Here is a 52,712-nt window from a genome sequence, read left to right as displayed (position 1 = left end):
AACCTCCATATGTCAAGAGTGCAGCCCTAAAAAAAAAAAAAAAAAAAAAGGCAACTAAAATAAGTTTGCTTTAGGAACAACATGGTCAATTTTTTGACACTTCATGGGCATTCAAAAAGACGGTACATTCTCTGTTTTCAGAGTCCCCCCCCCCACCCTTTCTCTCCACTCTCCATATAGATAGGTATGCCAACCTTATTAACTGTATTTTCCTCAGGACATAGTGCTAAGAGCTCAAGCTCTGATGTCAAGCAAACTTGTGTCACCTTGAGCTCACACGACCTTTCCAAACCCCAGTTAACGTAGATGTGGTAGCCCAGTGAATGCATAGCCCTGGGGAGTTCCCTGGTGGTCCAGTGTTTAGGATTTGGCACTTTTACCACTATGGCTTGCATCCAATCCCTGGTCTGGGAACTGAGATCCCACAACAAGCTGCTGGACACTGCAGCCCCCCCCCCCAAAAAAAAAAAAAAAAAAACCAGAGGACTGCACAACTCTAGAAGGGATTTCATTCTCTGTACACATTTCTGATTTTTAATGGAGCCAAATAACCCTGGTCCCCGGGAACTCCTATTACAATCATCTGTCCTCTCTTAGGCTCTAGTGTCCTGAACTCCCAGAACCCTCTCACACTTCTGCGCCCATAACGGACTCATATCCTGCCATCGTGGGCGCCCGCGACCCCTCTGTCCTCCGCTCATTCTCATCTCCGAGTGTCGAGCTCCAGGCACAGGCCCTCGCGCTCCGGTCCCTCATCCTGAGAGAATGTCGTCGGAGAGTCCGGCCCCGGCCCTTTGCCTGCCTCCTCCTTGTTCTTTTTCCCCCCAGAGAATGGAGGCGGTGCGGGCAACGGCCAAGGCTGCGCCGCGCTCCCCACACGCGCGTCGTTGTTACAGCAGTTATTTAAAAGGCTCACCACGTGCCTCACATGGGACGCCTGGGACTTCATGGGAACCGTGTCAGTCACCCACTCAGACACCGAGGGGGCCATTCAGACGCGGTGACTTGCACAAGGCCACACAGGGGCTCGGTCAGCTTGTCCTCGGCCGGCTCCTGGCCACCACGGTATCCTGAACTTCTTGGGGATTTCCTGCCTATAATATGTGTAAGTTTCCTTTTAAGGCACAAACATAAATTCCTTTCCGTTTTCCCCCAGATTTCCTAGTTCAATGAAATACTTTTTTAAGCTTCTGCCCACTGTTGCTCCCTTTGCCCCCCAGCCCCCCAGCCCCCATCTGTCCCCTCGGCCGACTCCGGGCCCACTCCCTGAGAAAGGAGCGAATTCGGAGCTGGTCTCACATCACAAGTCTGGAAGATACCAGACTTTAGAAGAGCAGAGACCCTTCACCACAGCAGGACTGCAAAAAGGGAGCTAAAGGAAAGAGCAAATCCTCCCCAGAGAATGAGCCGATATACCTGAAAACCTACACAGGGGACACCTCTTCTGGGTCAAAAGGCATTTTTCTTCCCCACAGAGACTGCAAGGTTTGAGTCTGACCCAGTGACCCATCCTGGTGTCATCCTGGAAAGGATTTTGACTCGAAATTGTCCAAGAGCGCAGACCGATCGAGTAGCAAGGGAGAGGGTGGCGGTGGTGCCCGGGGGTGGGAGGAGTCCCGAGCTCGGGGCCTGAGAGCCTCAAGGGTTCAGGGGCCCCTCAGATCGCGCCAGCGAGCAGGAGAGGAACTGGGGTGAGCAAGTGCCGTGGCTGTGGCTGCTTCCTGTTTCGGCAAGGCAGCTGCGTAAAAGGCGAGAGAACCTCGAAGGGAAATGCTGAGGGGCCCAGAGCCACGGACTGAGATCACCCCACCCGAGACCAGAGCCGAGGTCTGCCCAGTAGCCGGGATGCTTTCCTGAGCTGCTGGCGCTGCAGCCGGGGACCCGAGGTAACGGACAAGGAGGAGGCATTTGTGTCCAGGTTGGGGGCCCCCGACGCTGGGTGGGGCAGAAGAGGCTCTGGCTGCCAGCCTCCCCGGGCTGTAAGGAGAGGCCCTGGAGTGGACGGTGTAGGTTAGGAGTGTGGGGCTGGGTAACTTGGAAAGTGCCCTGTGTTGGTCTCCAGGGGCACAGCATCCGGGGCTCTCTGCTCCATCCATCGGATTACACTGGCAGTGAGGCAGTGACCTGGGGTTCAGGCTCCCCAGTGACGGGGCAGACATTTTACAGCTCCCTTCACAGCAGGGACCCAACAGCACGAAGCTGCCTTTGCAGCCGCTGGGCGCCAGCCCTTCTCTCCCAGCTCACACCGAGAGCTCTGGACTAGGCAGGCCAGTCCATTCATTCATGCAGGAGGCCATGCATCACACACACGCAGCCAGGAAGTAGGAGCAGAGACCTGGAAAGGCAGCGACAGAGAACTGTCAGGCGAGGACAGTGTCCTGATCCCCCGGCGGCGAGGACAGCCCCCATGCCCCCATCCCCCAGCCAGTACCACGTCGTCCCAGGGCTGCAACTGGGCCCTGCCATGCCGCAAGAGCTGCCTGGGCAGTGGCCCAGTGACCTTTTTTGAACCCCACAGGGGCCAGTTCCTTTTTTCCTACAGCCCATCTCGGTCAGTCAGCCGTCCCACGTGGCATCTTGTGTTTAAGCAAATCAGGAAAGCTGAGTGTGATCCTACCTAGCTGTGCCATGCCAAATCCCACCTGCTGTGAGGGCCTGGGGGTCGGGAAAGGCTCCCTTCTTGAAGGAGCCTTTTCTACTGCAACTCCCAGCCTGGGCAACAAGTGCCAATGTCTGTGCCCAGGAAGCAGGGCAGGGCAGCCATGTGTTCCAGCGAATCAGTGTAGGCACGGCCGGCACACTCCGCTCTCCACACAGCCCTCCCCTCTTCACAGTGGGAGGTTGAAGGATTCTTCACAATCAAGAGGCCTGCCTCCTCTACACAGCCTGAGGGTGGCCTGGAACCAAACAGGGAGGCGACCCAGCACCCCACATTTTAAAGGTGGGATGCAGGCAGCCTGGACACCCGTCCTTCGCCCCCCTCTCCTTTCCTTTCTGCTGGGCCTAATGTTGCTGGCGGGTGTGCCCAGACCAGAGGGGCCTTTCTCCCTGCAGCCCGCACCCAGAAGTCAGAGGAACAGAGCAGCAGTAAATATGATTTCAGCCCCGGGGCCAGCATCCCCTCCACGCGGTCAGCAGGACTCCTTCAAAGAGAGAGTGGTCGGGGGGCTGGAGGATGAGGCATTCTTGGTCCTAGAGTGCTGGCTAGCTTCGGACCCTTGTCTTATAGCACTGAGTCCTCAATATCCAAGATCGGTAGCACTGGGATAGTAAAAATCATACTATTATAGAAAGCTAATGTTTATCACATGCCACGGCCCAGAGGCTTGATGTGTATTTTTCTTTAATCCTCAGAACCTTGTGAGTTAGGCTGCCACTTTATAAGTGAGGAAACAGAGATGCAGAGATATGTAATAGCTGGTCCAAAAGCATGTGGGTAGCCGCTGACAGAGCCAGGACAGGAGTCCACAGAATCTGAATCCATGGTCGGGGTTCCCCACTTCCCACATCTACGGCAGAGCAGCCGGGGCAAGGGCCCAGGACACCCCAAGTGTAGATTCAGAACATGGAGTGTACCTGCTTGTGAAGTCATTCCTGATTTAATCTGAATGAGCCTCTCCCATCCTTTCCTAAGTGTTTAAATGATGAAAGTAGCAGGTGGGAAGTGAGCAGGTGTAAGTGCAGGAGTGAGGAGAAAGCCTAAAGAAAGGGCAGGGGCACCAGCGGTGGACCAGGCACTGTCCATGTCACAGCCCCGCCGAGAGCAGAGGGTGGCCCTCCAAGCCTGGAGAGTCAGGTGGTGGAGAGCGGACAGGGCCTGACTGCATACGACCCCCGTCAGCGTGCGAGACTTCCTCACCCCTGGGCGGGCAGAAAGGGCACACGGGCTGCTACCTGTTGAGTCTGTTTGACCCATAAATAAACCCAAGGGGCCAGAGCCGGCAAATGCCTGCTGGTTGGTGAAGCTGAGACACCCTTCTCTGACCTACCCAAGAAGTGGGTTCCCCGAGTGGGGGCACAAAGAGAAGCGGCAGCTGGAAGGGAGAGTCCCTCTTCCCTCATCAGTCTCTGGTCTGACCCCAGGGATCAGTGGAGGCAGGCATCAGGGTTTCCTGGGCTCAGAATCCAGCTCAGCCAGGTCCAGCCCCAACTCAGCCAAGCTACTGAGGGTTCTAGGAGAATCAACACATTTGCAGAAGGGAGGGGAGAGAGAGGAGGGAGAGAAGGCAAGAGAGAGAGAATGGCACAGAGACAGGAGAGGGGATGAGATTTGGGCTAAATAGGGTAAGGCCCTGTTGAGGGGCAGCAAGTGGGGCCTCTACATCGAGCCTGGTTCCCTGGGGACTTCTGGTTACTGTTTTTTGTTTGCTTGCTTTTGTTTCACTTTCATTGGCAGCAGTCTCCTGCAGGTATAATCCAAGTGGGTGCTGGCTTCCATGGACAATCTGCACCTCGGCTGAGGAAAGCAGACTTGGCCCCTAAAAGGGAGGTGATTTAAAAAAAAAAATGGAATCTTCCATCTTGGAGAGATACTGAGCTGAAAGCTCGGAAGTGGGTTTGGCCAGTGATGGGCAAGTCTCAGGTGCTTAGCCAATGCTGATTTGATCTGCACCTGAGAGTCAGAGCCCAGTCCTGGGCCAGGAGTGCCTAGGGACCACTGTCAGGACCCCATGACTGCAGGCAGGAGTGTGGGGGTTCCCTCTTAAACCACGCTCAGGACCACGCCCAGGACCAGGCTACCTGCTAAGGGCTAAGCAGAGGCCAGTGGGTGCAGGTCATAGGACCAGTTACACCTTGCAGGGTCTGGTTATTCCTCTAGGCCTTGAGAAAAGTCACCTGCCTATTTCAGTACAGGTGAGCCAGGAGAGCAATAAAAATGCTGGCTTTCCTTTCAGACTGGGGAACAGGGAGCCTAGTGAACTGATTCTCTAGAAGTCCTTGTAAAAGGAACACACCCCAATCGGCTATCCGAGAGGCTATAAGCTTTTAGTGATTTTTATCCACGATTTTTCATGTTCCCCTAACTAAAAGAAGTGTGGGAAGTTTGGTCCAGGAAGACATGGCAGCCAGAGGGTTCTTGCCACTTTGTAGGAGAAACACAGCCAGAGAAGAGCAGAAATCAGTCCAGAGTCAGGACCCAGGAGTCATGAGTCCCCGTGTGACGTCATCTCCTCCTCAGTTGTCAGCCCCCACATACGGGACGCTGTGCTATTTCTGCCCCCTCATCCAGGGAGATGGTCATTTTTCTGCCCATCTCCTGACCCCTCCCCTTCGCCTCCCTCTTGGCCCTTGGCAGACCCGAGCAGCTATTCCAGGAACGGGAAGCCAACACAACAGGTGCTCAGGAGGTCATCATGCTCAGCCCAGACCCCAGGCCTGCCCCTGGCTTGGCCCGGTGGGCTGAGAGCTACGAAGCCAAGTGCGAGCGCCGGCAGGAGACCCGTGAGAGCCGCCGCCGCCGCCCCAACGTGACCACTTGCCGCCAGGTGGGGAAGGCGCTGAGGACCCAGCAGAAGGAACAGTTCCAGGAAGCACGACAGCAGCAGTTTTTCAGACTGAGGCACCTGGAGGTGGAGGAGAAAGGCCAGGCAGAGCGCTCGCAGACCAGGCAGCCAGGTCCCTCCAGGGCAGGACAGGCACCTGACCTCAAGGAGCCCTTGCCTTGGGCCAACAGGATCTCTTCCCCTGGACAGCAGGTGGGCCATGTCGATGGACATACTGCTCTGGAGGGGGTGGGGTGGGCTACTGAGGCAGTGGGTGGGCTCCAGGTCACTAAAAAGTGATTTAAATTGAGTCCCTTCTTCCTCAGTCATAAGTCTCCCTTAGGCACTTATTCAGGTATTTCTGTGGTTGGGTTTTTTTGGTTGAATGTTTGTTTGTTTTTGTTTTGTTTTAAACTTGCTTTTTTAGGAGAAGAAAAAAATTTTTTTTTTTTTGGTCATTTTGCCATTTTTTAGGCCACTTCCGCGGCATATGGAGGTACCTAGGCTAGCGGTCGAATTGGAGCTGCAGCCGCCGGCCTTCACCACAGCCGCAGCAACCAGGGATCCGAGCCATGTCTGCAACCTACACCACAGCTCACGGCAATGCTGGATCCTTAACCCACTGAGCAAGGCCAGGGATCGAACCCGCAACCTCATGGTTCCTAGTCGGATTCGTTTACCACTGAACCATGACGGGAACTCCAGGAGAAGAAAAATTTTTTAAACAACCCCATTGCTAATTCCTAGTATTAGTTCAAGTCTAGTCTGTCTCAACAAATCTATTGCATTCAATCAGCCATCGTTCCACAGGATTCTTACTGTGGGCCAGGTACACAGGCCAATCTTCTTGCTGCTCCCCTGGAAACACATGCACACAACCACACTCACACACAATCACAGATACAACCACCCCCACACACAAACACACACACACACACAACCACACTCCCCCCCCACACACACACACTCCTATTTCTCTGTAAGGCTGTTGCACCACCACCGTCTCGCTTTGGCATGGGCCATACATCAATTCTACTAAATTCATTCATCTAAAGCCACATCTGGTCCAGAAAGCCCCAGCTTCCTATGCTTCTCCAGGCCACCTCTGCTCTCTGCGGTCCTTATGAGGTTATAAATCTTCTAAGATCGTGTGACTCTTAGAGGGCCCAATAGTCTGGCCTGAAGAGGAGCCGTGTTGGCAAAAATCAGGGTGTGCTGAAATGACCTCAGCCAGCAAACCATGGTGTCCTCCTCTCCATGCTGGGAGCACACAGATGGCAGGGCGGGGTCCCAGATCGCTGGAGGTGCCTCGTATTGCGCGGCACCCAGAGCAGGTGCCCGGTCAGGCCCTCTTAACCAGTACCTCTGCTTTCCACAACAGAACACTGTTCACAGGAATGATCCTTGAGCCTAACTGTAAAATAAAACCAACTGTGCACTTTCTAAGGCAGGAAGGTTTCAGAATGCTTTTGTTGAAAAAATAATTTTAGGGAGAAAAACAACAGAAATCACAGTTACCTAAAGAACTCCTCCTGGGCCGATTAGGCATTTAAGGTTTCTTTTTTTTTTTCTTTTTTTTTCCTCACAGCCTCACAGAGACAACATCAAGTCCTTAACTCACTGAGTCACAATGGGAACTGCTGTCATTTAAGGTTTCTTGAGATTGAGTTAGTCTTCAAAGTTAGCTGCCACAGGCATTTCTTAGCCTTTGTCGTGGCGCGGCGGAAACGAATCCAACTAGGAACCATGAGGTTTCGGGTCAATCCCTGGCCTCGCTCAGTGGGTTAAGGATCCAGCGTTGCCGTGAGCTGTGGTGTAGGCCGGCAGCTGTAGCTCTGATTAGACCCCTAGCCTGGGGACCTCCATATGCTGCGGGTGCGGCCCTAAAAAGACAAAACAAGACAAAACAAACAAAAAATATACATATGTATGTATGTTACAAACAGAATTGTCGGAGTCGTAGGAAGAAAATGACCAAAGAGCAGAGTAAAACCGTGCCAGCTCCTCCCACACCCTCCTCCAGCTGCTCCCTTTCCCTGCTCTTCACACAAAAGCTCGGCACTGTTCCAGCCCTTTCTGAGAGGAGGGAGCCATCTCTGGAGGGCGGAGGGCACTTTGGAGGTCATCTCCTCCCAGCTCCGCATTGGACAGGAGACCGAGACCCAGAAAAGGCAGGCCTGATCCCAGGCCCCTCCGGCCCCCTCTGACCAGCTCTTGCCACGGGCCACGCCAGCGGCTGAGAGCAGCTAAGGTAGAGGGGGTCGAGAGAGAGAGAGAGAGAGAGAGAGAGAGAGTGGCGGCCAGCCCAGCCCCCCACTGCCCATTCCCACCCTCCAGGACAGGGGAGGCAGGGCAGGGACCAGCTCGGAGCTGCGAGGGGGTCCTTTGGTGTTTTGGACCCAGCGCTTGGTCGCTGGTTCAGCTTTCTGCAGTCACATGCAGAATCCTGTCCCCGGAGGCCCTGCCTAGGCTTTCAGCCTCACCCACTTGCTTCCCAGGTGTCCGGGACCAGCGCCGAGGTCTTTCCAGCCCAGCGGCATCCTCCCTCGGGTGCCCGGAGAGACTCTGCCGTCCAGAAGCTGCCCAAACAGCACCGCGGTAAGAGCAGCGCCCTGTCCCTCGCTGGGGCCTGCAGAGATCTGGCCTCAGAGTCCCAGCTCGCTGGCAGCGGAGAGTCCCTGCCCTCAGCACTGCCCGGCCCCCGGCTCTGAAGCGCCTTATCCCCTATCTCTCAGGCACTCAGACGAAGGCAGAAGAAACACAGCCAACGACTAAGAACAATGCCAGCCAGCAAACCAAGTGAGTGCCTTTCCTGTTCCCGACCCCACCTCCCGCAGAGCCCGCCCGTCCCTCTCTCCTAAGCTTTCACTGAACAGCCTCACCTGGAAGCTGGCAAGAAACACAGTGAACTCCCCTGGCCACCTGAATTAAAAAAACGGGAAGCTCCTTGGTGGCCTAGCAGTTAGGGATCCCGCACTGTCACTACCTTGGGGCAGGTTTGGGCCCGGCCAGGTTACTTCCGCATGCAGTGGGCACGGCCAAGACAGAGGAGAAGGAAGGCCTTCCCCATCCTACGGGCTCTTCAGAAGAGGCCGGAGGTGGGATCAACCCACTGCCTCGTGACATGCTCATTTCTTTGAGCCGCTGCCAGTTTTGTTCTCATCTCCTCTCTTCCAGTTACGGAGTTGCGGTCCTGGATAAGGTAAGACGAGGCGTTGGATCGGATGGCACCTAAGCTCCTCCAAGCGCTGGCATTCTGGAATTCCGCGGTAAATGCAGCGGGGGTGGACGGGCACCCCCTTCCTGAACAAGCAGAGACATGGGGCCTGGGGGGACCCTGAGCCAAGGCAGAAAGTTTACTCGGCCCAAGCCAACGCGGGCTCTGGTTCCAGTTCCAGGATTGCAGAGTCCCCACAGACTCCTTTTCTTTCTCTCCAGGAAATCATCCAGCTTTCTGAGTACCTCAAAGTAAGTGCCCTGAGAACTCGCCCTCAGCTCCTCACCTCCTCACCCACCTGCTCCCTCCTCCTCTGGGTTGTCTTACCCCCTGCATTCTGCCCCCCAGGAGGCCCTGCACAGGGAGCTGGTTCTGAAACAGAAGATGGTGATTCTCCAAGACCTGCTCTCCACTCTGATTCAGGCTTCTGACAGTTCTTGGAAGGTAAGGGAATGAAATCTTTGTCTGAAAAGGCTCCTGGGCCTCCGTGTGTCCCCGCTTCATCCTTCTTTGCAAACCACCCAGCAAGGGAAGAGGCTTTCTCACTCCTGAAGAGGCTGGGGGGTGATAAGACACGTCACAGTCCATATGTGGAGATGAGTCCAGGACCACCAACGGGGGGCCATGCTGCTACACACCCAGGGAAGGCCCAGAACCAAAAGGAGAACGTGTCCATTTGGGAAGAAAAACGGAAGATCCCAGTACAGAGCACCGTTACTATCACCGACTCCGGGAAACGCGCACCAGTTTCGTATGGGACGCGCCCCGGCGTTCACTCCAAGCCGTCAGGGACCGACGCCTCGGGCCAGATGCGGACGCGAAGGGGAGGCACCTTAAAGATCACCCAGGCTACTGCTCTTAGTCCCCCTCGGGGAAACGGAGAGTCAGACGGGTGGGGGACTCATCCGAAGTCACACTGCTCGAGGCGGACTGGAACTAAAGTTCAGGCCTCCCGATTTTAGTCCATTCATTCAACGAATAGCTGCAGAGCAGGGTCTCTGCCCGGAGCCCTGGAAGTCATGAGACAGGGTTCCTGCTTTGAGAGAGCTTCTGGGTTTGTCAGGGAGACACATACCCAAGCAACGCAGAGATGAGAGAGAGAAAAAAAGATGTTTTCAAGATATAGCAGAATACAAGGAGAAATGAATGACTCCAGACGGGGGAGAATCAGGGAACTATGGAATGGTTATACTAATATCTTCCAGGCAAATGTGCAAACGGGAACCATGCTCTCGGCAGAGGAGAAAACGCAAAGAACCAGAGGCAGCACATAGTCCAATGCAACGGGGTTCCCACTTTTCAATTTCAGGGTCCCTTTATATTCTTTCAAAAAGTTATTAAAACCCAAAGAACTTTTTTCTTTTGCTTTGTTGGCCACATCTACAGCATGAGGAAATCCCCGGGCTAGGGATCAAACCCAGGCCCCGAGAGTGACAAGGCCAAGTCCTTAACTGCTAGGCCACCGAGGAACTCCCCCAAAGAATTTTTATATTTACCATTTAGAAATGAAAACAGGAATCTTAAAAATATGTATTAATTTTAAAATAACAATAGTAAATCCATTACATGTGAACCTAAATTATATATTTTTATGAAAAGAAAAAGGTTTTTTTTAAATAGTGAGAGGAGTGCCATTGTTTTATGCTTTTGCAAAACTCTTTACTGTCTGAACGGAAGACAGCTAAAGTCTCATATGTGGGTCTGCGTTCAGTCTGTTAATACACTGTTTGGGTTGAAGCATCTGAGGAATATCCACCCTCACAGAGCCATGAAGCTGGAAAAGGAAGGCCCTGTGATCCTGGATATTCCCAGGAGCCCTTGAACCCCACACTGAAATCTCCAGGCTGGAATGTTCAGGGAGCTATAAGCAGTTTGATGCCACCAAAGCAGAATGCTCTAAGCATCTTTGATGCACAGAGAGAACACGCAACCTTACGGGCTTCTGTGCACAACTGACCTTACCACCCAGGTGGCTGTGCTTAGAGAGACAGGACGGGAGGGGGTGGAACAAAACAGCACTTGGCAGGGATGTAAAACAAGCTTCTGGGGTCCTCCCTCCGCACGTCGGTCCCTGTACCCAGCTTGAGGTGTCTATGTTTGGGGCTGCTGCTCACGAAGGAAGTTGCAGACTGGGAGCCAGAAGCAGACAGCTGGGCGTGCCAGGTGGTTTCCAGTGCTGAACGAAACTGAGATGGTCTCACCCGTTTATGCAGCAGACATCTGCTAAGTTCCAACTGTGCTACAGGGACGGAGAGAACTCTTGAGGAGTTCCCCCATCAGCCAGGAAGAGAGAGCCAAGCGATAAATAACTCTACTGCACTGTCCTAAAGCCAGCACAGCACTTCCCACAAAGGGACACGGAGAAAGGAGGAAGGAGCAGCCCTTCAGCCCGAGCTGGAACAGGGGAGGCACCAGAGGAAAGGAGCACGTTAGCTGGGCCTGGAAGGACCGAGGAGGAGTTCTGCGGCGTGGAAGCAGCACGATGAGGGCAAGACGGGCAGGAAAGGAAAAGGGTGTTGAGGGTCCCGCAGTCGGAATGATGTGTGTAACACACTCCTGAGTGTCGCAGAGCCTGATGGAGCTGAAGGGATCGTGTCAGGGCACCTCCAACAGTGACACAAAGGGCCTCAGACAGGTCTCAGGAATTAAGGCACCCAAACACTTCCTGTTGAATGTGGGATCTCAAACTTAAATATTTACACAGATTCCCTTGTAAAGGAAATTCCTATATATCACGGACCCCTGAGAATGCAGGCCACCCTGGTTTGCAAAACGCTGCTGCAGGCAACGAGCAGGGCGGGAATGGGACCAGGCTCTCCTCGGCCTGAAAGTCAAGCTGGTCCCGTCGAGGTACGAAGGCGGCTGTGGACGGAGGGGGAAGCACTTGGTCAGATCTGTGTTTTTAAAGGTTCTCTGACAACAGTGAGGACCCTGGCTCTGAGTGGACAGGTGGTGGCGAAAGCTCTTGTATCCCAGGTGAGACCCATCAGAGCTTGCGTGACAGCCAGTGTGGAGCGAATGGGGCGGAAGATGTGTTAAGAGACACTTCTGTGCCGGACGCGGAGGGCAGCTCGGCTCCAGCTCCACCTCAGGAGCAGGTCCCCCGCTGAGGCTGTGCCTCTCTCCCTCCCCTGTGCTCCTCCCTCACACCCGCCCTTCTCGTCTTCTTCCTCTCCAACAACCCCCCAGCTTCCTGTTTTTAAGAAAAACAGGCTCAGATATTTCAGTTAACGTCTCTTGCTTCCCCCAAAACAAGACGATTCGACCCCGTACCCTTCCCGTGGAAACCTCAACCTCAATGGAAAGACGGTCTCAGGCTGCAGTATTTGGGAAAAGGAATTGGAAGATGTGGCCAGAACACAGATGCTAATACTCAGCCAAGTTCAGGCCTTCTTTTGTTCTCCATCTGGCCTCCATGATTTGACTCTCCAACCTCTCTGGCAGAGAAGCTCACTGCAAACTCTGCTGAACGCCAGGGGTCCACTCCCTCTATTGTCTCCACCTCCGTGCTGACTTTGGCCTTTGGGGTGTGATGGGCTGGGGGCAATGCAGAGGCTCCTAAGCCGTGTCCAAGCTTCAATGCAGAAACAGTTCCGGCAGTAGAGAAAGCCAGCCCTCAGGACGGGGCAACGGAAAACCCAGAGCAGGGCACACTTGGCTCTGAAGTCTTGCAAAGTGGAAATGAGATCTCGAGATGACAGTGCAGCAGGGGATTGGCTGCAAGCCCTAAGCAACCTATGCTGGAGAGAGAGGCGAGCCGTGGGCTGGCGAATCTGCGGTGAGGTGGGTGCGTTTCTGGAGAGCAGGTCAGAGGCGGCGAGAGCCAGGCAGAAGCAGGAGCTGAAGCCCTTAGACCGGCACCAGGTGTGTATGGCCTCCACCTGCTCCTCTTACAACCGGGGTCCTGTGCTCACTAAGCCTTGGGTTCCCGGGATGCAACTGCCAAAAAAAGCGTCCACAATAGGCCTGAAAAAGTGCCTCTCCCCCTGCCGTACCACCGGGCTTCTTGGGGGAAGCTGGGGCCCAGACCAGGAAGCTTCATGCGCCATGTGCAACAAGTGGCTGCACTTTCCTGCCTGCCTTGGGGAGTCTGGGAAGGAAGAGCTGTGGACCAGAGATGTTTTCTAGGTCCAGACGTGGGTGGCCCTTCATCCCCACTGAAGGGGCTATCCTGAATTGTCTTCTATCACAACACGAATGGAAAAGTAATATGGGGTGTGGCTAAACCCCAAAAACAGCTGGAAGAGGCAAAACTATGGGATTGCAACCATCCAAGTAAGGAGAACGGGGCTGCCCCGAAGGGCAGGCATCTGAGGGGAGGGTAAGAACGTTGCCTCGAGCTTGCCTGTTTCTTCCCAAACCAGAGCAAGAGAAACCCTCAAACTCAGTGGGTCTGGCTGCACCCTGCATGGTCAGAGTTTTTATGCAAAGGAAAACACACAGATCTGAACCAGGGGCTGGGGTGCCGAGGGAGGCGATTTAGGGACCCGTGGATCAACAATGAACAGGCTACTCAGGGGAGCAGCTCTTCCCAGTTACTCCACCTCTTTGTCCACCTCTGTATCTGTCTGGGCTTGTTGCAGCTGCCAAGTCCCTGACTCTCGGCTCTCGCATGAGACATTAGGAAAAACAGTAATAGCAAGAGGCACTTTGAAAAATTATTTTTGGCAACGCTGTTAGCTTTTGCAAGGCCCAGCTGAGTTACACAGGAAGCAGAAGGGTGGGGGCGCCCCCTGGCTCCCATGGTTCGAAGAATCAGCCAAACAAGATCAAAACAGGAGCTGGGAGATACCACTTCCTGCCTCTTTCCCCTCCCCAGTCATGCCCGGAAACTCACAGTGGGGTATGAGCCTCAGAACAGTCTCCTTTGCCCCCAGGGCATCTCAGACCAGAAACCACAGAAGGGTTGGAAACGTCCAAGCAGCCTGACAAAGGGGCCCAAGCAGCCTGACAAAGGGGCCGTGGCTCTCAGGCCTGGGGAGAAATGCAATTCCTGCACCTCTCAGGTGTCCCATCGGGCCTGGTTGGCAGAGGCAGAGAAAGGACATGAAGACCGATTACGGCTAAAGAGACCGTCCGTCTGTTTTCTACACACACACACACACACGACCTTCGATCCAAACCCCTACTTGGGAAACTGTCTACAAGACCAGAGCAGCAAGGGAGCTGCCAGCTACGCAGCAGAGAGGCCAAACCTGAGACACAGACGCAGCCTTGCTGCCTTCCTCCGCCCTTGCCACCCTCTCGGAAGATCCAAAATGCCACTGGAGCGACCCAGCTCGTGGATGAACAGAATGTGCCTTTCTGGGAAGTCCTCTTACTGCTACTGCCACCAACACACACACACCCCTGCCTTAATGTCCCTCCTTCCTGCTTTCTTAAGCAACTTCTCCTCTTGAATCATGGGGGGGATGGGAGGGCGGCAAGGAGGGAACTGATTCCACTTGCCAAGGCTGCTGTAAGACAGTATCACAGGCTTAACCAACAGAAATGTATTTTCTTACAGTTACTGGAGGATGGAAGCGTGAGATGGAGGTGTGGACAGGGTGGGTTTCCTCTGAGGCCCATCTCCTTGGCTTGCAGACGGCTGCCTTCTCCCCGGGGGCCACACAGTCCTCCCTCTGCGTGTCCTGGCGTCTGCGTCTCCTCTTCTCATGAGGACACAGTTGTACTGGATTAGGGCCCACCCCAGGGACCCTGTTTTAACTTAACTACTCCTTTAAAGACCCTGTGTCCAAACGCAGTGCATTCTGAGGTCCTGGGGGCTAGGAGGTCACCACGCGAACTCTGGAGGGAGGCTAGGAGGGACACGATTCAGCCATGACAGGGGGTAAGGGAGGGAATGTACGTTCCTCCTGGGAGAAGAGACCCCTTTGCTCTTATTGGCCTTTAGAGGTCAAGGTCCATGTACAGGACGGAGAGGAGGTGAGGAGTACGGAGGTGCCCAGACAGACAGGGGAGAGGTGATGAAGGGAGGAGAGGACAGCCTAGAAGCTTTCCTTCCACGGACTCCTGCTATGATACCCTGAGCCACGTGATAGAAAAACCTCAAGGGACACGGACGACTCTGGGGACCAGGACGATTCTTCCGTCTCCTATTCCAGAGAAACAGTCTTTGTCGTCTTTCCCTATCCCCTAAAACACCACAGATCATATTCCAGGCAGCAGGCTGGGAATACAGAACAAAAGTCCTTGCATGCCACATTTTGGCCAAACTCACTAACCCATCCCTTCTGCTCCAGGGCCAGCTTAATGAAGACAAATTGAAGGGCAAACTGAGATCCTTAGAAAACCAGCTGTACACCTGTACCCAGGTAAGCATTCTGAAGGACACATCTAGCTCAGGAAACGAGAATTAAATAGGAGAGAACATTTGAACCTCAATCTTACTCTCTAGAAATGTCGCTACTAGGAATTAATGCACCTATTCCTACCCACCTGAACCTGGCTTCATCATTTTTCACTTTAGCCTCCAGTTTACCAAACACGATCTCCACCCTCCTCCCCCTTTCTCCCCATGTCTTTCCCTTTGCACCTTGAAAAAAGGAAGCCCAGCACCAAGCACTCTGCCAGCTCCAGGGGAACATTGAGAATTCCTGGGAACGCAGGGAGAAGCCCTTGGCAAAGAATCAGCCCACCTGGAGAGAACTTCACCGGTCCCAGTTTTTGAACAGATGAGTAGAGATTACAATGAGTTAGAGATTACAATGAGATTACAATTACAAAATGACTTTCATCCCATGAGCAACTTTTTTTTTTTTTTGGCTTTTTTAGGGCCACACCCACAGCACATGGAGGTTCCCAGGCTAGGGGTCTAATTGGAGCTACAGCTGCCAGCCTACACCACAGCCACAGCAACACAGGATCCAAGCCATGTCTGAGACCTACACCACAGCTCACGGCAATGCCAGATCCGTAACCCACTGAGCAAGGCCAGGGATCGAACCCACAACCTCATGGTTCCCAGTCGGATTTGTTTCTGCTGCGCCATGACGGGAACTCCCCATGGGCAACGTTTACCTGGCAGCAATTCCTGGGAGAAAGTAAGAGACTGTGCCTCCTAGCTCCTCTGAGGTGTTGTTATCCAGCTCTGGGACTCTCTTGCTTGGTCTGATCTCGAATTATATGAGATAGGAAGGAAGTCAGCTTTTACACTCGAGAAGTGATGGATTTCTGACAGGTGAGGAGAAACATCAAATAAGAGAATGAGGAGTTCCCATCGTGGTGCAGTGAAAACGAATCCAACTAGGAACCATGAGGTTGTGGGTTTGATCCCTGGCCTTGCTCAGTGGGTTAAGGATCCGGCGTTGCCATGAGCTGTGGCGCAGCTTGCAGATGAGGCCCGGATCCCGCGTTGCTGTGGCTGTGGTGCAGGCTGGTAACTACAGCTCCGATTAAACTCCTAGCCTCCATATGTCGCAGGTACGGCCCTAAAAGGACAAAAAGACAAAAAAAAAAAAAAGAGAGAGAGAGAGAGAGAGAAAGAGGTGGACCTGCCAGACTGCTCCTACTTGATGTCAGCGAGGTAAAGCGGCCACGTAGTAAAAATTTTGCTGATTATGTAATTTATATAATCTGTGGGTTTGCTGACTCACAACTCTTTTTTCCGTCATGACCGACTTTGTCAGACTCTTATGACCAAATAATGCCAACCAGACTCATAAGAGACCGACGTATAATCCAGAATGCCAGTCTACTCATTTTCTACGGGGGATACAGCTGGCCAGTGACCAGCATGGTTAAATCCAATAACTTAGACATGCCATGTATGGTCTCAACCAGTAACTCCTGTTTCTGATTTCTAATGACAGTTCCTGGGACATAAGACCGACTCAACATTTAAATCCAAATTTTCAGATGATTCCAAAGCTAAATGGAAACGATTCCATATTGGTCCCTAAATGTGCATTAGTTAGACTATCTCTTAACCAGTTGGGAAATCCAGAATCGATGGTAAAAGCTTCGTGCTTTCCCCCAAACCACAGGGGAAAAAAATGAAAAGCATGGGAAGGGTGAGAACTCCAGGGAATTTGCAAGGTTGCTCTTGTATATTTTTTATTTTTTATCTTGAAGCCAGGAGAAATTCTAAAAATGCAAGTGTATTAATTTTTTAAAACTGAGTTTGCTGAAGCTTGTTCGGATCCATGAAGCTATACATATAATTTTATTTAAAAAAAAAAAAAACGCTCCCTGCCTCAAAGGAGTTTACAATCCCTTAAAAGAGACGGGTGAGTCAGTATATTAGAAAGATAGAGATGGGCAGGGGATACCTTGAAACACCAGTAAAACTGTCTAATCCATAAAGAGTTGGGGGATATGGAGCTCCCCTTGTGGCACAATGGGATCAGTGTGGTATCTTGGGCGTGTGGGGACGTGGGTTCAATCCCTGGCCCAGCACAGTGGATTAAGGACCTGGCTTAGGTCGCAACTGCTGCTCAGATCTGATCTCTGGCCCGGGAGCTCCATATGCTGTGGGGCAACCAAAAAAAAAAAAAAAAAAGAGTTGAGGGATCATGTGGTTAACCGTATTTATCAGAATTTATGTGATTCTTGGGCTGTATCTTTTACCCTGGTGAAAGGGGTCAGGATGCCCTAGGGAGAAGCAGCTCTATGGGCAAAGGCAGAGGCTGAAAAGCACAGTGCTGGGGTGATGGCCCCGTGGAATCAAAGTCTGGGCTTATAAGTAGGAGCTGTACCAAGGAGTTTGGACCTGATCCTTAAGACACTGAGAGGTTTAAGCAGGTTGTGACAGGATCCAATTTGAGTTTTAGAGAGAATGCTCCAGCTGCAGGACTGGGAAGGGTTTGATGAGAAGCACGGCCTGAAGACAGGGAGACTATACAATCCATAGGATACTGTTATTAGCGTCCGACTAAGGAGGCAGAAGGAGAGAGAGAGAGGTGTGTGCTGTTCAGGAGGTCCACAAAGCTCAATGGCCAACTGATTCCTTGGAGAAGGTGAGAGAAATCACGGCTGACTCCCTGGCTTAGGGTGCGGGAGACCAGGTGATGATGCCGGTCACTGAGACGGGAGCGGGTTTAGAAAGACCATTTCCCGGGAGTGCCCGGGAAACAAATCCCAACTGGTGTCCATGAGGACACGGGTTCGATCCCCGGCCTCGATCAGCGGGTTAAGGATCCGGGGTTGCCATGAGCTGTGATGTAGGTCACAGACAGCTTGGATCCTGTGTTGCTGTGGCTGTGGCACAGACCAGCGGCTGTAGCTCCCATTCAACCCCTAGCCTGGGAACCTCCATGTGCCTCTGGTGTGGCCCTAAAACCACCACCACCACCCCCCAAAAAAGAAAAGAAAGATGATCTCCCTTTGGAATACTGACTTTCAGGACCCTAGGGAAGGCCTAGGGGCCGATGCCCAGGGCCGATGCCCAGCGTGCCCAGGGCAGTTTGTTATCCCCCCTCACCTCTCACATCACCTGAGGGGCTCTCCCTGCCCACCTCCAACCTGGGAGAAGGGCCACCAGGTTACCAGCATCTCTGCCCTGTGGGCAAGGACTGACTTCTTTTCCCTTCTGCATCCCTGCTCAGGGTTTGGCACACAGATGCTCAATGTGTATTTGTTGAATTGAATCACATTTGCAGAACTACTCCCCCAGGGGAATGAAGAAGGTGATATTAGAGATGGAAGACCAGAAACACAGCTATGAGCAGAAGGCCAAGGAGTCACTGCAGAAAGTGCTGGAGGAGAAAATGAGCGCAGAACAGCAGCTGCAGAGCACACAGGTGAGGGTGCCGGGCAGTCCCTGGGGCTGGGGGCCCTGGAGTGGTCTGGGCGCCAGGGGAGCCCGCTGCACAACCACCAGAACTCCCACGCACCACCCTCCCCTCTCACCTCCCACAGCGGTCCCTGGCTCTGGCCGAGCAGAAGTGTGAAGAGTGGAGGAGCCAGTACGAGGCTCTGAAGGAGGACTGGAGGACCCTGGGGACCCAGCACAGAGAGCTGGAGAGCCAGCTTCACGTGCTTCAGTCCAAACTGCAGGTACAGGCCCTGAGGGTGGGGAGGTGGGGAGGGAAAGCAGGGTTTGGGGGCTGGGGCAAATCTAATTTTGACTTTAGCAAGGATGTCTGTCTGCACTGCTCATGCAAGTGACCTCAGTGTTCATGCAAAGGGCTGGGCTGGAATCGTCATCAGCTGCTGTCACACTCCAACCCCTTCACTACACCCCATCCCAACAGAGCATCCAGTTCAGAAATGCCCGCCACTAGCACAGAACAAATGTCACCAACTTACTGACAGGTGGAGTAGCAACTAACGCATCCTGCCAGTGTGGTTTTTTAAGCCAGTACAACAGACACTTGGCATTCTCAAGGGTTCCATCATTTCCGACCTGTGGTACCTTGGAGCAGTTACCCTCCTAAGCCTCAGTCTCATCTCGAAAACAAAAATAATAATAGCATCTCTATCAGGATTGTTGTGAGGATTGAGCGAGGCGATCCATGCAAAGCCCATGCCTCACACACACCAGCCCTCAATAGGGCTACTGTTTATCATAAGTTTTACTTACTGGATTTGGAATTTTGAGGACCCATCTCAAAAGTTTCTTTTTACACTTTTACTGAAGCAGGGCTCTGAGCAGCCCGTGGGGTGGGTCTCATCATCCCAGGACAGAACCTCGCTAGTCACTGCATCACAGCCACATCTCTCCTGCTATTCTGCCCTCTTCCTCATCTCATCTCACCTACAAGGCAACTCTCACGGAGGCTCTTTTTTTTTTCTTTTTTTTTTTTTCTGCTATCTCTTGGGCCGCTCCTGCAGCATATGGAGGTTCCCAGGCTAGGGGTCTAATCGGAGCTGCAGCCGCCAGCCTACGCCAGAGCCACAGCAACGCAGGATCTGAGCCGCGTTTGCAACCTACACCACAGCTCACGGCAACGCCAGATCGTTAACCCACTGAGCAAGGGCAGGGACCGAACCTGCAATCTCATGGTTCCTAGTCGGATTCCTTAACCACTGCGCCACGACGGGAACTCCGGAGGCTCTTTCCTTTTTCACCTTAATTCTTTGCAAAAAATGACTCTACCAAAAAAAACCAAATTTTTTGAGCGCGTGAGAAGGAGAAGTAAAGACAAAATGGAGACCTCTAAAAGAGTGATCATTTGGTACTCCTTCATTTGGGCATTTACCCAAATGAATCCCTTGTGAAGAACAAAAATCTAGTGCATTGGAGCTCCTGCTGTGGCTCAGCGGGTTAAGAACCGGACACACTGTCTGTGAAAATGTGGGTTTGATCCCTGGCCTCGATCAGTGGGTTAAGGGTCAGGTGTGGCCTCGAGTCGCAGCGTAGGTCACAGACGCCGCTCAGATCTGGCATCGCTGCGGCTGCGGTGTAGGCTGGCAGCGGCAGCCCCCATTCGACCCTAGCCCAGGAATTTCCCTATGTCACAGGTGCAGCCGTCAAAAGAAGACAAAATACCTAGTGCATCATTTGATGTGTGAGGAATAGAGCACAGCAAAGGTTTTTTTTTTTTTTTAACTTTTCCTGTTTTTCCGTAAGACTCCTCTACCTCCAAAATTCTATAGTTTTCTACAGGGTCCCTCTTCCTCGGGGGCTGCCCCTGTCTCCGCCCCGGCGCTGACCTGCCTGTGCCGGTCCCTCCTTCTCCTCCCAGGGGGCAGACAGTAGAGACCTGCAGATGAACCAGGCCCTGCGACTCTTGGAGAACGAGCACCAGGAGCTGCAGGCCAAGATTGCGCGCCTGCAGGGGGACAGAGACCTGTGCAGCTCGGACACCCAGCACCTACAAGGTACCTTCCCCTTGGGGGCCTGTGGCCGAGGCCTGTCCTTCCGGAGGAAGAAAGCTGGGTGGAAAGGCTTTAGCCTTTCACCTGTTTGACTTTATGACTTCATTCTACCTTGAGGAAAAGGCAAGGCTGCTTTAATCATTCAAGACTGAAAATGAATTTCGCCACACTAGAGGATCTCGTAGTATCAGCTCTTTTCCAGCCCATCCCTCTAAGCCGGGGCACAGGTGCTCTTGCAGCAGTCATGGGTCAAGGCCATGACCCTAACTGGAAAGGGAAAGGTCAGGTGAAACGCCAGGCACAGCACAGGTTTCCCAGTCACAGCCTCTGTCCGCTGAGAGCACAGGCAACCCTTACTCCAACCTGCCGCTGCTGCAGATGCAATGCAAGGTAGTGGGCTTCTGGTTTACCTCTTCAGAAGGGGACAAGAAGGAAAAAGAGCACCTTCCACTTGACACACATCTATCAGAGGCCCTGGGCAAGACGGCCCCTACTCCCAATTTCCATCCTCAGGGGCAAGTTCATTATGTCTTAGACTCTTCCATTTTGGCTTTTGCCTTATTTCATTTTCAGATCAGCTACAGAAGTCAGAGGAAGAGAAACTCGCCCTGGTGACTAAAGTACAGCAGCTGCAGAGTAAGTCTCCTTTCTAGATTCTGAAAGTAGCACAGGTAACTTTTTTGTGTTCCCGGGGCTCCTGCCCCCACAAAAGGCAACCCAAGGGCTGGGGGCACTGGTCCTTGGCACATCTTCCAAGTGCAGAGCTGCATCTTCAGAACTTCTTCTGTGCCGTGGGGTCACTGCCATTGCTCTTCGCAAGTGCCACACTGGCCTCTGGTTTCTCTTGCTTATTATTACTCTTCTCCTCCACGCCAATGACAACCAGCTGTATTTCCCCCAAAACTGCAGATTCCAAAACAGTGTTAGGTTTTCTCGGGAATTCTTATTTTATAAATTCTTATTATGTTCCGTATTATGTCACAGAGACCTCTGTCACTAGGAATGGTTCGGTAAATAAGCTCACACTACAGAAGCCTCAGTCTGCTTCAAAACCACATGCTGGGGCCAAAGAGGAAAGGGGACTTTTCAAAGGAAAGGAGGCAATTTCTGAAAGGCTGGAGAATCTGGCTCTATCAATGGCACAGCCAGTTGCCCACCACCCTAACTTCTGACACCCTGACTGAGAAGTCACGTCAGCAGCAGTGGATGTGAGAACAAGGCAAGCACAGGGGAAGGACAAAGACCAGCAGAGGCTGGCCTCATCCACTGCGGGAGCGGGATGGGCAGGAAGTCACTTCAAAATCACGCCTTTTGTTTATTCCGAACATACGGAGCCCTTGCCAGGTGCGAGGCACCACACACACACACACACACACACACACACACACACACACACACACACACACACACACACACACACACGTAAGGAAGAGAGCCCGCACGGCTTCCTCCCTAATGAAGCCTACATGCAACCTAAGCAGCCAGTACAGTGGAGTATGGGGTTCCCAGGAACAAGGACCTGCAGGTATTAATAACAGCTACAGAGAAAAACCAAAGCAGGTTAAAGAGAGAAGCGCTGCTTTTTCACACAGGGTCATCTAGGAAAGTCTTTCTTCTACGGTAATTCTTAAGTGGACACTTAAAGAAAGACGTGGTAGGTGAGCTCCTGCTGCACAGCACAGGGACCCCCGTCTAATCACCTGTGATGGAACAGGATGGAGGATAATGTGAGAGAAAGAATGTATATACCACGTACAACTGGGTCACTCTGCTGTACCGCAGAAAATGACAGAACATTGTAAATCAACTATAATGGAAAAAATAAAGAATCTTAAAAAAAGACATGGTAGGGAGAAACATAAGGATGGCACATTTGTAACAAAGCAGCACAAACTGGGTGACTTAAAGAACAAGCATTTATTTTCTCATAGTCCTGGAGGCGAGAAGTCCAAAATCCAGGGCCGGCGGTGTGGGGGGTGCTTCCTCCCGAGGGCTCCGGGGGAAGGGTCTGTTCTGGGCCACTTCCCCTGCGGACGGCTGTCTTCTCCCCTCTTCGCATCTTCCAGCTAGCCACCTCTGCGCCCAAACTCTCCCTTCTCTGAGGATGCCAGTCGTGTCAGGTTAGGACCCATCCTAATGCCCCAATCCACCTCCTCCGTGGAGGACCCATCTCCAAACAGGGTCACGTTTTGAAGGCCTAGGGGTTAGGACGACAACATGTGAATCGGGGAAGGGGGGGTGACAATTCAGCCAACTAGAGGTGGGGACACGGTTAAGAAGTACGCTTTCAAGCAGAGTTCTGAAAAGACACTCTTCGCAGTCGACACGCCAGCACAGGCAAGCTCCTTGTGTTTCCCGACAGGTCTTCTTCAGAGTCAGTCCTTACAGCTCCAGGAACAGGAGAAACGCTTGACAAAGAAAGGTCAGCAAATTTATTTCCACAACTTCTGAGACAGTGCCCTTTCCTTGCCTTTCTAGAGGCCGTGGGAGGGGCCACAGGACCCCTTGGAGTCCCATCCGCTTATGAAGCTGTTGGGTCAGGGCGCTAAGGGAGTGTTTTAAGGACCCACCACTGGCTCGGAGAACACTTTAGCTAGTGAGCCTCCTATCCTGAGAAGTATATAAACTTTGAAAAAGGATTCCTACTCCCTCCAAAAAACGTGTCTGTGGAACATTTCAATAAATGGATTTTGAACTCAGGATTTTATGTCAGTTTTTACATTTGACTTCCCAAACCATATCCAGCACCCCAAGTATAACCAACCCATCACACGCAACAGTCACCTCACTCTCAGCCCTCAGGGTCTGCTGCCTTGGCATCCCAAGGATTCTTCATATATCTGGAGTGGGCAAACACGCCTCACTTATCCAGAGCACAGGGCCTTCTGTTTTCTCATCACAGTCACTGGGTGAAAGATAAGGCAGAAGTGATCATGCCCACACAGGATGGATTGGAAAATGAAGGTCTGTGGTCACATGAATTAAGAGCACAGCTATGACAACAATCCAGGATTTCTGACTCCTAGTCCTGTGCTCTTTTCACCAAAATTCAAACTGCCACGTAGCTGAAAACATCTTTAACTACATGGAGATGAATTCTAGGATATGACTGCCATTCTCGTATTTTGAAATGAGAACACAAGGAAAAGCAGCGATACTGAAGCATCCAGCAAACCTACCAGACTAAAAGATGCGGCATGTGACCAAAGAAATTAAATTAATAGGTATTTCCCAAAAGGATCCGGCATTAGACAGGGATATAAAAAGTTAAGATGCCCACCTTGCCCTCAAGGGGCTCAAATTCCAGCTTTCTGTCCAGGCTGGGCAGGGTCCCCACGGGAGTCTTCCGCACAGCCCGACAGGGACAGGCCCTTCTCTGTCCCCCTAGGGGTTCTCAGTGGCGGGGCCCTTGCTCAGAGGTGCGGGCCTCATCGTCACGGAGAACCTGGCCCCCTTTTTAGATCAGGCTCTGGAGTGGAGTCCAAAGCCCTCCCAGAACGAAGTGGAGCCTGAGGGTCCAGGGAAGGAGAAAGACTGGGATTTCAGAGACCAGCTCCAAGAGAAAACGCTGCAGCTCCTGGCCAAGGAAAAGGAGGTGAGATGGTGACCTCAGGCAGTGGGGGGCTCATCCTACCACCGTGACAGGGCAACTGCTAGGAGGTGGCCAGACAGCAGGCCTCTCCTGGCCTAAGCTGTGGCTGGATATTCACGGGCCTGGATCATTTATTCCTAGGCCGCCCTTATTTATCCCAACCCTTCCTCAAGGTTTTACTCAAGAGTTAGCTTTTGGAAAGTCAACCAACACTCAGAAACACGTTGAATAAAACACATTTACTCCACGAACTCTGTCCTACATTGAGTATCCTAAAACTTTATTACAGAGTCTTTCAAGTAACAAAACTCTTCCTGGCTACAGACACAGCAACACGCACACCTGCAGAGGCAGAGTCACGTGCAACTAGCTCCCGCCAGAGATGTGCGCTAGGATCACATCCAGGTGGCTTGTGTGACAGGAACCTCACTTTGGGGTTTACAGAACACCTGCACACACAGCTGGCCCACAAAAGCACCTGCATGTAGACTACATCACAGATGCATTATCATCAGGCATTTAAACGAACACGTTATCGATAAACTAGTAAGAGAGTCGCAAGGCCAAGCGAAAGCTCGAGAACAGCTGGGAAGGAAGGGTGGTAAAAGCGCCCAATGAGTAACAGGGTCACGGACTCCATCCCCTCCCTGGGCTCCGTCCCCAGCAGAACTGGTGGTGACCTTGGTGGCCTCTCCCCGCAGTGCAGGGACCTGCATTCGGAACTAGACAACCTCAGTGACGAGTACCTCTCCTGCCTGCGCAAGCTGCAGCGCTGTCGAGAAGAGCTGAGCCTGGGCCAGCGGCCACCTCCCACAGTAAGAGGGGCAGTCCTCCCGCAGTGCTGGGGTGGTGGTGGTGGGGGGAACAAAGCCGCCTTGAGCCTGATCTTGCCAATAGGATTGATCGGCCCGTGCCAACAGCTACCCAGCCTGCCCCGTTCAGCGTGGTTTACACTGAACAGACAGGACAGCAACCGCGGGAGGAAAACTCCAGCTCCTGTCTCCAGGCCTAATTTTCATGGGGTTCTGGAGTCCGAAGGGAAAATCTTACTATTAGCGTGGACGCACGCCCGTTGTAGCAACAGGGACAGAGTGAGGAGAGCAAAGGTGCCGAGGAAAAGAAACACAGAATCATCTAATTTTTCTGAGTGATTTTCCACTTTTGATTATTTGTACCAGTATTTATGTACCTTTCCCCGCTGGCTGTGGCTCCCTGGGCCAGTGACGTTGGCTTAGAGGCCAGGGACCCCTAGTAAAGTGGTTTGATCCTCTGGGAGTAACAAAGTGAGAAACGGGTATAACATGCTTTTTCTCCTCCACCAACCCAAGGCTTGCCACAGGGCTGGAACAGGAAGAAGGAAGGTCATTTCCGCCTCTGTCTTCTCTGACCAGCCCACGGCCTTTCTCTCCTCTCCCCCTCCCTCCTCACAGAGGCAGTGTGGTCGATGGCTCCCCGCGCTGATGGTACTGGCTGCTACGGCACTGGCAGTGTTCCTGGCCCACAAGGACAGCCTGATGATCTGAATAACTGGTGACAGCTGCCGGGGCTGAAAATCAGTGGCAAGAAACGCCACAAAAAGACTTGGAAGGCTTGACTACCTTTAAAGGTTTGGGTTTGTCCAATTCGACTGAGATTTCTGACTTTATTGTTTTTCTAATCTGCTGTAACAACAAACAAATAAACTTCACCTAACAGTCTTTGTTCCTCAGAACTCTCAGCTCTGTGCTGAATGACACATCACGTCACAGATAGAAGACACTTAAGCCACCCGGTCTACGCTCCCTGGCCCAGGTCTGTTGGAGGTAAACCAACAAGCAGCAAAGCCCAGCCCTTTGACTCCCTGGCAGACACTCCCCACACAGGGCAGGAATAGGTACACTTCCACACGAGGGCATGTTGCTGGTCCTCCGGCACCCTTCCCTCCTTCTCCACAATCCTTCCCTGTATCTTCCATCCAGTGGAAAAAACAACAAGTATCTCAGCTAAATCCAGAGGACCCCTTAGCACAGAAATGGAAAACTTATTACAGCATTCTTCCCCAGTGTCTGGTACTTGAGGTCATACCTATTTGCCGTCCTTAACAAGAGCTGATCACTTACCGAGCACCTTCTATGCGAGGAAAGAGTTACAGTCAGAGGGCCACAGCAGGCAGGGTGACCACCTTGGAGGAGATGCTGAGGTCAGCAAAGTCATTCTGAGTCCTACATCGAGTTCTAAGGTCCTTCTCCCAAGTATTTAGAATGTCCCTCAGGGCCGGGAACAAGCTCTCTGGGACGCTAAAGGAATAGAGCAAGACTGGTGGTTGACTGTGTCGCCAAGAGATCCGGGCAGTGAATACCCGTAGTGGAGTCAGGGCTAAGCAATTGTCACCTCCCTGGCTCATGTGAAAGGTATAGGGGACAGGATAGCCCAGGAGGATCCCAAACACAGTACAGAGATTCCAGTCTGAGGAACGGAGCCTGCTGCTGGAGACTGCCAGGGACAGGTCCGTCTTCAGTCCCTGCAAATGAGTGACGATCTCAGCCAGGAGAGCCTTCAAGTCCTGAAGCTGGTCCAGGGAGCAGATGGAAGGGTGAGGCTGAGAGCTGGAAACATCCACAAAGGCTACGGCACCAAGCAGCACCTGCTCCAAGTGCTGACACACACGCTCAGGACAGACAATCAGGCTGTTTTCTCCAATCTCAAGAATGTGAAGCCCCCGGGTCGGGAAGCCCAGGCCCTGCAGCTGCTCCAGATAGCTCTGGAGCTCTGCTGCCCCTGCACAGTTGCAATCATAGAGCAGAGCTGGCTTAAGTCCCCTGGCCACAGCCAGCACCTCTCCGGCTAGATGAAGGCACACGGCTCGGGGTGGGCCCCGGCTCCTCCCCATGCCCAGGGTCTGCTGAGCAGCTGCCACCAGCAGCTGAAGACTCAGTGTTGACATGGACTCTGGAAGCAACAGTAAGCATGGCCTCCTTAACTAGTCACTGTTCCCTCCCCTGGGCTGCATCTCTGAGCTCCAGACACTTGAAGAAGGGCCTAAAAACAAAGCAGTAGCAGGGGATTATTAGCACCAGCCAGTGACATACCAGGAAACCTGACAATAGCCTTTCCTTAAGTCTTACAGCATCTTCCAGAGGTCACTTCCCCTCCCTCTGCTTTGGAATGCTAACCCAGCCCAGATATAACGGCATCACCAATGGCACCCTGATTTTTTGGTGACTTAGTCTCTCTTAGTTCCAAATTCAACTGTCTCTCTGGCCTTACGGTTATATTTATACTCTCTCTGGCTTCCATCCTAAATTTACCTGTTGTAATTTACTTTCTCTGATTCACACCTGAAGGAGGTCGGGGCCGAAAAGAAGCACAGCACTCTCTGGCAAAATTCAGAGCATTTCACCTAAAACTGTCCTCTGAGACAGAGTAGGTTCCAAATGTACTCTTTTCATTGCCAACTCCTCTTTCTCTTCCGGCCAAGAATAGTTGTAAGAATAGCGGTCTGATTAAACGAATACACACTAGAATGTGGACTACCAAACATCTCATGTTGAGACACAAAGTAAATAAGTTAAATTGGCTGGAACTGCAAGAAGCTTGTCTTGCAACTTCTGCAGGCCCCGCCTTCCCCTACTGGTGGACAGTCACAGGCCCTCGGACGACAGGCTCACCTCAACCCCCACGCCCTTTCCTGGGCACAGTATAGGGACTTAGTAAATGAGGCAGAGGTCTCCCTTACACACACAGACGTCCTTCTACTTCCCCTGCAGATTCGCGGGCTCAGGAACCCCTTCCAGTTTCCTGCCCGCTGCCCGGAAGGCCGCGAGGCCCTGCGCTCCGCCGCGACGCTAGAAATCCCGCCCGCAAGGGGAGGTCCCTAACCTGCCGCTGGGGCCGGGGATGCGATGTCTGCCTGCTGCGCATGCCCAGCACATGCCCTGTCCCGCCGCTTTCCGTAACGTCACCCAGTCCTCTCGCGCTCCTCGCGTAGGAACCACCGGCGGGCCGCATACCGGAAGTGCTGGTGCCTGAGGTCCGGCCCCTTCCGGCCCGGCTGATCCCGGCCCCGCCCCCTGCGCCGGAAGAGGAAGGGAAGGGAGTGGACGGAAGGAGGCGGGACCGGTTGAAGCCGCTAGCTCTTCGCTTACCTCGTTTGTGTGTTGTTTTAAAGTCCAGTGTCCCGTTTGACCAGAGAGGCAGAAGCGGGGCACGCCGAGCAGAAACACCTTTGATTTGTGTCTGGAGAAGGACGCTTTCCCCTGCAAACGAAATATCTCAAGGCAAGAGACGTGTTTTGCGTAATACCTTCACCTGTGGGTAGTGCTGCAAAGTTTTTGTTGTTTTTGCTTTGACCTGCCTAAATCCTAAATTTGAGAGGCTGAGGTCTGAGAAGTGGGTGGAGAAGTGTCCTGGCCAAGGTTTGCTTTTTGTCTTTTTGCCTTTTCCAGGGCCTCTTCTGCGGCGTATGGAGGTTCCCAGGCTAGGGGTCTAGTTGGAGCTGTAGCTGCCGGCCTGCACCACAGCCACAGCAACGCGGGATCCGAGCAGCGTCTGAGACCTACATACACCACAGCTCACGACAACGCCGGATCCTTAACCCACTGAGCAAGGCCAGGGTCGAACCCGCAACCTCATGGTTCCTAGGCGGGTTCGTTAACCACTGAGCCATGATGGGAACTCCAAGTTTGCCATTTCTAAGCAGGGTGTGAAGGCATGAGCCTTCACCCTGGACACTTGTGTACCAGGCCTGCTTTAGGCGCTGGAGGTACTTACTGCAGTGTACATAACAGACAAAAATCCCTCCTTCCTGGAGCTCAGTTTGGTCGAATTCTGTTTGCTGACTTCAAAGTGAGAAATAAGAGGCAGAGATGCAGACACTTTTTTTTGTTGTTGTTGTCTTTTTAGGGCTGCACCCGTGGCAACATGGAAGTTCCCAGGCTATGGGTGGAATCATAGCTATAGCTGCCAGCCTCCCCCACAGCCACAGCAATGTGGGATCTGAGCGGTGTCTTTGACCTACACCACAGCTCACAGTAACGCTGGATCCTTAACCCACTGAGCGAGGCCAGGGTTCGAACCCATGTCTTCATGGATACTAGTCGGGTTTATGAACCGCTGAGCCACAAGGGAACCCCCTAGACACTTTTCAATCAAGTCATCAGGTAGAAACAGTTATTTCACTGAAAGTTTAACTTCTTTACCAGCATTATTTAACTTCTTTCCATCTCACAGAGGGAAAGAATTTCTTGAAAAAATTTGTCTCTGAATAAATGGCCCAAGTTCATTGATAGATAATAAATAGGCAAAGGCTAAGGGAACTGCAGGCGCCTGCACAGGCTCCATCTTAGTGATATCTGCAGACTGTGTAGAGACCCCTGAGGAATAAAGGTGGGGCCAGCCTGCAAGGAGGGCAAGCTTGTAGGGGCTCCCATTCTAACCCTGGTTCTTAACTCAGAGGGACTCAGAAGCAGAGACTAGAAGCTAATTTTAGGATTTTTTTCTTTCCCCATATTTATTTTAATTTCTCACAGTAGTTAGCAGTCAGTCCCTAAAATGACTTAGTTCATTTATTCTAACCATAAATATCTGAGAACTTACTAGGTACCAGACACTGTGCTAAGAGCTGGCAGCAAAGTCCAAGACAAACAGTCCCTATCTTCAGCAAGTTTACAGACTTGAAGTAGTCAGGCAGGACACGAATGCTGAACAATTGCAAGGGAATTGATTATTCTGAAAGAGGAAGTATAGGGTGCTATGGGAACATATAGCCAGGGACCTAATTATATGGGTGAGAGGCCAGCCTAGATCCAACCCTTGCCCTCCCCATTTATGCCTACAACTAATCTAGTTCAGTGGGGTGGACAGTGACAAAAACAAAAAGCTGGTGACACACCTAACTCCCTTCCCAGCCTTAAGCAAGGTGAAGGCAAGGAAGTCAAAAACACCAAGGGAGTGAGTGGTGTCACCACCAAAGGGGAGAGCCGACTGAGTCTCCAAGAAAGGATAGCTGGCATCAGGAGCAGAGAGGGAGCCCTGCGTGCACTCTGCCAGTGTTCTGAAAAGGACGGGGATGGGGGAAAGAAGAAACTGCTTTTGTTTTTTTTGGGGTTTTTTTTGTTTGTTTGTTTTTTTGTCTTTTTGCTATTTCTTGGGCCACTCCTGCAGCATATGGAGGTTCCCAGGCTAGGGGTCGAATAGGAGCTGTAGCCACCGGCCTACGCCAGAGCCACAGCAATGCGGGATCTGGGATCCGAGCCGTGTCTGCAACCTACACCACAGCTCACGGCAACGCCAGATCGTTAACCCACTGAGCAAGGGCAGGGATCGAACCTGCAACCTCATGGTTCCTAGTCAGGTTCGTTAACCACTGCACCATGACGAGAACTCTGAAACTGTGCTATTAAGACCGCATAACCACTCATCCGTTCCTCTGAACATAAACTTGTCACTACAGTCACATACTAAGAGTTCAATCCTTTTTGGCATTTATTATCTGAGCCCCCATCCAGATGAACAGCCTGGCTGTTAGCATCTCCCAGAATAAGGAAGAGGGACCAGTCTAGATCCAGCAGTTGCCCTCTCAGTTTATTTGCTGTGAGTTCTTTCTTTGAGCACTGCAGAAACAGAGGCAGCCAGACATCAAGACCAAATCCCTCACTTCACACACTCAACAAAATGCCCCCCATATATCGTTTCTATACCTTGCATGTGTCCTGGTCTCTAGAAGCCCAACTTTTGCTCATAGCTAAGCACCCAAGCACCCAGATTTCCCTTGGTCATACTTTAGTAACAGCAGATCCTACTAGGTCCCCTGGAGACCCTAAAACCACAGCTTAAGCATTCTAAATGAATAAGTCGCACAGCCACCTGTGACTGAGGGGAGCTTATGGTCTTTGAAATAAAGCTGGCCCAACTTTTCAGCCAGCTCAACTTCAGCCTCAGGGGGGCGGTGGCTTGGTTTAAGGGTAGCAGACCAAAGTGGACTTTCTTAATATGGCATGGCACAAATAGATACCGGTATTCAGGAGGATCAGGGCCTGCACCCAGATTACCATCTTGTTTTCTACTTAGGTCTTGGAGTTTAAATTATGTATAATTTCATCTTTTTTAAATGAGTAAAAGAGTCAGACAAAGCAAAGTTAACGGATGCGACCAGTTTGTGGTAGTCATGGCTGCCATGGTCTACGCTACTCTTCCCCTTAACTGTTCACACCCAGCTGCCTCCACAGGAAGGGAGACAAGCAGGTGTGTGCTGGGTGAGCCTTTTCCAGAAAAGCACTGCCCTGCCCTTCTTCACTCTGACCTTAGCACATTAAACACCCCTTTTTTCCCAAGTGCAGAAAAATCCAAATGAGAAGACTGAAAAAAATCTCCATACCACAAGGAACTCTCCCTGCCTCCTCTGTAGTCAGAGGAGTCGGTCCGGGATACCCAGCTCACGCTCAGGTCTTCCTCAAAGACGCGGGCAAAAAAGGAGTTTCTGCTGTGGCTCAGTGGGTTAAGAATCCGACTGCAGCAGCATGGGTCACAGCAGAGGTATGGGTTCCATCCCAGGCCCAGTGTAATGGGTTAAAGATCTGGCATTGCCGCAGCTCAGGCCCAGGAATTTCCATGTGCTTGGGATGTGGCCATAAGTTAAAAAAAGAAGAGGGAGAAGGAAAAAAAAGAGATCTACCCTCTCGGAAAGCCATCACCGAGTCATGGACTCTCATCTAACCACACACATACACACACACACACACACACAGACACAGTAGTACAGACATACCTCATTTTATTGCGTTATTTGTGCTTTATTGCACTTTGCAGATACTGTGTTTTTTACACATTGAAGGTCTGCAGCGACCCTGCATCAGCAAGCCTATTGGCGTCATTTTTCCAACAGCATTTGCTCACTTCCTGTCTCTAGAACATTTTGGTATTTCTCACAATATTTAAAACTTTTGCATTATTCTTTTTGTATGGCCATCAGTGATCTTTGATGTTACTATTGCAAAAAGATTATGACTCTCTGAAGGCTCAGAGGAAGGTTAGCATCTTTTAGCAATTACAGTAACTTAATTAGGGCATGCACATTTGTATTTTCAGCGGTAATGCTATTACACACTCAACAGACTACAGTGTAATGTAAACCTAACTTTTATACACACTGGGAAACCAAAACAATTTGACTTGCTTTGCTGCGATATTCACTTAATTGTAGTAGTTTGGAACGGGCCCCTCAGTATCTCCAAGGTATGCCTGCATGTAAATGGTGGTAGGTTGAACACCTGACAACCAATTCTACAGACGCCCTAAGCCTTCTATGTTAGCAGCTTCCCTTTAGAAGCTCAATTTATGAACTTTTACTCTACAGGCTGGGTGACTTTCAGACTTTGGCACCTATTTCTATTTAGATATCAAGTTTGGTTCCTAAGCAACCAACCGGGGCCCCTCCCTCCTTCTTTGCCCATCCGGGAGCCAGCTGACTGTACTAGTAGAACAGGTCAAACGAAGATCAATCCTGGGCAAATCAGTGCCTGAGGGGACTTCAATGAAAGCAAGGAAAAAAAAAAGTAGTGCAAGATCAAGGCAGAAGGCTTCCGTTCCAGGCAGTGTTGCCATGTACAAGTAGAATGAAGTCATCAAGGCAGAGCTTTAAACCTGGTGTTATTTAAGTATCATTTCAACGCCTTCCCTTCACAGTAATGAATCTGAAGCACAGAAGTTAAATGGTGCGGTTCAAGGTCACACTGTTGGAAGCAAGGCGGCAGCTTGAACCCTGGTGTCCAAACTCCCAGGCCAGCTCTCCTTCTACTACGTTACTCTACTCTCAGGAGGTTTAAAAGAGGAAAGGGAAAGCATGGAGGGTGATTTTTCCATAAATTAAATCAATTTTAAAGCCAGGCATATTTGGAGAGTCAGAGTACTAATATGGTTAGAAGAAAGGTTTAAAAGTTGGGTAAATCTGAATAATAAAAAATATCAATATGTACAATATTGTAAAAAAAAAAAAAAGGAAGATGGCATTCGTGATTACTGGGCTGGCAGGGCAGGGGGCATTTGCATGCTAGGGGTGGGCTGCATGGGCTGCCAGCTTTCCTGTGTTTGGAGGATGCGGTACAGCTGCTTCAGCTGGGCGACAATGTTATCCTTGATGTCGGGAGTTGAGATCTGCAGGCGGACGCTGCCACTGTCAAAGGATCGTGTAAAATCGCCAGAAAACATCTCGTAGATCATTCGCGCCACCACGGGAATGACCTGTTCAGACAGAGAGCACACAGGTATCTGCTGAGAAGAAGGTATTTTAAACAGCAGGAGGGGCCCAAGATGGACGAACCAGAGAGGCCATGGGGAAGCCCCACCTACCCACCCCACTCTAGTGTCTAGATATAGAACATGCCTTCATTTCGCTGGACCATCCTGCCAAGACGCACTTTAGAATTCAGTTCAGATGAAGGTAAAGAACCTAGAAGGAGCATCTCATCACATGCCTAAATAAAGAACTGCTTGTTTGGCAAGACTTTTACCCAAATTGCATCTATTGCTTATCTTGTTGCACGAATCCATGGCTAAACCCACATGTTCTTGCTGCCACTTCCCAGGATAAGTTCTTCTAAGTAGTTCAAAAAGTTTTTCCGAAAGAACTGGAAAGGGCCATATCTTGTTAGATTTCAGGAAGACTCTAATGTCAGTAAGAGAATAAAGTCTCCAAGAGTCAGTCACTCACTTTGAGGACCCTGTATTCTCCAGCCTGGGCCAACTGTACAGTGTACAAAGCTTGAGTCACTCCTCCATCTGATGGGATTAAACCTACCCAGGCAGATGGAGCCTTGCTCAGAGCTCAACCCCACAGCCCTGGCGGCTTGAGCATTGATAAAAAGGCCAAGAGATGTTGACGCATTATTATCCCCTTACCTGAACCAAGATGAGTTTCCTTTCCAGGGGTTTTCCATCTGGCCATTCTTCCCCAAAGCATAAGTAGATCTCAAATGGTGGCTGCTTCTCTATCTGTCCTTTCTGGTGGGCAATAAGATCTGCAGAACATGAAGAAGAGTGTCATGTCCTGGGTTATTCCATATCCTCTAGCAAGTACCATCTTTTGTGCTGTCCAATATAGCAGCCCACGAGACACAACATGTGGCTATTAAATTTATTTACTTATTTATTCATCTTTCTGTCTTTCTAGGGCCACAGCCGCGGCATATGGAGGTTCCCAGGCTAGGGGTCGAATCAGAGCTGTTGCTGCCAGCTTACTCCAGAGCCACAGCAATTCCACATCTGAGCCACCTCCGCGACCTCCACCACAGCTCATGGCAACGCCAGATCCTTCACCCACTGAGCGAGGCCAGGGATCGAACCCGCAACCTCATGGTTCCTCGTCAAATTCGTTTCCTCTGCGCCACAACGGGAACTCCTGACTATTAAATTTAAATGAATTACAATTAAATAGTTCCTCAGTCACATTAGTCGCACTTACGAAGGCAATAGCCACATGTTGCCAGTAGTTACCATACTGAACAGCTTAAATCTAGACACTGTCATCATTTCGGAGGGCTCTATTGGATATCGTTTAAAGTAGAACTGGGGAGTTCCCGTCGTGGCGCAGTGGTTAACGAATCCGACTAGGAACCATGAGGTTGCGGGTTCGGTCCCTGCCCTTGCTCAGTGGGTTAACGATCCGGCGTTGCCGTGAGCTGTGGTGTAGGTTGCAGACGCAGCTCGGATCCCACGTTGCTGTGGCTCTGGCGTAGGCCTGTGGCTACAGCTCCGATTCAACCCCTAGCCTGGGAACCTCCATATGCTGCAGGAGTGGCCCAAGAAATAGCAACAACAACAACAAAAAAAAAAGACAAAAAAAATAAATAAATAAAGTAGAACTGGGGTTTAGACCACACGGGAGGATTCACGTCTCAGTGCTCTCCCTAAATGTCTCTGCGGGAGTCTGTCACTCACATCTGCCCCAAATGAGAAGGGTATGTGTTTTGCTGCTGCTGATGAACAGGGTCACTTTCCAAAGTGGAAGGTAAGATGGGAGATTTGGGGAGCAATGACAAGGCTCTCCCTCTTCTGTCAAGAAAGGAGCCACAACCAACCTAAAACTGGCTTCAGAGACATAGCTTTGGAGTAGAACACCATCTTTGCTGCCCAGTTCACTTTTATTTTTTCAGAATCAAGGTTCTCTTCTACCTGGACTTCCTCCAGGAGAAATGTTTTGGTTAAGATCTTTGCAGAGCCAGGAAAGGGGGCCAGGAAGGAGGACGTCACACTTGCAGGGAGCAGTTCCCACCATCCATCTTCTGCAAAAAGACTCACCGCTAAGGAACGTTTCCAGACAAAACAGTTTGACCTTCTTTTGCCTCTCAATCAGGTTGGGGGCAACCAGCGATGGAGCACATGGCCCAGACCAGTACACCTTGCACTGGCACAGCCTGATGGCATAAATGGCGTGGCCGCTGACCTCCAGGATCAGTCCTCTGTCCATGACATCTAGCAGCTTGCTGGTGAACAGCTTCTGCTTCTCGTTGGTGATGTGCTCCGGACCTGGGAACTTGACCTGCTCCAGGCTGACAGGACCAAAGAGCTCCTCCTGGTCAGGCATGGGGCCCAGGTCCCCGTAGAAGAGCCGGCAGCCCTGGGGGTTGCTCACGGTCATGGTCTGCCCATACTCCTTCCCACGGTACTGAAATTTGATGTCCAGGTCCGTCACTGCAAGGCGAGAGAGGACAGTGAGAGTCCTGCTCTGGCGCTCTGCCTGCCCTTCCCTAAGACTCATGCAAGTCCATCAAGATCAAGCCACCTTTCGATCAGCTTCAGGAAGGCCACTGCAAAGTTATCCTTCCTGCAATAAAGGGACACATCAACATATCCCTGGAATAGTCACTCAAAAGGCTGCCTTGAAGCAAACAGTTCAAAGTCCAGCTATACTGTCTCAGTGCAGTCACCACACCCTAACAGCTGGAATTTTCCCACCGAAGTACTGGGTCCTGGTCTCCCCATTTCATACTGAGTCTTTACATCAATAGGCATTGGAAGGAGCTAAAAACTAAGGCTTCTGGTTTGTGTATCATTTTTGACTCAAACCAGAGGAACAAGAAGAAATACCAAGCTGTCTTTCTGAAAATTACACAGATGAACTATACTAATAATATATTATAGAAGGACATCGTTCATAGCAAGGAAAATGTTCACTCGCCAAGTGAACCCTATAGGTATCATCAAAGCTATCAGCCTCTTGGACCAAATACTGGTACTCACCCCTGCTCCCCACCCCGGCCCCCCGACCATGTGCAGTGTGAAAGGGAGATGGGCAATGACACATCCTCCACTGAGATCAATTTGTGCCCAATTCACAAAGAGATTTTCCCTGGGTCCTAAAAACCCTCCAAATCCACAGCCTTTAACTTCCCTCTGCTACCCCTAGCCTTGTCCCCAAATCCCCTAGCCAAGCTGATACACCCAGGCCTTCCACCGGGGAGTACCCTAGAGTGGCACAGCAACCAATCAGAGCATGCCCAGGGCGAGTGCGTCTGCAAGAGTGTTTCTTTCCTTCTTCCCTGGTGACTCATCGGCCAGCCAGGAACCAGACACGGAGGCTGCCTGGGGGCCTGTTCTATACATAGCAAAGAAAAGGCGGCAGAAGGTGGACAGGAAGTGACCTGTAATAGGAGCTGAAGATTCAGAGAAAAAAACAAGGCCCACTCACTTGGGAGAGAGCTGATCCACAGCTCTGGAGAGCTATAGAAAGGCTGGATAGGTGCCTGCGGTACTTCCATCTCCAGAGGTTCCGTTTTGGGCCACACTGCTTCAGGGCTACAGTTGCCCACACTGCAGTTGCCCACACTGGCTGGTGCTATGGGAGAACCTAGAAGACAAGGATGTGGGTGAACCGGCACGGCACCACCCAGGCATATCCGCTGCTATAAGGCTCTACAACCTAAAAGGTCAACTGGTAAGAGTCCAACACTGGATCATGACTCAGTGCCTCAGCCCACCAAGAAGTCCCCAACAAATACCAAAAGAAATAAGGTTCATTTCCCTGCTTCTACTGCCTAATCTTCTTAGTTCTCTGGTAAATTCATAATTCTGAAAACATACATTTGCTGACATGTGAGTTTTCCTGGAGTTAAATTAGAATAGGCATGAACGAGAGATTCTCTGTTGACCCAGCATTTGAACAGAAGCTGGTTATCTTCCGTAAAGTGAACGCAACTGAATTAGTTGATTAGCTTTAGGGGTCAAATCAGAGCTGCAGCTGCTGGCCTACACCACAGCCACAGCAACTCGGGATCCGAGTCGCATCTGCAAGCTTGAGGACAGGGATCGAATCCGCATCCTCATGAACACTGTGTCAGGTTCTTAACCCACTGAGCACAATGGGAACTCCTAGAAATTCCTTTAAAAACAAGTATCTTTACATGCATAAAACAGCTGGAAGATACTGAAGAACTTGGAAAGCTCTGTCTCCTCCAGGGAAGGAGCCGGGATGTTTGGAGAAAGGATGGACGGAAAACCTTTCAGTTTATTTCCTTTTTGTACCACTACGAACTGTACACCAGCTAAGAGTATTATTTATTCAAAAGTACCCAATTTCAGCTTTTAAAAGGAAGCATGAAAAGTGCATCCTATTTCTCCGCTATTGTCAAAGCTGGCTCAGTCCAAAATCTACAGATTTTTCCTCCTGGCCTCACCTTTCCGGCATCTATTCTTCAACAGCTTTTCTTCCTCAACTCCACAGTGACAGAGGTGAAGTCTCTTTGCCCCTTTGTGCACAAGTCTGCTTAAATCCAAGTACCCACCTTATTTTTGTTTTCAATATATGTTCACATTGTTTCCATAAAGGATCCAAGGTGGCCCATAGCATAAGGCCACACAACAGTAGCGTTAATCAAATTTGAAAAGAAATAGGAAATCGGGATCCTAGAAATAGGTCGCATGCTGTTAAGGGGTGAGAATAACAGAATGAGTCAGCCAAGGATTTGAAAAAGGATCTCACGTTTCCAAATGCCTTAAAATTTCACTAACTGGGAACGCAGTTTGTGGTAATATTGACTTGAGAGAGGGCTATGATATTTGTCTTTACTCATTGCTTGGTCACAAAGTTATAAATGACAGGCTAAGTGACAGGACAAGTAGATAGATGATTAGGAGTCATTTCCTGATATGCAAAGGGTAGGGACATTGCCTAGAGTAAGTACTCCAAAATCCTAAAAGAGTCATCTTCTTTTTTTCTTCTTCTTTTTTTGCTGCACCTGAAACATGCAGAAGCTCCCGACCCGGGGATTGAATCTGTGCCACTGTAGTGACATCACCAGATCGCTAACCCACTGAGCCACAGGGAACTCCTGGAGTCATCTTGACATATTAAATTTTCTAGATGGCACAAGTATCTCACTTGACCCTTAGCAGCTAGATGGAACTTAGAAAGGCAGTGAAAAGCTGCTCAATTGAAATATGTCCTATGACCAGGAGCATGTCAGTGGATAGTGCAAGTGCAGAGGCTGAAAAAGAGCAATTCACCTGTGTTTGAGCATCCTCAGAATGTGCAATGGGAGATGTAGTACCCGCTCTGCCACATAGTAATCCTCCAACCTCTACACTCATTTTTCCTGGGGAGCTGAAATCAAAAAGTCTATCAAAAAGGGGGGGGGGAGTGCCTGTCATGGCTCATCAGTTAACAAATCTGACTAGCATCCAGAGGACGCAGGTTCAATCCCTGGGCTTGCTCAGTGGGTTACAGATCCGACATTACAGTGAGCTGTGGTGTAGGTCAAGGATGTGGCTCGGATCCTGTGTGGCTGTGGCTGTGGTGTAGGCCAGCACCTACAGCTCTGATTCGACCCTAGCCTGGGAACCTCCATATGCCACAGGTGTGGCCCTAAAACGCCAAAAAAAAAAAAAAAAAAGATTAAAGTCTCTAATAGATACATTCTACTAGAGCCCAGTATTAAGTGCTGCAGATGCTGCAAATTTTCCATGATATAGCCTTGGGAGAGCAGGCCCTGTTAAGGAATTGATGGAAAATTTATACCGAGGGAAATAGTGGAAGAGTCTGCCTATAATTCATTAAGATGATGTCTGCGCTTGGCCTGAAGGAAATCAGCAAAATGTAAAACAGCTAATGTTGGAGTTCCCGTTGTGGCTCAGTGGGTTAAGAACCTAACTCGTATCCATGAGAACATGGGTTCAATCCCTGGTCTTGCTCAGTGGGTTAAGGATCCGGCATTGCCGAAAGCTATGGTCGGTGTAGGTCACAGATGCAGCCTGGATCCTGCGTTGCTGTGGCTGTGGGGTAGGCCGGCAACTGCAGCTCCAGTTCGACCCCTAGCCTGGGAACCTCCATATGCCGCAGGTGTGGCTCTAAAAAAATTTAACAATAAAAATTTTTTAAAAAAGCACCTAATGTATTTATAAGTGGGTTTAAGAATGAATTTAATTTTTTAATTTCTCTGAATCATCAAGATTCAGGTGGTGTTCTCTGTTCCTAGAAGCCACCCCACTGGGACAACTGGGCCTGTGGGGTTCCTTGCCTATGACCCCTCTACCTGCTAACAGACTGGCAGCTTGGCCACAGGGCCCGGCCACTCCTCCCAGTGCAGTGGTGCCTGAGGGGTCGGCAGGTGCGAAATCAAAGCCCCTAGCATCCTCCTCATCCCTCTGTCCCACCCAGCACCCCCACTCACCATTGATGTTCAGGAAGGGGAAGGTGTCCTGGATGGGAACGTGGTGCTGTGACTGGTCCAGCTCATCTTCCTCATCCTCATCATCCACATCATTATCCTTCTCATCCCAGGGAGCAGAGCCAGTGGATCCTACCCGAGAAACAGATGCACAGGCCTGCAAGTGAGCTGCTCAGGTGGCCCTGTCATCCCTGCCATTGACCAGCACAGGGCTCTTCAGGCTCAGTGTGCACCCTCAATGCCCTAGCCAAAGAGTGGGAGCCAAGGGGGTTCACCCCACTTCCAACTCCTCCTACAGAGCCTGAAATCGAGCGTTCGCCCCCTCCCCTACCCAGGAGCGGCAGACCCTTCTTCCTTCTTCAGGAAATCTTTTCATTCCTACTCTACACCTCTTTCTACATAGCAGACCACAGCCCCTCTCATTTGTAAGCCTAACGTGAGGACAGACCCTTCCCTCGTGGCAGGGCCTCACCAGATTCATTGGAGGTGAAGTCTAAATTTTCTGGCTTAGGCGTTCCCGTCGTGGCTCAGTGGTTAACGAACCTGACTAGCATCCATGAGGACACAGGTTTGATCCCCGGCCTCACTCAGTGGGTTAAGGATCCAGCGTTGCCGTGAGCTGTGATGTAGGTCACAGAGGTGGCTGGGATCCCACATTGCTGTGGCTGTGGTGTCGGCCAGCCGCTACAGCTCCAATTTGACCCCTAGCCTGGGAACCTCCACATGTCACAGGTGCGGCCCTAAAGAGACAAAAAGACTAATTAATTAATTAATTTTCTGGCTTAGTCTGCACTAAATAGAAGGTGATACTCTCTTAGCAAAGGCATCCTACAATTTAAGTGATCACCCGCCCATCATTTATAAAGAGAACCTAATAGCTTTTACGAGGTCAATTGATTCTGAAAAATAGCCTCTGAAGTAGGCAAGATGAGAGCCCAGATTTTACAGTGGAGGAAATGAGGCTCAAAAGGTCATATGACTTGATTCAGTGTCTCACAAGCAGGGAAGTGAAAGAACTAGGTATAGAACTGAAACCTCCTGAGTTTTAATTCCTCCTTCTTCCGAACTCTCTGGCCTCTCTTCGCAGCATGGCGTTCCAAGAGAAGCTGTCTTTACCGAGCCCTGTGCTCCCTCCACTTTCTCATGCTGCCCTGTTCCACCAAGTGAGCAGCAAGACTCTGCTGAGTTTTGATCATTTGTTCTCTGGGTCCTTCCTGGGAAAGGCCTTTCCAGTCTGAAACTTCGTAAGGAGGCAATTTTCAAGTCAACTGTCTCTTTCAGGGTCCAGCCCGGCAGCTGAGCCTCACCTGGGTTAACGACGGAGCCCTGGGGCTGGGGGATGTCGCACACCTGGTAGATCTTCACGGGGTTCATGGGCACCTCCTTGGTGCCGTCGTACATCAGGTTGAACTCCCTGCTCTTGTTGAGCGCACAGCGGAGCTGGGCCTTCCATTTCGCTGGGTCGGGGTCATCAACCCCCTCCTGGTACTTCCCCGTCTCCACAGCCCAGGCCTGGAGGACAGGAAACTGCCCTGAGTGCTTTGGCGGCCGACCAGAAACACTGCAAAGGGGGCCCAGCCGTTCAGACGCACACGCACCCCCGCCCGACCGCCCATCATCCCAACCCCGATGTACACGAATGCAGCCGGAGACTCCTCCCTGGGGCCAGGGCAAGGCAGGGCCTGAGAGAAATTCAGCCAAACGCAAACACAATCTTTCGAAAAGAGGAGCCTCATCTCAAGTGTCGCTGCCAGTACCACCTGTCAAGACCACAGTGGCCAAAAGAAAGGGTCAACCGTGAAGTCGGAGCTCCCGCCGAGGCGCAGTGAGTGAGGAATCCCACTGCAGTGGCTCGGGTCACTGCAGAGGCTCGGATTTGAACCCTAGCCCAGCGCAGTGCGTTAAAAGATCCGGCGTTGATGCAGCTGCAGCACAGGCTGCAGCTAAAGGCTGATTCAGTCCCTGGCCCGGGAACTTCAATATGCCCGGGGTGTGGCCATTAAAAATAAATAAAGAGGAGTTCCTGGTGTGATGCAGTTGATTAAAATCCAACTACAGTGGCTCAGGTGACTGCAAAGGCACAGGTTCTCTCTCCGGCCTGGCTCAGTGGGTTAAAAGGATCTAACCTCGCTGCACCTCTGGCTCTGACTCAATCTCTGACCCAGGAACTTTCATGTGCTACGGGTATCACCATAAAAAAATAATAATAATAATAAAGTAAAATATTTTTTTTTAAAAAGAAAGAAGGAGTTCCCCTCATGGCTCAGTGGTTAACGAATCTGCCTAGGAACCATGAGGTTGCAGGTTCAATCCCTGGCCTTGCTCAGTGGGTTAAGGATCCAGCGTTGCCATGAGCTGTGATGTAGGTCACAGATGTGGCTCAGATCTCACGTTGCTGTGGCTCTGGCGTAGGCCGGCAGCTACAGCTCCGATTGGACCCCTAGCCTGGGAACCTCCATATGCCATGGGAGCGGCCCCAGAAAAAGGCAGAAAAAAAGCCAAAAAAAAAAAAAGAAAGAAAGAAGAGGAGTTCCCATCATGGCTCAGCAGAATCAAATCTGACTAGCATCCATGAGGACACAGGTTCAATCTCTGGTCTCACTCAGTGGGTTAAGGATCTGGCGTTGCCGTGAGCTGTGGTGTAGGTCACAGACTAAGCTCAAATCTTGCGTTGCTGTGGCTATATTGTAGGCCAGTGGCTACAGCTCCAATTTGACCCCTAGCCTGGGAATCTCCATATGCCAAGGACGTAGCCCTAAAAAGACTAAATAGATAAATAAAGAAAAGAAAAGAAAAACAAAAGAAAAGGTCTGGAACAAATATACACTGAAATATCAATGGTAACTTTGGAGAGCAGGATTTCAGTTAATTTTTTTTTTGTACTTGTTTTTGACATGAATTATTTACATAATACGAAGGAAGAGGGAGATGGCGTATGATATGAAGTGTTTGGCCTTGCTGTTCCCTCTGGCTTCTCTTCAGTCCGATGCACAAGTAACTATAGACCAAGTGCCTTTAGGATAACAGCTTGCAGGAGGGTAGGAAGCACGCTGTGGGGGGTGAGCCTGCCTGGGCTTGAGGCTGAGGGTCTCAAGGACCAACAACCACCCCTCCCACCCCCCGCCCACCTCCCCTGCTTCCCCAGACTTCGACACGAGAAACATTAGGCTGGAAACACCACTGGCTAAAACCACTGGGGCCCGGGCTCCCTGGTTTTCAATTTCTGGATCTAGCAGGCATTTCTGTCTCTGCTCACAAGATGGCCACGCTCCCCCGCTGCCAACGTATATGCGTCCGTCCATCTCGAAGCTTTCTTCAAAGGTGTGTCGTGATACAGGTGATACAGAAAACGCGGATGTCGTGATGTCGGAGTTAACAGAGGACGCTCAGGATCAGCACGTGCTCGGCAGCCTGTGCAAGCCGGCACGGCGTGGGCCTCCTTCAGTCCCAGCTCCGGCCTCTGCTCCCGGGTTACAGACTTCTCCCTCAAGCCGAAATGGAACTTTCTGTCCCCTCATCCATTGAGACCTCTGGTCACCCTCAGACACGCCCTGCAAAGCCTCACAATCATGAGGAAGATTCTTCTAATCTAAATCCTTCTTCTGGAGTTTCCATCACGGCTCAGTGGTAATGAACCCAACTAGTACCCATGAGGACGTGGGTTTGATCCCTGGCCTCGCTCAGTGGGTTAGGCTGTGCTGCGTTAGGTCGTAAGCACGGCTCCGATCTGGTGTTCCTGTGGCTGTGGCAGCTCCAATTTGTCCCCTCACCTGGGAACTTCCATTTGCTGCCGGTGCCGACATAAAAAGACAATGAATCGATCCATCAGTCCTCCTCCAATTCACTGACTTCTTCCTCCATCTTCTCAGACACGGGGTCTCCTCTCCTTGTTGTTGTTGTTACTGTTGTTGTCCGTGCGCGGGGCATGCATGTGGAAGTTCTCAGGCCAGGGATCAAACTCACGCCACGGCAGCAACCAAGCTGCTGTGACAATGCTGGATCCTTAACCCACTGGGCCGCACGGGAACTCTTACTCGTTTATCAGTATGGAATGAAGAAGTTTGAGACAGCTGCTGCCTCCAGTAATTCAGCAAGCTCCCTTCCATCCAACGCCCCATAAGGATTTCAGCCTCACTGGTCCCTGGTGCTGGCTGCTGCTTCCCCACGGTTTTTTCCTGTTTCTTTGATCTTCTGTGCTCAGTCCTCTTCTGGTCCCCCCCAGCAGCTGGGACTGTGTTGACTTTGGCATGGGGCTGCAGATTGCTGTGGCTCCCTAAATCCCTGCCCCTCCAAGGAAAGGGGCCAGACCAACACAGAACCATAGCCCCAGGCTTCCTGCTCCCAACCCAGCCGTCCCCAGCCCACTTAGACAGTGCCGAGGACCCGCGGCTGATGCCAGAGGCTGGTACCCAGCCCACGGCAGTCGTGGGGCTTTAAGAACATTCTTGGTTCAAACCCATTTGGAGTTCTGCTTCTGAGATTTTGGTCACTGGGCAGGTCTCTATTTCTCTTCCTAAAATGGACACAGTCCCTGCATTTTTGTGGTAATTTACGAGTCCCTTCCCATACATTATGTCACTCAGTTCTCACAACAATCCCGTGAGGCAGGCAAGACTGGTTTTATCCCCATTTTACTGAAGGGGAAGCTAAAGCCCAAAGAGCCTTGTTCAATTGATGGTAGTAGGATCTGAAGCCAGGTCTTCTGATTCCTGGTCGGAAGGGGCTGTATGATAATGGGGGGGCTGGGGGGGGCAGTCAGGCCTGGGTTCAAATCCCAGCCCCATCGCTTATTGACCGTGTGATTTGGGTTACCGAGCCCCTCTGAGACTCAGCTTTTGCATCTGCAACGTGAGGGTAACGCCTCCCTTACAGCATTGTCAGGACTCAGCGAGATGACGGCTATGGAGCAGGCACCCACACAATGCCCCCCCTCCCCCGCCCCCCACCCCCAATCCTACCAAAGGCCCGTCTGAGCTCGGATCTGTGAAAGTGCTCTCACTCTTCTCCTGACACCCAGGGCCCTCCCTTAGCATTTTGCAAACAGATACACAGATGTAAATTAGACACAGCAGCTTCCCACAGGCACCCTTTCCTCAAGCTCTAAGCACCCAGATCGCTCTCATGAGTGGGGCTTTCAGGAACCAGCCTCTTGCCCCCTGGCCAGCACCACCAGACACTTGAACAGCATATCCAGTTTCAGACCAAGACCACAGAGAGAGACTGGGCTAGGCCTGGGCAGGCCCTCCCCCTCTGATGCCAGCTCCAACACTGGGTGCTGGTTTATCGGTGTTTTCCTTCTCTCTTTTCTATCACTGTTGAATTTTTACATCAGAAGCGTTCAGTTACTCTCTGTCCTCTAAGGCCAGTTTCTCCCCACCTCTCGTCGCTGCAGCTGGTGTAACAGCTGGGTGGAAATAACTCTAGGGCAGCTCTCCACTGAGGCATGAGCTCACCATTCCTGATCTGATCTCGGCAAGACCCTGGGGCATCAATCTTGAGACGCCTGACTTCGGCTTATAGTCAGGGAAGACGTGGGGAAACACACTTCGTGTCTGGAGGTTAGAGGAACTAAAGCTACTCGTGAGATGGACGACTGACCAGCACAGAGAAGCTGGTCCGGAGCAGAGGCACAGGTTCCAGGCTTACAAACCACCTGACACCGCTTCCCACCATCAGCTTCCCACCTACTTCTGTCTTAGACTTTGTTTTCACTTACATTTCATAAAATGCCATGTGATTAAATTTTGTTGTCAGTTAACCAAAATAAATCTCAAATCAAAGCTATTCTCTCTCTCTCTCTCTCTCTTTTTTTTTTTTTTTTGGCCTTTTTAGGGCCACACCCAAGGCATATGGAAATTCCCGGGCTAGGGCTGAAATCGCAGTTGTAGCTGCCAGCCTACACCACAGTCACAGCTATGCGGGGTCCGAGCTGCATCTGTGACCACAGCTCATGGCAACACTGGATCCTTAACCCACTAAACAGGGCCAGGGATCAATCCCTCATCCTCATGGATACTAGCCGGGTTCATTACCACTAAGCCGAAATGGGAACTACCAGAGCTGTTATTTAGTTAAGAAAACATACTTTGCACGGGGAACTATATCCAACCACTTGTGACAGAAAGATGGAAGATAATGTGAGAAAAAGAATGCATGTGCATACGTACAACTGGTTCACTTTGCTGTACAGCAGGCAGTGACAGATTTTAATAAATCAACTTTAATAAAAAAATTTTTTTAAAAAAGAAAACATACGTTACGTAGAGGCTGTGGATGGAGGAAAATATTTTAATATCAAAAGAAAAACTTGCAGAGGGCCCCTGACACCCAGCCTGCTAAGACTCAGCAGTTCTGCCCTGGAATGAAGAGCCAGTCCCAGGCCGAAGCACCGATCTCCACGGCAGGAGCCCTGAGTGAATGCAGGGTCCACTGCTGGCGGACCCTCATGAATCTAGGAGTAACCACAACACACACGCACTTACAGGAGCTTAGCCGATCACACCTGGGATCCTGTGGGCGGAGAGTTGAGTACCGTGGACCAGTGGGAAAGACTACACGGGCTCAACCATTACAGACGTGCCCCAACATGAGAAATGACTGTGCCTGCCCCCCCCCCCCCATCACAAACATTCTCTCTGTCCCATCAGCATTGTGGATCTGGTACATTCTTCATGCCAACACTGAAAACAGAAGGGAACCAAAAGCCAGAGAGGTCTGAGGGAGCTGGAAAACAGCTCGAGTCAGACAGTAAAAGAAGACTTTACCTTGAAAATGGTATTTTCCTCCTCCTGTTGGGGGCTATGCCGGGTGGCATGTTTCCAGGGAATCTGGAAGCGTTTGGAGTCTCTGTGCAGCCAGATGAGCCCAGGGTACAGGCCACTGTCCACTTGGGCTACCAGCCAGGGCTTCAGCCGAACTCTTCGGGGGTGGAGGGCCATGATCTGGGCTGGGGGGAGGAGGAAGAAGTGAGGAGAATTAGGTCAGCCCCCGGGAAAGGTTCCCAGCCCCTGTTCCCGTATGCTGGAGCTACAGTTTCATTAGATTACAGCACAGAAACTAAATATGGGAATAAACTGTGCCAGGTGGAGAGGAAAAGAAAAGAGGTTAAAAGGTTCCTTTGATTCTTATTCCAAAGCCATTTATACTTCATGCTCTAGCCAAGTCAGACTTATCATGAAAGTAGATCGAATTTCTTCTATTTAAATCCCGAAGCAGAAAAATAAAAAGATGATGTCATTCCTGCTGGGACTGCGTCTTTCCTGAAGCAGCAAGGGCTTTGGAAGAGAAGGAAAGTTACTCTTTCCAGTCTCATCTCGGGAGAGCGAAGGAAGAAGTATGGAAACAGCAAAAGGATATGGATGCTCCTTGAGTAAGAACTTGAAGCGCACTCTTTTCCGTTCTGTTCCTTTTGACCAAGCCCACAGCTCGCAGGGCACGGATCAAACCCGAGCCACAGCAGCCACCCAAGCTGCAACAGTGACAACGCCAGGTCCTTAACCCACTGGACCCCAGAGGAACTCCCAAAGCACACTCTCTTTTTAAATGAAGGGGCATGGGGGCACTTTAGTAAGAAACACCAGCACCTGTGGGGAGAGAGGTAGGCAAGGGCCAGGTCCTGGTTCCAAAGTCCTCACTTACGGAGATGAGCGCGCAGCTGGATCCACGGGGATCTGAGCGCTGGGCCTCGAGTCAGTCTTCTTTTCTCTGGGCCACCCAAAGTTTCTGCAGCGGAAAAAAAAAAAAAAAAAAAAAGGAGGCGGGTGGGGGAGGTCTGAGCTGCTCATCCACAGGGCAATCCCGTGTCTGGGAGAAGGCTTGGAAGCCCTGGAGCCACTTTCCCTGTAACTGAGTCTGGTAAAGCTCAGAAGCCCAAGAATAAATCAAATGCCACAGTTCCTAAGCCTGAGTCCTAAAAACACTTGGAAGACAAGCTCAGTACTGAGAGGACGGCCTCCTCGCCTGGGTCTGTTTATCGCCCCAGAGAAGCCGGGTTAAAGGGACGGGTGGCAGGAGGCAGCCTGGGTAAAGTCTGCAATTGATTCTCATAGGAACACAAGGGGCTGGCACCGCAGGTGACAGCAGAGCCAGCACTCAGAGCAGCAAACAAAGGCCGGCCCAGACCGGGTGCCTGAAGGAAAAACCAGTCACTGGAGAACTGTTTGCTGGGAATGTTGTGTTTAGTTTTTGCTGTTCTTATTTCACTTTGTTTTTGCTTCCAGTGACAAAGAGACGCCTGCAAAAGAACGTTCATCCAACAAATATTTGTTCGTCAGCTCCCGTGGGCAAGCACGATGTCAGTTACTAAACATGATGTTTTCATCAGACTCCCTGAAGAAATCCACACTGGAATTGCTCAAACCCCACAAAGCCCTGAGAAAAAGAGGATAAATAAGGGACCTTCACACCCAGAGAGCGTCCCACCTGGATCATGACTCAGACACCAAACCAGCTGAGTAATCCGAGGCTCCCCCCCAGAGGAGCTTTGCTGAGGGGGTGGCACCAATCCATTGCCACTTACCCCACTAACCCCCCAGCCAGGCTCCCAACAAATAGGAAAGCTCAGACCCAACTCGGCCACTGGCCCTTTAAGAACAAGGCAGGACCTGCTCTTACCTGAGCCTTCTGACCCAGTTACGGAGACCTGCAACTGAAACCTTCCCCCGGGAGTCCGGCTCACCGGCTCACCGTAGGCAGGTTAACCGTGGGCAGGTGAGGTGGCACTGGGTGTTCTCAGCCTGGGTTTAGGTCGCTTTTGTAGGGCAGCAAATCAAGCCGTCAAACCATGAGCATTTTTCCCTTATAAGGACGAGGGCGTGCGGATTCTCCCCAGGGCAAGTTCTAGCCTCCTCTTCCTTAGTCCTGGCCTGCCCTCGCTTAGGGGGATGGGGAGAGGGAAAGGAAAAAAATGGAAAATGGGCCACAAACTGGGTCCCCTAGGTGAAGGGCTTTTGAGATTTTTTTTTTTCTTTTAAGGGACGCACCTGCGGCATATGGAAAGCTCCTGGGCTAGGGGTCACATTGGAGCTGCAGCTACTGGCCTACACCACAGCCACAGCAACACCAGCACCGAGTCCAAGCTGCGTCTGCAACCTACGCCACAGCCTGCAGCAACACCAGATCCTTAACCCACTGAGCAAGGCCAGGGTTCTAACCTGCATCCTCAGAGATACCACGTCAGGTTCTTAACCCACTGAGCCACAACAGAAACTCTGCTTTTGAGGATTTTTAATTCTGTGCTGTGTTGGGGCCTGGACACATGCAGTCCACCTCTTGACGGATCATGGGCTTCGAAGAAAAGGGTTTATCCGCGTTGCTCCACAACACATCAAGAAAAAATTAAAGCAATCAGGCCAACACAAGGAACTGCACTGAGTGATGGGGAGAGAGAAGCAGCCACCCATGGAGACGGATGATTAAGATCGAGGGACCTGCGTTCTTAGCCTTCTCCCAAGATGGCAGGACCCGGCCTCCTCCTCCACACCCCACCTCCTTCAAGGCGAACCCTCCCCACCTTCTGAAGGTCAGCCAGCGGCGCCTCCACCTGCCACCCAGTAACTGAGGCTGTAAAAACAGGCAGCGAGGGGAAAATTGGAAGCAGCCAAAATATCAGAGGAAAATGGCTCAAGAGACATTCTTAACCTGCAATATCAAACAGCCATGAACATGGGAGCATCCCGAAGAATTTTTATTGGATTTGGGGAAATGTTTAAAGAGGCAGTTAAGGGGGGAAGGCAGCATACAGCATTGACTGGATGGAAGCGTCTCCATCTTGTAACGTAACGCAGGCACTTGCACACACATGCACAGAGACTCTAAAAAGGGAAAGAAACAACACAGCAGTGCCATAAATGCTTAATGGTTAGCTGGCGGTAAGATTATGGCTGAATTTTATACTTGCCTATATACTTTTATAGATGACTCACATTTTCCTACAGTGGCATATTTCAATTCACAATTTAAAAACAAAACACAAAACACTCCAAGCAGTATTTTTTTTTTTTTTTTGGCCACACCTGTGGCATGTGGAAGTTCTCAGGCCAGGGATTGAACCCTCGCCACAGGTGCAACCTGTGCAAGTAGTATTTTTTAACCAGAAGAAGCCGGGACATGTCTCGCCCAATAGAAGGTATAAAAGCTAATAAAAACCATGGTAACAACACCCCTCTATATCTACATAAACTTTGTAGTTTTATGTGTTCCTCTACTTAACATGTCTGATTTCATCCTCGTGATTTAGAAGTGACATTATTATCATCCCCATTTTAGACCTAGGTTCACCGGGGCATAGAAAATTGTTTTATTCAGAGCCTGGACCCAACGCTTCAGAGGCAAGAGTGCGCTGTGCCGAATCCTGCCACTACGCCCAGCCTTCCAAGGCTCTCTTCTTCTGTACAGCAAGAGAGTAAACCAAAAACATCAGCAAAGATCCAAGCCACATGGGGGGGGGGGGTCAATGAAGTGGTGAGGGAGGAGGCCCACTAATCATGACCCCACCTTCAAACACTCCTAAACCAGAGCTCCCTTTCAAAACACTCTTGCCACCCAAATCCCAATGCTCACAGAACCTCAGCCTCCTTGAACTCAGCTCTGTCTCTTAAAAGTCAAAGCCAGTGTCTCCAACAGGTATTGAACCACCCAAAGAAGAAAGACGCTAACCCATTAACTCCCACTGGGCCCTGAGCAGGGACCTTTTTCAGGGCATGAACCACCCTCTCTCACACCCCCATTCCAAGGAACAGGTCCCCTATAAACACTGCCACCTCTGCAGCCCCTGCCCAGACTGGCTTCCAGGAACACAGCCACCCCACAGCCGCAATTCAGCTGTCAACGGTTTTGCTTAGAGTAAAACACAGGCTAGGTGGTGGGCCTGCTTTTTCCCTTCCTCCTGGAGTGCCCCGAAATGCCATCTTCCAAGTTCCCTGGTCTTTCCTCTTTGGTTTAGCCTCTTTCCGGGTAAGCTCTGGACCTCTAGCTGTAATTCCCACACCCTTTCTCCCTGCTCAGCTGAAGTTGGGGGCGGGAGACAGGGAGCTGCAAGATACTGGGTGCTGCTGTCCTGCATTACACGTATATCCAACCCCAAAGTACTCTCCAGGGTGGGCAGCCGCCCAGGCCCTTCCCTGGCTTCCACTTTTGGCATCCACCAAGACAGCGGGGTTGGGGCAGAGATTACCCCTTGACCACAGAGCAGACTCCCTGTAAACAGTGGCACCCGGGGCTGCTTTCCAGCCAGGCCTGAAGGCTTTCCCCACGTCTCCACGCCCTCCCTCCAGCCCTTTCAGGCCAAGAGGGCCTCACCCCCAGAGCAACCACACCCAGCGCCACCCTCTCCAGCACCTAGCGTGACGACTTGTAATCCACGGACGCCTCCCAGACCCGGGACCCGGGGCCTGACTGCGCTAAACAAATTCCAGGAGTGAAAACTAACTAGTTAAAAGTTACTGGCCGCCCCCACCCCCAGTTTCCCGGGAGCACGCACCACGATCCAGGGCTAGTCGGCCTGGGAAATCCCTTCTTTGGGACCCAGGGCCGGCGGGCAGCGGCTGGTAGGACCAAAGCTAAGGAGGAGCCTTGGCTGCCCGACGGCAGGTGGGCAGGGGCAGAGAGCAGCGCACCCCAGTAGGGCGGGGGGTGGAGGAGGGAGTCGACAGAAGGGGGGGGGGGCGTCTGGAAGGGCCCAGCGCTCCCAGGCTAGGACGGTCCCAAAGCCACCTGGAGCACAGAGACCGGCCCCCTGCCCCAGAGGGTATCCCCAAACAAACAGACGTCCTTACGCAAGCTTTCCTCACCCCACGAACTCTGGAGGAGACACTTCTCCACCAGCGGGCGTGTCCTCCTTCGCGCAATCTACTCGCCAGAAGTTGGCGTCCCCACCTTTTCTCAATCCGGCGGCCAGAAGCGGACGTCCCTCCGAAACAAGTCCCCACTTAAGACCACCCGTCGCCACCGCGCTCTTCGACAGGTCGGGCGAGCAACACCTGGCTCCGCGCAGGTAGGGCTGCGGGATCCGCTCCCCGTCGCGCACCGGCCCTTACCTGCCCGGCCCAGGTGCGCCGCGCTCACGTCAGCGCCCCGCCCGGGGACGCCGCAGCCCCTCCGCCGTCCGGCCACGCCTCCCGGGCGTGGTCACGCCCCCCTGCGCTCCCGATTGGCGGGTTGCGAGAAATATGATACGAGGTGTTCCTGGGCCACCCAGGCCCGCCCAGCCCCTTCCCCACCGCCCTCCCCCGCTTCTAACCCGCGCTGAGAAAATCCCCGGCTCAGATCTAGACCTGACCCTTGGGGCCGGTGGTCTTGTGAAGTGGAAGCGACCGGAAGGTCCGATCTAAGTCGAGAAAGTGCCTCCCCTCCTCCACGCCCCATAATCACTCTGCAGTAACAGAGACAGTTATAACCACAAGGAAGAGTTTAGAGAGATGCGCGGTCGGCCTGTGTGCGGAGTAGGTGCGGAGAAGACACTCAAGATTCTTGCTGCCTTTGAGGAAAGCGCCGAGGGAATTCTGCCTCTACATTGCCTCTTACTCCTGTGACCCTGGGTTTCAGTTTCCTCATCCAGTCAATGAGAAAAATAGTCCTGCCTTTTCCAAACACTGTCTGGTAATGATTAAAAGCATGGCCTTTGGAGCCAACTCCTGCGGTTCAAACCCGAATTCATCAGTTACCACGGCCTTGGGGAAGTTTTTTAAGCTCTCTGGGCCTCAATTTCTTATCCGTAGAATGAGGTAAATAACAGTACCCACCTCGAAGGGCATTCAAACAATTATTTCATATAAACCGCTTGGAACAATACTTGGCATTTCCTGAGTGCAGTATAAATGCTCACAATTTTTATCAGTGTAATAATAAAAACTACTATATAAAGAGTACCTCAAAAAAATAAAATAAAATGACATCTCCTACTAATTACTGGAAGTTCAAGCTATGTCCCCTAAGGGGTGCTTGATGAAAGCTCCCTCACTGGAGTTCCTGTCTTGGTGCAGTGGTTAACGAATCCGACAGGGAACCATGAGGTAGCGGGTTCGATC

General features: G+C 51.4%; 3 protein-coding genes and 1 long non-coding RNA gene across 18 annotated transcripts; 1 reads left to right on the top strand and 3 right to left on the bottom strand.

Annotated features, from left to right (window-relative positions):
- Window positions 1-495: 495 nt before the first annotated feature.
- LOC125112030 (uncharacterized) lies at window positions 496-1,632 on the bottom strand. Its single transcript, XR_007131018.1, has 2 exons — window positions 1,417-1,632; window positions 496-1,094 (listed from the first exon to the last, which is right to left on the bottom strand). It is a non-coding gene; the product is annotated as an uncharacterized LOC125112030 (long non-coding RNA).
- An 86-nt stretch (window positions 1,633-1,718) lies between these two features.
- On the top strand, window positions 1,719-25,760 carry TRAF3IP3 (TRAF3 interacting protein 3). 4 transcript variants are annotated; one of them, XM_047754268.1, is made up of 16 exons: window positions 1,729-1,886; window positions 5,297-5,696; window positions 7,982-8,081; window positions 8,219-8,282; window positions 8,661-8,685; window positions 8,922-8,951; window positions 9,049-9,144; window positions 14,943-15,014; window positions 18,300-18,440; window positions 18,559-18,696; window positions 20,328-20,463; window positions 21,034-21,096; window positions 22,823-22,882; window positions 23,922-24,055; window positions 24,754-24,867; window positions 25,483-25,760. In XM_047754268.1, exons 2-16 carry the CDS (start codon window positions 5,355-5,357, stop codon window positions 25,573-25,575), a joined length of 1,608 nt encoding a protein of 535 aa, XP_047610224.1. In that variant the 5' UTR covers window positions 1,729-1,886; window positions 5,297-5,354; the 3' UTR covers window positions 25,576-25,760. The 4 variants fall into 4 exon arrangements, with proteins under 4 accessions (XP_047610226.1, XP_047610225.1, XP_047610224.1 ...); XM_047754269.1 differs by lacking the exon at window positions 22,823-22,882 and having other exon boundaries at window positions 1,726-1,886; XM_047754270.1 differs by lacking the exons at window positions 23,922-24,055; window positions 24,754-24,867; window positions 25,483-25,760 and having other exon boundaries at window positions 1,719-1,886; window positions 21,445-23,160.
- Window positions 22,359-28,062, bottom strand: C11H1orf74 (chromosome 11 C1orf74 homolog). Of its 9 annotated transcripts, XR_007131014.1 has the most exons (5): window positions 27,768-27,903; window positions 26,152-27,070; window positions 25,242-25,393; window positions 23,245-23,365; window positions 22,359-22,868 (listed from the first exon to the last, which is right to left on the bottom strand). XR_007131014.1 is itself a non-coding variant. In XM_047754275.1 (3 exons), exon 2 carries the CDS (start codon window positions 26,973-26,975, stop codon window positions 26,184-26,186), a length of 792 nt encoding a protein of 263 aa, XP_047610231.1. In that variant the 5' UTR covers window positions 26,976-27,070; window positions 27,911-28,062; the 3' UTR covers window positions 22,359-22,868; window positions 26,152-26,183. The 9 variants fall into 9 exon arrangements, 5 of the variants coding, with proteins under 5 accessions (XP_047610231.1, XP_047610228.1, XP_047610233.1 ...); XR_007131016.1 differs by lacking the exon at window positions 23,245-23,365; XR_007131017.1 differs by lacking the exon at window positions 23,245-23,365 and having other exon boundaries at window positions 22,359-22,657.
- A 4,478-nt stretch (window positions 28,063-32,540) lies between these two features.
- Window positions 32,541-51,797, bottom strand: IRF6 (interferon regulatory factor 6). Of its 4 annotated transcripts, none has more exons than XM_047752431.1 (9): window positions 51,723-51,797; window positions 47,326-47,409; window positions 46,452-46,633; window positions 40,995-41,199; window positions 39,691-39,819; window positions 36,714-36,872; window positions 35,324-35,716; window positions 33,926-34,044; window positions 32,541-33,268 (listed from the first exon to the last, which is right to left on the bottom strand). In XM_047752431.1, exons 3-9 carry the CDS (start codon window positions 46,623-46,625, stop codon window positions 33,044-33,046), a joined length of 1,404 nt encoding a protein of 467 aa, XP_047608387.1. In that variant the 5' UTR covers window positions 46,626-46,633; window positions 47,326-47,409; window positions 51,723-51,797; the 3' UTR covers window positions 32,541-33,043. The 4 variants fall into 4 exon arrangements, with proteins under 4 accessions (XP_047608387.1, XP_047608386.1, XP_047608385.1 ...); XM_047752430.1 differs by having other exon boundaries at window positions 51,477-51,760; XM_047752429.1 differs by having other exon boundaries at window positions 51,562-51,760.
- Window positions 51,798-52,712: the final 915 nt, after the last annotated feature.

The sequence above is a fragment of the Phacochoerus africanus genome, chromosome 11, assembly GCF_016906955.1.
Source record: "Phacochoerus africanus isolate WHEZ1 chromosome 11, ROS_Pafr_v1, whole genome shotgun sequence".
NCBI classification, from domain to species: Eukaryota; Metazoa; Chordata; class Mammalia; order Artiodactyla; family Suidae; genus Phacochoerus; species Phacochoerus africanus.
This window is presented reverse-complemented; position numbering and strand designations above follow the sequence as displayed.

Excerpts from the sequence above, each read along its gene's own strand:
- TRAF3IP3 (XM_047754268.1), top strand. The coding sequence starts at position 5,355 with ATGCTCAGCCCAGACCCCAGGCCTGCCCCTGGCTTGGCCCGGTGGGCT. Across the intron at positions 15,015-18,299 it reads AGCTGTACACCTGTACCCAG|AACTACTCCCCCAGGGGAAT; the intron begins GTAAGCATTCTG and ends TCACATTTGCAG. Across the intron at positions 18,697-20,327 it reads TGCTTCAGTCCAAACTGCAG|GGGGCAGACAGTAGAGACCT; the intron begins GTACAGGCCCTG and ends TTCTCCTCCCAG.
- C11H1orf74 (XM_047754275.1), bottom strand. The coding sequence starts at position 26,975 with ATGTCAACACTGAGTCTTCAGCTGCTGGTGGCAGCTGCTCAGCAGACC.
- IRF6 (XM_047752431.1), bottom strand. The coding sequence starts at position 46,625 with ATGGCCCTCCACCCCCGAAGAGTTCGGCTGAAGCCCTGGCTGGTAGCC. Across the intron at positions 35,717-36,713 it reads GTGGATCAGCTCTCTCCCAA|TGACGGACCTGGACATCAAA; the intron begins GTGAGTGGGCCT and ends CTCGCCTTGCAG. Across the intron at positions 34,045-35,323 it reads TCTGGAAACGTTCCTTAGCG|ATCTTATTGCCCACCAGAAA; the intron begins GTGAGTCTTTTT and ends CATGTTCTGCAG.